At 46.1% G+C, this 71,933-nt stretch overlaps 1 protein-coding gene across 3 annotated transcripts; it reads right to left on the reverse strand.

Annotated features, from left to right (window-relative positions):
• Positions 1 to 15,189: 15,189 nt before the first annotated feature.
• LGI2 (leucine rich repeat LGI family member 2) lies at positions 15,190 to 47,064 on the reverse strand. Of its 3 annotated transcripts, XM_067735653.1 has the most exons (8): positions 46,861 to 47,064; positions 44,866 to 44,937; positions 43,809 to 43,880; positions 41,763 to 41,834; positions 36,604 to 36,675; positions 35,752 to 35,921; positions 29,385 to 29,549; positions 15,190 to 21,561 (listed from the first exon to the last, which is right to left on the reverse strand). In XM_067735653.1, the coding sequence occupies exons 1-8, from the start codon at positions 47,055 to 47,057 to the stop codon at positions 20,744 to 20,746; spliced, it is 1,638 nt and encodes a 545-aa protein (XP_067591754.1). In that variant the 5' UTR covers positions 47,058 to 47,064; the 3' UTR covers positions 15,190 to 20,743. The 3 variants fall into 3 exon arrangements, with proteins under 3 accessions (XP_067591754.1, XP_067591755.1, XP_067591756.1); XM_067735654.1 differs by lacking the exon at positions 41,763 to 41,834; XM_067735655.1 differs by lacking the exon at positions 29,385 to 29,549.
• Between the last annotated feature and the right edge of the window lie 24,869 nt (positions 47,065 to 71,933).

Raw genomic sequence — 71,933 nt, forward strand, 5'->3', positions numbered from 1 at the left:
CACACGTATAATTTGTACAGTAAATATAGCAACTACCCATATATATTATTATGAGTATTGTGTGTGCATGTGTGTGTAGTTTCTAGGTAATAGGGATCAGATTATAGAGGGTTTTATATGCCGGGAGATGAAGTCCAGACTTGACTACCTAATAATAATAATGATAATGATAAACTTGCATTGAGTGCTTACTATGAGTCAGGCACTGCTCTGAGCACTTTTCATGCATCAATTAATTAATCCATCCATGCAGTGGGTCTCAGTAGAAGAACTCTCAGCACTTGGGCAGGACACTTCTTCATCCTCTTTGGGACCGTCCTGGGCATTGTGTGAATGTCAAGATTCTTGCAGGACCCTCAGTTTCTCTGCCCACCCAGCGCAGCGAGTGCATTTTCAGTCATATGACATTCCAACCCCCTGCACTTCTTAAAATATCCAGCTGAGTACCTGTCTGCTACAGTGTAGGCATGTACTGTCCAGTATGGAAGCTCCCAGCCACATGTGACTATGGGGCTGTTGAAATGAAGCTAGTTTGAATTGAGATGTGCTGTGAGTATAAAATAATACACACTGGATTTTGAAGACTTGGCACGGAAAAAACCCTGAAGCATCTCATGAATGTTTTGTAATATTGATTACATGATGAAATAATAATACCTTGGAAATATTGTATTAAATAAGATACATGAATTCAATTTCACTGGATTCTTTTTTACTTTTAAAAATGTGGCTATGAGATAATGTTAAAGTAGCCCATAACTTGCATTTGCGGTTTGTGTTATATTTTTACTGGGCATTGCCAATATGGACTGGGATGCTGTAGAGGGTTTTGGAGCCATAATGGTGCCCAGAGCTGCTGAGGCACACTGCTGGGCCAGCCCAGAAAATATCTGTATTCTGTTTCCTCTGTGCTAACAATATCCTAATTGAGTTTGGAATGGCCTTGTGTTAAAAATACTCTTTTCCTTAGCTTCCCATGTAACCTAGTTCTTGCCCAAAAGGTACAAATGGAAATCTACTGGATGGGGCATCTGGGAAAGCTATCATTAACCTGAGAAAAGGGGGATTTGGCTGACACGTGACTTTTGACCGTTGCTCTTCACCCCTTTTCCAGCCTGGAATGCAGACACAATGTCTAGAGGTAAGGCAGCCTTCTTGGAACCATGAGGTTCACAGTCACACTCTAAGAATGGTGGGAGGAGGAAAGAGACTGGTTCCCTGTGCAGCATCACCAGCCCAACACTCACCACCCCTGGACTCTTCGTGATGTAAGCAGAACAGACACCTCTTTTTGTTAGGCCCCTGAAGCTGGGTTTCTGTTCCACGAGCTGAACGTGAGACTAACCAATTATCATCTTTACCTTTTGGAGTCAATACAGTGGATATTTATCCCACTTTCAGTTTTTCCCAAACATTGGAGCATCCTCGGTATGTCTGGGGAAATTCTGACATTAAGACGGGCATCCCCACAGCAGAACTCAGAAAACAAAAATGCTCAGGCCCCTCCCAGCATGAGACTCTGGCGATATGTAAGGGAGACTTCAATTCAGAGAAACTGGAGAAGGGGATCTATGGGTTATGCCCCAGTAGGCTTTTAGTAAGCTCCTTTTTGGCTTAGTCATCCCAAGTCAGCACCTACGACCTGCGGCCTAGAGGCCCAATATACGCAGCTGTGACTTGGTGAAAGCCCTGCTCCTCCAAAGTCTCTATTAAACTCCAATTCCTCAAGAAAGGACACAAGAGCCCTGGACTCCTCAGCAGGAATGGCTGATCTGAGATCAGGCACTTCCTTTGGACTTCTGTGACACAGACAAAATGCAAGACAGTTCTTAGTGTCTCCACCCATCTCATTCCCAGAGGCTACCACGATGCTGGGCTTTTTGAGTTGAAGTTACTGATGTGGAAACTAAGGCAAAAACCAGACTTTTTGCAGGGAAACCTAACAAGTGAGGAGTTGCTCAAACCTCAGCCTTCTGACTCCAAATGAAGTGTACTTTTCAGCTCAGCCCTCTGCCTTCAACCTAAGGAAATGTATATAGAGTTAGACAGCATGGATTCAAATTGTTGCAGCAACACTTAAACCGCTGTGTGACTGTAGGCAGGACACGTAACCTCTCTGAGCTTTGGTTTCCTCTTCTACAGAACCATCTTCTGGATCGTGCAAGCTGTGGTCACACAGGGCCCACTCTGCTTAGAAGGGTCCCCACTTTGTTTCCTGCTCTGTTATCACCATCTTGAAATTCTTAATTTTTGAACAAGGAGCCCAGCCTTCTCATTTTGCACTGGGCCTTGCAAATGATGTAGGTAGTCCTGCTACTTTATAAAATGTGAATGATATGTACCTCAAAAGTTTGCCATGAGAATTAAATGAGAAAACAGCTCTTATGTGCTTAGCCTGGTGCCTGGAAATAGCATCATCTCAGCAAATGATAACTGCCCCATGTCGGCGCAGGTTAATTTTCATGTGGCATCTTCCCTGGCAGGATAAGTCCCCACTCGCTTGCTAACCTCCGTATAGTCAGGGCCCATCTGGGGACAACTATGACACCCACCGCAGCATCAAGGAAGTGGGAAACCTTAGGCAACTCAAAATTCCCAGAGGTGAGATTTTATTTCAGTCCTTTCCCAATGTAAGGGCACATTGAACTTCTATGAGTTTGAGGCTGCAGATGGAATTTCCTAGAGAACTCCACGATGAGAAACCCAGGCCATGTAATTAGCCGGAAACGCCATAGGCTCATAGTCACCTTCCTCTTCTGAACGCCGACATCCATCTGCGTGGGAAAGAACTGAGGTTTAGGGATCAGACCCCTCCTGAATGCTCCTTAAAACTCTCTGGGGGCTTCCCTGGTGGCGCAGTGGTTGAGAGTCCGCCTGCCGATGCAGGGGACACGGGTTCGTGCCCCGGTCTGGGAAGATCCCACATGCCACAGAGCAGCTGGGCCTGTGAGCCATGGCCGCTGAGCCTGCGCGTCCGGAGCCTGTGCTCCGCAACGGGAGAGGCCGCAACAGTGAGAGGCCTGCGTACCACAAAAAGCAAAACAAAACAAAAGCTCTCTGGACCTTGCCTCTTGTTTCAGCTGCTTCTGCAGTGACCAGTTCCAGGCAGACCCTGACCAGCTTTGCCCAGGGGGCAACAGGAAACATCGTGTGGAATCCTCCTTGGGAGGACATATACATCTTGATACCATCGTACGGGGCACCCCCAGAGGCTGCCCAACCCAGAAGTGGGCAACAGTGAATGCCTGCAAGGCAACGCTTGGCCAATGGGGAGTGACAGCTGATGGATAAGTACTTCCACCCCCTCAGCAGGCAGCTCTGAAATTCAGGTCACACGGCCACTTAGATGTCCCTGGTAGGATCGGGTAGCAGCCCCCAGAGCGCCGGCCAACCTGTCTCTTCCTCCTCCCGAGGCTCACAAAGTCCTTGCAACCAAAGCTTTTGTCTCTGGCCCTGCTTTCCGGGGACCCAGGCTGAGACGATCCCCATGGCTCTCCTGAAATGAAATTCATTCATCATAACCTACCTCCACACGTATTTTTTTTTTAAATCAATATGGAGTTCTAACTGGATTTCAATGGAGAAATAAAAAGAAGTAATAAAAAAAAAATGTCTTTCAATTCGTACATGTTCAGACCAAACTCTACTAGAAGACCAGATGAGCAGGCTGAATACCAGCACCTTCTTGTGGAGTCACCTTGAATGTGACCTGGTGGGAAGAACCTGGAAGGAGGATCGGGGACCTGGCTTTAGGAGTCAGCTCTGCCGTTAACCTCCTGTGTCATTCGAGTCCTTTTCTCCGGGCATCCGTCTCCTCGAGGATAAAGTGTGGCATTGAACTGTGTGCTCATTAAGGACCAGTTCTGCTCTATTTCTATATGGTTTTCTGATCTTCTGACCTTTTCTGAACACTTGTTTACTTGCCTGGCCTTCCTCCAGCTGTTAGATCAGCCATTGAGAGTTGAAATAATAAAGTTTGCACTGAGCATACATACCTGCCAGGCTTTGACAGATGAGACAAAGTTTGCCATTATGAAATTTACATTTTGGGAGGAGCTAGGGGTGGGGGTGGGTGAATAGACAGCAAGAAAACACCTAAACATCGAGTGTGCCAGATAGTAAAGGGTTGAGGAATGTGGAGGTTAGGAGGCAAGGGAGGTTTGCCAAATAAATAAATTCCTTATAATACTCATCCCAGAATCGTCTATGAGGGGCAGGTCCTCATTTGGAATGCCTGCTGTTCTAGTCACTAGTGCTACATAGAGAAAGGCCCCAAATTGTAGTGGCTTAAAACAATAATTATTTCATCATCTTGCATTGTTTCTGTTGTCTAGGAATTTGGGAAGTGCACAGCCAGGTGGTTTGGGCTTGGAGTCTCTCCTGCAGTGCAGTCAGATGGGGGCTGGAGCAGCTGGGAGCCTCCTGGACATCTGTCTCTCTTCATGGAAGCTTCGAGTTTCTCCAGAAGGTCTGTCTACATGAGGTAGTTTGAGCTTCCTCACAGCATGGAGGTCGCAGTGCAATCAGACCCCTCATATGATGGCACAGAGTTCCAGGTGAGCATCCCAGCAAACCAGACGGACATTGTAACACCTTTTAGGGTGCACATGGTGGATATCCCCTAGGGAGGCCCCCATGATTGTTGTGCCCTAATGTCTACACCCTGTGTAATCCCCATGCCTTGAAGTAGCAGGAATTGTGCCCTGATTCTAAGAATGTGGCCAAGGCAACAGACTGTTGCCCCCATGATTAGGTTACATCATATGAGAAACGTGTAAGGATTCTTCAGATGCAATTAAGGTTACTAATCAGTTGACTTTGAGTTAATAAAAAAGGAGATGATCCTGAATGGGCCTGACCTAATCACATGTACCCTCTAAAAGAAGACCTAGACCTTTCCGGAAGTGAGGGACTCCAAGAAGCAGAGACTGTCTCTGTCCATTGCTTGCTGTTATGGGCTGAACTGTGTTCTCTCTAAATTCATATGTTGAAGTCCTAACCCACCCCACCATATCTCTGAATGTGACTGTTTGGAGATAGGGCCTTTAAAGAGGTGATTAAGTTAAAATGAGACCATGAGAGCGGTCCCTCATCCAACCCAACTGGTGTCTTTATAAGAAAAGGAAGTTAGGACACACAAAGAGACACCCAGGATGCACACACACAGAGAAAGGACCATGTGAGGACCCAGCGAGAAGGCAACTACCCGCAAGCCAAAGAGAGGGAAACCTCAGAAGAATCCAGACTTGCCAACACCTTGATCTCAGACTTCCAGCCTCCAGAACTGGGAGGAAATAAATTTGCATTCTTTAAGCCACCTGATGCTGTGGTGTTTTGTTATGGCAGCCCCAGCAAGCTAGGACCTTGCCTTGAACAAGTCAGCTGCCGCGAATGGGACAGTCCCAAGGAAATAAATTCTGCCAGAATGTCAAGGGAGCTGGAAAGGGGCTCCTTCCCTAGTTGAGTTTCCAGACAAGAACAAGAGCCAAATGCCTTGATTTCATCCTTGGGAGACCCTGAGCAGAGAATCCAGCTAAGCTGTGCCTGGACTTTTGACCCACAGGGAGTGTGCAATCGTAATGAGCGTTGCGGTTAGCTGCTGTATTTGTGGTAATTGACTACGCAGCATAGACACTGAACCCATCTTTTCTGATCCAGCCTTGGACGTCACAGCATCATTTCTGCTGCACCTCACTGGGGACAAGTGAGCCATAAGCCCACCCAGATTCAAACACTGAAATGGGAGTTATTGCTGGGACCGAATTTGGAAACTACAGCCTGTAGCACCTGTATAATTAAACTTTAATTTGTGGCTCATGGTTGAAACGGTAGCCTGTTCTTTATCTACATCATCTTAGTTTACACTGCATGCTTTCTCCAAGCGGTCTTCACATGGGCCTCTACTGAGACCTGTTTGAGCCCCTCTGGAGGATGTTTGTCTGTTCCTTTGAGGACACCCCCCAACTTACATAATACCAGCATGGCTTGTAAAACAGGCTTTTCCAAACATACCACCCACATTTTATGACTCTTCAGTCAGACATTTTCTCATGGTGCCTTGATAGAAACATTGATTTATTTTCATAGATTTTTCTTCATCCCACCTTTGCTGTTTCCAGTGGCTGATTCCATCTGTCAAGGCTGGGAAAGCATGAGTGTGGTGAGTGATGGGAAGCATGTGTCTCAACACCCTGTCAAGTGGCCCCTGACATAGGTTCTCGGGGGGTGGGAGGCGGTATCTGCTGTGAGAAGCCCCCAGTCTGGGCTTGCACGGTACCTGAGGGCATAACAAAAAGCCTGGCTCAGGTGCCCCCAGCTAGGAAGGCCCCTGGAGACCTCTAGGCCAACCAGACATCTGGGCTCTGTTCCCTTCTACAACATCCCCATCTAGTGGGTCTGCTGGAGTGCTTCTCCAGTGGGGATAATAATAAACCCCAGTTGTCCCAGGGAAGGAAAAGAACAGGTTCTATCTGGAAGAAAGAGGCCATTCATCAGCTTGAGTCTCTAAGCTCCCTTCCTTGACCTCCTTGGCAAGTCAACAGTCTTCACGGCCAGGCGCTGTCAAAAGGCACTGTCTAAATTCCTCTAGTTTGATTACATGTTAGAGCTTGGCTGACTAGAACAGAGAGTTTTACCTTAAGACAGAGGAGAAAGAAGCCATGGTATGAGACAGAGAAGATGGGCAGTCCATTTCTTCTACTTTGGGAGATTATGGAAAAGGGGAAAGATGCAGGGGAAGCCAAGGACCAGTCAAGGTCCTGGCTGTGCAGGATGTGTTGCAAAGGTCAAGGTAAGGGCCAACAACTCAGCAGAGCCAGTGACCCACTTCTCTACACGTCCCAGTGGTGGCTGCAGGGTCTAAGAGAAGCTCACCTAGTGGCTTCTTCCAATATGGCGCGAGGGGAGGGATGGTGACCCTGACGGAGAAGCTTCTGGCCCCGTGGGCTCTCAACGTCTATGCACCTTGGGGAGCAGAGTTGCAGAGGCTGAGAGGGCTGGCAGGGAGGCCTGCAAGGGGGACAAAGAAGCCACTGATCTTTTATTATGATCACAATTTTGTAGATGAGGGAATCTGTGCAAGGTCACTCAGAGAGAAGAGATGGGATCAGTCAGACCTTAGTGGTCCCAGGGCCAGGGACCAGACCAGGGCAGGGCAGAGGCCAGAAAATTCTACGTGTACGTGAGGACCACTCCCTACCCCAATCCCACTGCCATGAGGACCTTGAAAGCTCTCCTGAAGGAGAAGCCGAGAGGGTGGAAATCTGTAAAACTGTGTGTTTGACTCACCACAGCCTGAATGATCTAATGAGACTATTTAAATTGTTGGGTTAGACTGAGTTTACTAGATTGGCCTGCACTTAGTTTACTCATTACCCCTGGGGTGGAATCCATTAAAAATATATTAAGTCAATTAGAGGAAAATACAGAAGCTTAATTTTTTGCATGTTTAACTGGAGTGCAAGTCAACTTACGACTTAACATCAATGCTAGCCTGGCTTATCAAAGGCACTATTTGGTCTAAACTTGAGATTCAGACAGTTCTGGATTGGAATTGCAGCTGAGCTACTACTCACTAGCTATTTGACTTTGAACAACTTATTTAACCCTCGAGGGCTTCAGTTTCTTCACATGTAAAATGATGATCACGAGTGTATGTTCTTTAGATCAGAGGCCAACAAACATTTTCTATAAAGGTCCAGAGAGTAAATATTTTAGGCTTTGCTGGTCGTGGAATCTCTGTCGCAACTATTCAGCTCTGTGGTTGAAGCACAAAAGCAGCCACAGGTGATACATAAATGGTGAGCCTGGCTGTGTTCTAATAAAACTTTATTTATAAAATCAGACAGAGCTGATCAGGGGAGTCCTTGCCGTGGTGAGGACTGGGGACAAGGATGACGTCTCCAGCTTTTCATGTTCCCCACGCAGCACTCTTTGTGTTCCTCGATCCAATACTACACACACAGGCTTTACTTAGAATGGAGTCAAACACGTGTGGACCAGCAGTCGGCACTTACAAAGCCACAGCCTTTTTTTATATTTGTGAATTACAGCGTGAATGTAGCACAGTGGATGAGAGTATACTCTTTGATGCCAGATTTTCCTGGGTTCAAAGCCAGGCTCTTCCACCTGCTGGCTGTGTGACTCCAGACAAGTTCCTTAACCTCTCTGTGATGCTATTGTTCCATCTATGAAAAGGGTATAATGATTGGAACTGTCTTGCAGGACTTGTGAGGACTAAGTGAGAAAATAGGTATAAAACTCTTAAAAGAGCACCAGCACTGGGCAAATGCCATGTAAGGGACAGATGTAATTAGCATTTTCTGTGTGATTTTAAGGCAAAAGACATGAGCTCTTTGGGCCTCAGATTCCTCTTAGTATTGGCCCTGCACATTGGTTATGAAGATGAGATGCAAAAATTTACATATGACGTAAACTATCCAGACATACAAACTAAAATGACGGGGGGATCCTTCTCCCCAGCTGCAGTGAAGCTGAGCATCTTGAAGACAGTGCAGTGCAGTGGTTAAAAGTGTGGGTTCTGGATTAGGGTTGCCAGATTTAGCAAATAAAAGTACAGGACAGGGCTTCCCTGGTGGCGCAGTTGTTGGGAGTCCACCTGCACGTTCGTGCCCCGGTCCGGGAAGATCCCACATGCCGCGGAGTGGCTGGGCCCGTGAGCCATGGCCGCTGAGCCTGCGCGTCCGGAGCCTGTGCTCCGCAATGGGACAGGCCACAGCAGTGAGAGGCCCGCATAACGCAAAAAAAAAAAAAAAAAAAAGTACAGGACACTGTACCTGTGAAATTTGAATTTCAGAAAAACAAAGAATAATTTTTTAGCATAAGTATACCCCATGCAATATTTGGGATATCCTTATGCTTAAAAACACTGTTGCTCTCTGAAAGTCAAATCTAACTGGGCATCCTGAATTTTTAACCCTAGTCTGGAGGTGAACTATGTAATTGTGTTCTCAACCCAGGTCTTAATCGCTGAACAAATGTGAACAAGTCACCTGACTTTGCCACTCTCTAACAGTGTGACCCAGAGAAGCCCTCAAACTCTTTGTGACTCCATTCTCTTGTCTGTGAAGTGGGGATATGAGAGTGTCTGCTTCACAGGCTCGTGACTTACTGGGTGCTGGGGAAACAGTGGTGACCCACAGACACAGCCCGTGGAATGAGAGCTTCCTCCTGCCATGACCTCCTTCTCCACTCACGGTTTTAATGGTTATAGAAGTTCCACGCCTTTCATTTCCTAACAGCCATTGAGCTTTTGTTTGAATTCACTTATTTTTCCTTTACAAATGTCCACTTATCCCTTCCTCTGGGCCATCACGACTATAAATCATTGTCTGTGATTCCATGCTTAGAAAGAGCCAGGGCTAGAACCTACTCATTGGAGGGTTTTACTGGGTTATTTATTGTGACAGAAAATGCAAATGCATTGGCAGTAAACATCAGGGCAAAAAGCTACCTCAGCAGTACGCACAGAACGTAAATGCAGATGGAAACGGTGGGGAGAGATTGTCATTTTTAGTAAGTAGAGCAGATACTCCACTTTGCTGAAAATATGGAATGCCAGAAAATTCTTCTGAATTTCTGTGTTACTGAAAGACAATTAAAGTTGACCTGCTTCTTCTTTCAGGACCCTGGAATGACATTATATTTCACTATATTTGGTGCTATGCAATGTGAAAAGCTGATAAAATAGCAAATAAAAATGAGAAAGGGATTATGGGGAGAACAGAGCTTTACTGAGTCATATCTACTCCCATCACCTGCAGGGAGGATCCTCCCTCAGTGCTGGCAAATTTCCCTTTTCTTCTGGTCTATCTTATACCAAAAGATCTTTTCCAAATGGTTAAGAATATGTTCCCCTGGTCTCTGTGGACGACTTGCAAACAGAGTTAAGGAACAGGGAGCTGAGCTCCCCAGATCCACTCAAGGATCAAGAAACATTGCCTTATCCTGAGCTGTTGATGGTGGCAGAGAAAAGGCTGCTTTCCTTCTCCTGAGGTTGCCCTCCACGTGGAGGAAGCCCAGGAGCATTTATTCCTGGCACTAGCGTGTTGGCTTTCTCTCTCCACCCTGGAAAGGGGGGTGAGATGCCTGAATGCAATTGGTGACTTAGGATGAGAAATTGGACGTGCTAAACCCAGTCACACCCTCTCCCTCCTGGTCTGCCTGCAGAGAGCAAGCGTGTCCCTTGCTCCTCCAAACTGTAAGTCTGTGACCAGGTATGGCAGTCTGTTTTGGGGTTCAGTGTTAAGAAGCCCACTTGCCCGCAGATAAGTCACAGTCTCTGAAGTGGCCCTTATCAGTTATAGAGGTGCTATTCTGGCATTTTCCTATTTCTCAATGGGAACAGCTTTCAGACAGAGAACAGGGGCTTGTGTCTTAGTCTGTTCAGGCTGCTAGGACAGAATACCATAGACCGGGTGGCTTAAACCACATTTATTTCTTGCAGTTCTGGAGGCGGGAAGTCTATGATCAAGGTGCTGACAGATTTGTGTCTGGTGAGGACCCGCTTCCTGGCTTGCAGACGGCTGTCTTCTTGTTATATCCTCATGTGGCAGAGGGAGAGATCCCGTGTCTCCTCCTCTTTTATAAGGGTACTAATGCCATTTTTGTTGTTGTTGTTGTTTTGTTGGGTTTTTTTTTGCGGTACGCGGGCCTCTCACTATTGTGGCCTATCCTGTTGTGGAGCACAGGCTCCGGACGCGCAGGCCCAGCGGCCGTGGCTCACGGGCCCAGCTGCTCCACGGCACGTGGGATCTTCCTGGACCGGGGCACGAACCCGTGTCCCCTGCATCGGCAGGCAGACTCTCAGCCACTGCGCCACCAGGGAAGCCCACTAATGCCATTCTTAAGGGCTCCGCCCTTATGAGCTAATCACCCCCCAAAAGCCCTACCTCCAAATATCATCCAATTGGGGATTAGGCTTCAACATATGAATTTTAGGGGGAAACATTCAGTCCATAGCAGCTAGTGACAGGCTTACCTCAAAGCCCAAGAGTTGACAAAGATGTCTCTGAGGTATCCTGGATGGTCTTCGGAGCATCGCTATCTTTCTCTGGATCAACCACAACCCACAAGCCTCACTGTCACTAAGAATTCTTCTCGGGAGTGGTTAAGGAAGTTAAGGCAATTGCATTCCTCTTCCACACTCAATTCACAGGCAAGATTCTGATCATATGTCTTTAGGCAACCTCTCCTGATTTTTTTAGGTAAACTGAATATTTTCTCCTTTTAATTTTAATAAAGCTGTTTACTCAGGAGGCATATACCAACCTAAGAATGAACTATTTGTGGAAATGGCACCTGTCCCTTAAACAATGTGTGTGTGTGTGTGTGTGTGTGTGTGTCTGATATGGCATAGTGTGTGGTGGAGTGTGGTATAGTGTGGTATGTGTGCATGTAGTGTGTGTGTGATGTGGTATGTATGTGTGGGGCTGTGTGGCATGTGTATATGTTGGCTATTAAACTTCCTCAAATTAATGGACTCACTTGGCAACAATCTCATTCCTATAAGCCAATAAAAACATTATATAGTTATTCATTACTGCACAACAAATTACTCTCAAACTCAGCAGCTTAAAATAATAACACTTATTATCTCAGTTTCTGTGAGTCAGAAATGCAGGAGTGGCTCAGTGGCACAGGGCCTCTCATGAGGCTGGAGTCAAGATGTTGGCCAGGTCTGCAGTCATCTGAAGTCTTGACTGAGGTCGACAGATCCACCTCCAAGGTGGTTCACTCACATGGTGCTGGTGTTGGCAGGAAGCTGCAGTTCCTCCCCCATGGGCCTCTCAGCAGGCTCCTTAAGTGTCCTCACAACATGGCAGCTGGCTTCCCAGAGTAAGCAGTCCAAGAGAGAACAAGAAGGAAGCCACAGTGCCTTTTAAGACCTATTCTCAGAAGTTACACACTGACACTTCCACTACATTCTGTTCCTTAGAAGCGAGTCACTACAACTTGCACTCAGAGAGTGAAATCAGGCTCCAGCTCCTGGGAGGGGGGAGGGAAATCTAAGAATGTGTACACATATTTTAAAACCACCCTGAGTAACATGGTGCAGAAAGAGAGAAGCAAAGTAAGAAGAATCTTAAAATTTTCTGAATTTACTACAGCAGCAATAAAATATATTAATGTTTGAGCGTTAGTGATTCTTTCCCTCTACTGTTGTCCCAGAAGAACTGAGGTGAAGAAATGGGAGAGAGGACCAGGCAGCGGATGACAAGGTGATGGAGGGGAGGTTTTTGGAACAGTGGAGACTCAGGACTGGGGCTGCTGCTGGGGGTAAGCTGTTGGAGAGTGAAGGGCTTGAGGGAGACTGGATTTAGGAAGCAGTGTGTAGAAGGTTATGAACAGGCTTTCCACTCCTTTCAGGGACACAAGTAGAGATCAGAATCACTCGTGTTAACGCTTTGGTTTGGGGCTGTTTCATTAAGTGCTACACTGTGGTGAGACTGGATCACATGGGCCTCATTATGTACTCGGGTTACATTCACACTTCCTGAGAATTTTCACCATGAACGTGAAATGGCAAGGAAATACTATTTTTAAAGCTTCTTAAATGCTTCTGCCTCTTACTAAAGACTTTTGTATTCTTGGTATCTAGCACAGCACTGTCCACATAGTGGGTACTCAATATTATCGGAAAAGAATCAAGTGAAAAAGTTCATTTGGATTTTCACATAATTTATGAACCAAGATGCTATAATCCAAAGGAACAGAGGAACAAGGTAAACTTGAAATGAAAATATTTTGGAGTTGCAATGTGTCCAGAATTCTTAGGTGGGTCAGCAAAAACAAAGGCAGGAGATCAGGAGCGAATCACCCCAGGGGTGAGCAGAGTTGCGCTTGGGGCCAGGCAAAATGTCAAGACTGCTATTTTTTCCCGAGGCCACCACCTTACTTTCAGATGCTCTTCAGGCCTACTGCCCTTGAGAGCAAATAGGGAGATGACAGAGCTAACTGGGCTGCCGACACAACCTGGAATCTCCCAGCCCTACTGCTGGAGATGCTGACTGGGGCTCTGGGTCATTTCTGGGGATGCTGGATGTGGGGAGGTGGGGTCTGGAGGGTGTGGCCGGTTTCTAGTAGACTTTCTGGAGCAGAACCTGGAGATGTATGTAGGAGAATGTTCTCCAGGGCTCACATATAATTTCAGAAAGGCCTGGGGATTCTGGCGTGGTTCCTCCATTACTGTGGACCTCTCTGCCTGTGTTGCTTTGGTTTGTTGTCTGGGTGAAGGAGAATCTCAGGTTTACCAACAGGCTGCCTGGAGCATAGACCAAGAGGTGGGGTTCGCCAAAGGCCTTCAGTCTCAGCTCTGCTACCAATTTGTTGGAAGAAGTCATTTGTGCCAATTAGACACGGTTAGTAAAGGGCTGTAGTGTCTGGGAGATAGGTAGAGAAGCCAATTGCAAGAATAGGTGATCAATGCAAGTAACACATTACTTATGCCTCCAGTTCTTTTTAGAGAATTAGTCCCCCTCAATCAGCTCTCTGAGAAACAGAGAAAATAAGCGTGCTTGCCTTGCTAATGGGCACGTGGTCAGAAAATAAGCGTGCTTGCCTTGCTAATGGGCACATGGTCAGGACCGGGCAACTTGCACAGAGCATTTTAGTTCCAAGATGAAATGCGCTGAGAGACTGGGATGAATGAGCTTCTGACTTGCAGGTGTGGAAAAATTCAGTCCTTTCCTCCACGTCTCCACTAACACAAAACAATCATGAAAAGGAGCGAGGCCCTTCTCCCCTCTATCCTGGTCAAGAGTTCTTGCCCTGGCATGAAGTGACCTTTTCTCCTACAAATTTATTATCTGTATTTATAGCTCATGTTCCACTGGAATGCACTGGTCAAGGTTGTTCATGACTAGTATCTACTCTGATCAGCAGGGCATCCATTCTATTTGGCTGGTGCCTGTTTTGGACACAGTCTAAGGTGATCTGTCTCCAGGAGTCATGCTCTTTATAATTCCCTCCCTATGAGTGAGGGTGGGACCTGTTTCAAATCAATAACAGGGCAAAGGTGATGGAATGTCATGCCCAAGACTCCTGATGACCATGAAGAAACCAACAGTTCATGTTGTGAAGACAGCTATGGTGAAGGTCAGTGGCATGGAGCCATGAGGGGCCTCGAGGAGCTGGAAGTGTCCCCCCAACCACAGCCAGCAAGAAATGGGCCCTCAGTCCCATAATCACAAGGAAATGAATTCTACCAACCATCAGAATGAGCTTGAAATCAGATCTTTTCCTAGCTGAGCCTCCAAATGAGAATGTGGTCTGGCTGACACCTGATTGTAGCCTCGTGATGCCCTGAGCAGAGGACCTGGTGAGACAGGCCAGGACTCCTGACCCACGGGAACTGGAAGCTGATGACTGTGCTTCTGTTTTAGCCACTACATGTGTGGTCATTTATTAAACTAATTCAGGGCACACGCCATACCAATAGTTAAATATTTGGTTGTCACCCTTACTTGTCCCATTCATTGCACAGTCACACACTGTTTTGCAGAATATTCCTTAAACCTCATATTGTAACTATAGCTTCATGCAATTATGACTTTTCCTCTTCACTGGATTGTAAATCCAATGAGGGCAAGAACTCTGGTCTTGTATTTTTTAAAAAGCCCCACAGCGTATCAAAGTACCTGACACACAGTAGGGACACAGTCATGCGTGATTTGAGGTTTTGACCCTTCATTTGTTCAGCTAAACCAAATGGGTCTTAGATTAAAGGCAGGTGGCCGACTTTGACTGCATGACTACTGGGTACCCGGTTAGACCTCAGACATGCAGAGAACAACTCAGAAGTCCTGACCTGAAGTTGATCATGGCTCAACACAGCCAATGGGATCTTATAATCTCATCTCCTTCTCACCAGCAGAATCAGAAAATACCCAAAGATCCCTAGAGTTCTTTGTCAATCTGTCAAGATTACGATTCCGCTGATCCGGCCAAGGTATAACCGTAAAAGTTCTTCAGTGACTTTTTAGTTTGCAAGTAGAAGCAAGAGGCACCTGCCATGCCCATCTTCCACGTAAACGGGGAGGAAGCCACCACGAGAAATGGGCACGCACTGCCCTTCCCCAGTAGCCCATTGTGGGCAGCCCTTCAACTCCACGACTCAAGGGGCTCTATCCAGATTCAAGCAGACCAGAAATCAAAGCCATATTAGGCACAGGTTACTTTTTATTCACAGGCTTACAGAATATATTGAATTAAGAGGCAAGTCATTCGTTAAGTCTATTTACCAACAAGAGCTAAATATATATTCAGCCTTAAAATTCATCCATGGTAGCTTGCATTGTATTGTAGATTGCAAAATCTGCTTTCATATACATATCAACTATTCTTATTTGGCCTAAGTTATGCATTTAAAATACATAGAAATGGTACCAAATGGCATATTGGCCAGTTTGTCCCAGGTCTTATACATTCCTGATAGTCAAAGAGATTGATAGGGAATGCATAGTTTCCTACTAGAAAAAAGGCAGATTCTGATACAAGCAATGGAATGATGTCAGGATAGGAGTGCCTCCGTGTAGATCTCAGTAGCTTTACAATATAATTCTTATTTTAAATTGCATTACGCTTGGTTCTCTTCATTAACGATTGGGATGCTGTTAAATTTGCCTGGTCTTTCCACACTCTACTAGCTCAGCTGAGGCAAAGGAAACCAGTATTACTTTTTCTTTACTTCCACTTTATTTCTACTTTCCCAAGAGAGTTTCCTCCACAGCCATCTGCCCTGCTTTTCTGCCCATTCCATTATCCCCCAAGTCTGGGCCCCCTTGCTCACTGCATCAACTTCTAGATTATAGCATTCCACTCCAGAATGCTGTTTAACAGATTCTTTGACTACGGCCTAATTAAAAAATTCTCTTCCAAAACCACGAGCGAAGGCCTGATACCTCCGCAGAAGAATCAGGAAGCTGCCTAAGGACATTTTCTTTAGATGGCATGCAAATAGACTCCCCTCCTGCAGACCTTCATCTCTCTTTCATTATACCCAGGTCGGAGAAATTTCCATCGTGAGTGTTCCTGGCAGCCAAACCTCCAGCATCCCACGCTGATTTCTTGCCTAAAAATACACAGCCTCTCACTCCATGGGGAAGAAAAATGCAACACTGCCATTTCCAGCACGCTCCCCAAAGGCTGATTACGGCCCGGGAGCAATTCATCATCACTCGTGCATTGGAGGTTTTAGTTTTTCCCTCATGGAACTCTTCTTGTTTATCTTGTGGACATTGTGACAAGAACCAGATGTGTCTCAACTTTAACATCCCTCCCATAGCTATCTGGGGAAGGGGTTGGGGAGAAACTATCATGCTAGCTAAAAACCCTCCTTAGAACAGAAAATTATCTATAACTTCTGGCAGACTTTTAAGAGGGTCTTGCTTGTAAGAGCAGTTCTGTACTGTTTAATTGTTAAATGGACCGGTTGATGGAATGGTGTCTGTTCAGCACGATTTTCCCTCTGTCTATGCACATTTTGTTGCATTTTTTATTTTATCTCAAAGTGCTGCTATATTCAAAATTGGGATAAAAAGTCTTTACTGGGAGGGCATGGCAGTGTCACAGAAAGAAAATACAAAGCCTGCTGTTCAGAGGGAAAGCTCTAGCTCTGCCACTCACAACTGGATAACCTTGAGCGATTGACTTAAGGTTTTCTGTGTCTATTTCCTTCTCTCTGAAATTAGAATAACGTCTGCCCTCCAATACGCCTTCAAAAACTGAAGAACTATTTATGAACAACTGAGATGAACACAAATGTACATTGAAAAATATAAAGTTTTGCCAACATGCAGGGTGGTCTTATTATCCATTGCCTGAGAACACAGTGATACTCACACCTAAGGCTTGTTTTTAGAGTGTTCGTGAGAGATGTATTCCTGACCCCGTGGAGTTTGGGGACAAGTCCTCAATTTAAGGCTGTGTGGCTTGGCCACATGGCCATGTGGAGGGACTCGATCTGGGAGCCTAGACGCTGAGATTATAAAGAAGAAGCAAACTGAGAAGATGTGGGTAATGGGGAGGAATGGAGACGCAAAGGCAGACTCTCCTAAGGCCAGCTCCACAGGGGATGGCCCCACGCGTCTCTCTGCTTTGGGTTTCTGTTGCTGCTCTTTGGGGGTTTTTTTTGTTTGTTTGTCTTCCATTATTACTGGAAGAAAGCTTCTTGCAGAAATTCTTTCTTGGGGTTCTTGGGACGGAGCAGTAAAATTAACGAAGCAAAGCTTCCGCAGCCTCCCGTCAAGAACATCCCTGCTGTTTCGGTGCGTTGGCCAGAACAAATACCTCCTCCCTTAGCACCGGGACTGTGTATTGCAGCCTCCGATGTTGTCTGCAATTTTTAAAAAAGAAAAACTGATCGTAGCCGAGTGGGTTTCCCACCCTCTCATCCCCACACCCCTCCTCATCCCCAGTTGCTTTAGCTCTTCCTTTCACTCTCCAGTATCTCATCTGGACTTAGCAAGTCCCCCCACTCCCAGTCCCGCCCCCTTTGCTCCCTGGTTTTCCAGATTCCAGGCCACGGTTCCCAGCGTGGTGAGTGCAGAGGGCGGCCCCTAACTCCGCCCTCAGAGGTAAAGGCTGGGAAGGCGGTCACTGCTGCATGGAGGCAGCACTGAGAAAAGATGCTCCTGCTGTCTCCTCTACGTTTCAACCCGGCACGAGTGCTAGGACAATCTAAATGTCTCTTACACTCCTTGCCAAGTGCGCATTTTTCCACCCAGGCTTGTTGCCTGAGGGGCTCCGTGCGCCAGAAAGCATAGCTTGCCCGTCTTGACAGTCAGAGGAAAGGCAGATCAGCCTCCGATGGGAGGATCTGGGTATTTCTAGTCAATGCAAATAAACCAGGAAGGCAAAAGAACATGGAAGAAAGAGTGATTTGTGCTTAAAAATGAAAACAAACCACTTTTTTCTTGTTTGCTCCATGGTTAGTAGGAAAGTTTCAAGCAGCAGCGCTACTATGTGTGGGTGAATTAGTTCGGCTGGAAGCCCTGAGTCTGCAGTCCCACAACGTTCCCAAGAGCGCTGCTGTGACATGGCCACATCGTTCTCTAAGTGCTGTTTATTGCCTCCATCTGCACTGCTCAAAGTCTGGAAACAACAAACACATCCATATTTGTGACAAAACATCTACCTACTCATGACTTGGCAAACAATCATTAAAAAACAGCAATACAGGGCTTCCCTCGTGGCGCAGTGGATAAGAATCTGCCTGCCAATGCAGGGGACACGGGTTCAAGCCCTGGTCCGGGAAGATCCCACATGCCATGGAGCAACTAAGCCCGTGCGCCACAACTACTGAGCCTGCGCTCTAGAGTCCACGAGCTACAACTACTGCAGCCCGTGCACCTAGAGCCCGTGCTCCACAACAAGAGAAGCCACCGCAGTGAGAAGCCCCCTCAGTGAGAAGCCCGTGCACCACAACAAAGAGTAGCCCCCGCTCGCCGCAACTAGAGAAAGCCTGTGCGCAGCAACGAAGACCCAACACAGCCAAAGATAAATAAACAAAACAAAACAAACAAACAAACAAAAAGAGCAATACAATACAAGGTGACTGTGCTACTTTCACAGCCACAAGAGAACTTGTTGGGTTTCTCTTTGAAAGCCACTCTTGAAAGCACTCATTTCATATTCTCCGGAGAGAACCAGCTAACCAGGCAGACTATCTACCTGGAAACTTCCACAAAACCAGACCCCATGAGCTTCCTAAATGGGCCACACCAGAGAGGCCATCTTGTCCCCTGCGTGTGGACTGGGGTTCAGTATGTCTGGCTCCAAATCTGGTCCCTCTGGATCAACCTGAGACCCTTCCCACCCCCAGCCCCAGCCTGTACCGGATGAGCCCCTGCCAGCACGTCACCCTGTGTAAGGGCATGGGTTTCCTCTGCAAACGTGCTGGGAGAGGAAGGGGCATTGCCATCACGAATACCCGGGGTTCTGCAATTTGGTGCCACAGCACCTTCAGAAGGACTGGAGTGGCAGCAGCAATATAAGCAAGTCGACAAAGCAGGACTGTGACTTGAGTAGGCGGGTAGGCAGATGGGCAGGTAGGTAGGCTGGTATTCAGTTACTTGAAATATTAAGTTGCCCAGAGGACAAAGACATGCATCCATCACAGAATCATCCTCTAGGCAAGAAACACAAGAGAAGGAAAAGACCTACAATAACAAACCCAAAACAATTAAGAAAATGGGAATAGGAACATACATATCGATAATTACCTTAAATGTAAACGGACTAATGCTCCCACCAAAAGACACAGACTGGCTGAATAGATACAAAAACAAGACCCATATATTTGCTGTCTACAAGAGGCCCACTTCAGACCTAGAGACACATACAGACTGAAAGTGAGGGGATGGTAAAAGATATCCATGCAAATGGAAACCAAAAGAAAGCTGGAGTAGCAATTCTCATATCAGACAAAATAGACTTTAAAATAAAGACTATTAGAAGAGACAGAGAAGGACACTACATAATGATCAAGGGATCGATCCAAGAAGAAGATATAACAATTGTAAATATTTATGCACCCAACATAGGAGCACCTCAATACATAAGGCAAATGCTAACAGCCATAAAAGGGGAAATCGACAGCAACACAATCATAGTAGGGGACTTTCACACCCCACTTTCACCAACGGACAGATCATCCAAAATGAAAATAAATAAGGAGACACAAGCTTTAGATGGTACATTAAACAAGATGAACTTAATTGATATTTATAGGACATTCCATCCATCACAGAATCATCTCTAGGTTTCAAAGAACATCAAGACTTGTATAAAAAAGCCCTCTCTGACTCCACAAAGCCTTACTTCAAAAATTCTACCAAATGCTCAACAGATGAAAATACCTGTTCTATTGCTCTAAAGGACAGAATAAAAAGCACCATTCAGTCTTTGGCCTGTCTGCTGGTTACCCACAAACTCGAAGGATGGGTCCAGAGAAGCAGATGAGTCATGGAGAGCATCAAACAAGCACAATTGCTCTGGCCACCATGCGGGTCATCTCTGAACCCCAAGAAGAGGGGGAAACTTCTTTGTCTCACTCCTGGGTCCACAGCCTGTGATGGACCAATACATGTGTCAGCAGAATATTTTCTCTGTAGCAGAGGAAGCAATGCTAAACGTTATTTTGTTAACACACCCGTGATGAACATCCATCTATATGAGCCAATGAAACAGTCAAGGCTCTGCTATTAGGGGGGATTCAGGAAACAGGGAAGGCTCAAAATAGCATTGCTGAGTGTTATCAGATTTTTAAACTAATCATCAGCAAATCTTTTCAGCTGACTTTGGCTTTAAGAGTTCTTACCCACTAGATTGCTAAAATGGAACGAGAAGGGCCCATAGTGTGTTTGGTCTTTTTTTGTTTTTATTTCATTATAAGAGCTGTCCCATCTTATCCGATTTTCTCCTTCCTCATTAAAAAGAAAAAAAGGCGCATTGTTTCCTTAGATGGTAAGACTTAACGTTGTACTGTTTTCTCAGTAATTACAGGCTTTCAGATGTGTTTTTAAGTGGGAGAATGGACATGTCATGCAGTTAGCCAATAAATGCAATCCCTGATTAAAATATGAGTTCTAAAAGTTTGAAAACTTCTAACTATTTCCCCAGTGCATTTGTAATTTCAGACCTGTGAACCTGGATTCTTTTTTCCCCTTGGTCCTCTCCTGTGACAGCTAAAGCTACATGTCTTTTAAATTCACCAATCACACCTTCACAAACTTAAGTCAACAACTATGTGTTCAAAAATCTTTGTTTTCCCTTTGAAACTGGATGCAAAAAAGAAATCTCTCCTGTCAGTGGAGACGGCTGTGAAGGAACGAGGCGCCTGCACATATATCTCCTTAAATTTTTTGAAGAGCTGCTTTTCTTTATCCCACTGGTATATCTGGGAGAACGTATAGTCACTCCCCAGGGCCAGGTAGTGATTCTCTTTAAAAGAAAAGGGCTGCAGGGTCATGGCCCCCCGGGATGGGAGAGCCTGGACCTCCACAAACTGCTTACTATTCCACCTCATGACCCTCGAGTCCCCGATGAAGCGGGTGAGGGAAAGGTAGAGGGCGTTCTGCATCCTGAAGCTCTTCACGGCCAGCACATCCTCCATGTTGGGGATGTCGCTGTGGGGGACAAACTTCTTAGAGCTTTTATTCCACTGGAGGATGATGGGGACCTGGGAGCGGCTGGAGAGGATCAGGTGTGATTTGCCGTCTATTTCAACAAACTCGGCATCCGTGTCCCTGAACCACTCGTGCAGAGACTGGTACGAGTAGAATCCTTTGCTGTTCCATTTATACACGGTTGACAGACCGGCTTTGGAGCTGTCTGCGATGACAAAGAACGTCTCGTCCTCGATCTGAAACAGCTCAATGTCGTTGGGCTTGGAAATGCGAGAGACTTCTATGTCCTGGAATTTGACAAACTTGGTCCAGCTCTCGTCGTATCTGTAAATGTGGGAGCCGCCGAAGAGCTGGGCCACCACCACAAAGACCTGGTCGTCGATGAGGATGGCCTTACAGCCCACGATGGACTGACCTGCGCTCCAGAAGAGGGGAGATGGGGTTAGGGCAGCCACCGTGAGAAACACTCGTCCAGAGTCAGAGAAAGACAAATATTATATGATACCACTTATATGTGGAATCTAAAAATAAAACAAGTGAACTTATTTATAAAACAGAAACAGACTCACAGACATAGAAAGTAAACTTATGGTTACCAAAGGGGAAAGGGGGTGGATAAATCAGGAGTATGGGGTTAACAGATACACACTACTACATATAAAACAGATAAACAACAAGGACCTACTGCATGGCACAGGGAACTATATCCAATACCTTGTAATAATCTATAATGGAAAATAATCTGAAATATATATATACACACACACACATATATATATACAAAACGGAATCACTTTGCTGTACACCTGAAACTAACACAATATTATAAATCAACTATAGTTCATTTTTTTAAAAAAAAGAAATAACAAGGAACAATGAACAGAGTAAATATTTATTTATGTAAATCTAAACTATATATAACAAAAATTTCTTTAGGTAAATTAACTGTATTGAATAATAATATATTAAACAATCAGAATATTTTTGCGTTTAATCAAGAGAATGAAAAGGATAAATCTTTATGTAAATCTAATTGGTACAAAACAATAATAAAATCTTTAGGTAAATAAAAAAAAAATGCCCGTCCACAGTGAAACTGGAAGCCTTATGAACTGCTGGTGAGAAATATAACATGTTCAGCCACTGTGGAAAACAGTATGGCGATTCATCAGAAAATTTAACAAAGAATTCCCATATGATCCAGCAATTCCACTTCTGGGTCTGTACCCAAAGAATGGAAAGCAGGGTTTTGAAGAGATATGTGTACGCCGTGTTCATAGCAGCATTATTCACAATAACCAAAAGGTGGAAACAACCCAAGTGTCCACTGATGGATGAATGGATAAACAAAATGTGGTATATACACACAATGGATTATTGTTACACCTTAAAAAGGAAGGAAATTCCAACACATGCTGTGTCATGGATGAATGTTGAAGACATTATGCTAAGTGATACAAACAGTCACAAAAAGACACATAGTGTATGATTCCACTCATATGAGGTACCTAGAGGTGTCAGATTCATAGAGATAGAAAGCAGAAGGGTGGTTGCCAGGGTCTGAGAGGAGGGGAGAATGGGGAATTACAGTTTAATGGGTACCGAGTTTCAGTTTTTCAAGATGAAGAGTTCTGGGGATTGATGCATTTATTGAACCACCCACAAACACAGTTAAGACGGTAAATGTTATGTATATTTCCCCACAATTAAAACAAATAGTTTTAAAAGTACCTCCATCGAAATAGGTAAGTGTTGGTAACCTAGGCCTCTGGCATCTTTGGAGGCAGGTGTATAATTCAGGAAATTCACTAAGACACCAAGCGAATTGTCTGCATGCTATTCCCGACTCCACAGGGGAGAATGAGGCATTTAAACGGGTTTCTTCTCTTGGGGGGTAAAAAGCTAGGAGTCAGGGCTTAGAGGCAGGAAAAAAAAAAAATGTAATGAGAGCTCTTGAGGACGTTTGACCTTTTCTGATTTCTGAAGCTGAGCGGAGGCAGAACAGACCAGTGTTAAACCTTGTGACTCTAGACCACGCGGCCCAGCACCTCAAAAGCTTTCTGACCCTGTGGCAGTTCCCTCAACTCCCTGTGCTCAGGCTCCTCCCCTACCAGATGAGACTAAGGATGCTGCCAGCCCTGACCTTACACAGCCGCTGTAAAGACTACCTGAGAAATTTCACGGTCAGGGTTTTTAGTACAGAGCTTGCACACACAGGAAGCGATCAATAACTAGTCGCTCTCATTATTGGATCATTGAGGCAATTGAGATCACGAGCCATGATCTGAATGATCTAGCTCAGGCGGCACCAAACCAGAACTTTGCAGGAAAAGGGGAACATTTTCAGTCGTGACTGCCCTGTCTGGGTCACCTCCCATCACCTTCTCCCTATCTGCACCCAGACCCCCCACCCACGCCGTTCCAGCCAGACAGCAATAAGACCACCCACATCTCAAAGAGTATTATTGGCTCGCCATCTAGGTCATTCAATTAAAAGTTATTTCTTTCCCCTAATTTTCTAGGCAGTTTGGACCAAAGTGAATTTGGTCTGTAAATTACAAGGATAATTACCCAATTTCTGTCCTCAGTATTAACATTGGGGGCAGACGGTTGGTGGATTTTCGGGTGGTATTTACTTTTCTCTTCCACTGCTTTGGCTTTCCTGCAAGAATCTGGTCCCTTTCCTTTGTTTAAAACTAATTATTGCATTTTTTCTGAGTATAAAGGTTTTTAATGTTCACCAGAGCAAATTCTGAAAATAATAATAGGTAACACATAAAGGCACTATACTAAGCACTTTACATGCTTATTATATACTTAGCATACACTTAATTTTGTACCCCGTTTTATAAAGGCACAGAGAAGTTAAGTAACTTATACAAGGTCACACAGCTGCAATGTGATGGAGCCTGGGATCCAAATCCAGGTAGTCTGGCTCCAGTCTACACTCCACCACCAATGTACCAAAAAGTACAAAGAAGAAAATCAAAATCACTTGAACTGCAAATGCTGAAATAACACTTAATATCTTGATATATTTCTTTAATTGCCAATCTCTGCACATATCCAAATGTGCCTTTTAAAAATAGATCTGGGCTTTTAGTGTACATGGATTTTTTATAACCTGTTTTTTTCCCTTGACCACTATGTTGTGAACATTTTCCCATGTTATTGCGTCTTCTACAACTTGATTTTTTAACATTACATGGTATTCCATTGCATGGAGGCACCATATTTTATTTAATCCCCTACTGCTGGACATTGCACTTATTTCCAGTTTTTCATTATTGTAAGTAATAGGCTTCCCTGTAGAGAAATCTGTGTTTGAAAACCACCTGGCAGTGCTCTTCAATGGAGAGATTGCGGGGTAGACATTGTGCACATTGTTAAGGCTTCTGGGTTTCAACTACCAAACTGCTCCTCAGAAACTGCACTGATTCCCCCCTGACAGCACTAACTGAGGTGCATGGTCCTCCTGAGTCCCTGGCTACGGAGGTCCCTTCTACCCAGAAGCATCCTGCAGCTATCCTGGTCTCAGCCGAGGGGCCGTGTGAGAAAGAATTCCTTTCTTGGAGATGCTCCCTAAAGCGTCCTCTTTCCAGGTGTAGCCTGTGGAGTTGTAGCTTATGGAGGTGTCAGCAGCAGTCCTCGTGTGTGTGTGTGTGTGTGTGTGTGTGTGTGTGTGTGTGTGTGTGAATATGTGTTTTAATCTCGGAGGAGAGATGCTGCAACATACTTAGTGGGCAGAAATCAAAAGGCAAACAAAATGAACCAAAAGCAGGAGAGCTGAGAAGAGATGTAGAGAGAAAAAGGAGCAAAACCTGGCGGTGGCGGAGGGGCGGCTCATGACGCTGGGTCTCCCTCTCTCACTAGAGGATGGATGTCCCTTTTGCACAATGCCCAGCAGGGCCACAGAGCGGGAAACATGTGTCCCTCTCATTCCTCGGAGCCCCAGACTTGCCGGCCATGGATGGGGAAAATCCTGCCCAGCTCTTGCTGACTCTGGGATCACCCTGTGATCAAACGAGATGATAAATGAGGCATGCACAGCCCCACGAGGAGAGAACGGTCCACGTTTACCTTGGTCTTGTTCGAGGCAAGTGGTTCTGGGGCTGTGCCCTTGCTCATCCATTTGTCATCTGCCCAGCCCGTGTGAGCTGCAGGGCCTTCCTTCACACCAGGCTGAATTCCAGCAAGCCACACTCTTTCCTCCACAGAGCGAGCAAGGCCCCTACTTCTGTAACCACCCTCTTTCCCAGCCTCCCTCAGGCCATGCTCTGCTGGCCCTGGCACTCCTATGCTTTTAAAGTTGTGGAGACAATTTTATTGAAGTCAAAGAATTAGGGTCTATGGGAGAAGGAGGGCTGCTCCTATTTTTTTTTTCACTATAAAACAGAGACAATAAGTACACATTGTGAGGTTGTGTAGCTGACGAAAGAAACAGCTTATAAATCACTGAGTATGTAAATGTGAGTTGCCTTCCTCTAAGTGAAAAATTATGTGATGAGATTTGTGTTTAATGGAAATTCATGCAATAAGGGAGCAGAGAAGGCAGACTTCATTCCAATCCGGTCATCAAGAAATGCTTCCTGTAGGAGGCTGCATTTGAGCCTGGAAACCCAGGTGAAGGGAGAAACAAAAGAGAGGTGGTTGAATTGTAAGATGTGATCGGAAATCAATGTGACAGGAATTTGGCAATATGTATTCGGAAATGTGTGTTGGGACCCTGATGTATGAAATCTGTGTGCTTTCATGAATTAAGAAGAGTAAGAGATCCAAACCTGGTGGATTTGCCTAGCGGCGGTAGCAAGGAATAATAATCAAATGTCTATTTTTTATCCGCAACTGATATCCCAACACTTGTTGAGAACTTACTATACACCAGGCCCCATGCTAAGTGTTATATAAGCTACCCAGTTAAATTCCCATGCGCCCAATACTATGATGATACCATTTTACAGATGGAATTCCCACTTTACAGATGAAAGGGGCTCATGGAAATTAAAACTTGGCCAAGGTCACCAGCTAGAAAGATCTAGAGACAGATTTATGAAAAACCAGTGTGACGTTGGAGTTCATAAACTTAACGAACACAATTTTGTAGCTCACTTCTTGGGCTTGGCTGTGAAGAGGATCCCAGTGGGTTGCATGTCCAGCTGCCCACCTCTCAGAAGATTCAGACTTCAACACTCAGAGGCCAAGGGATCCCTGGAAACCAGTAAGCTCCAGCCCTGGCTCTGGCCACACCCACTCTGCTCTCACTGACCACTTCCTACCCGCAGCTCTGCGGCCTCCGCTGGGTCCAGGCCATTAGCACTTGCCTGAATCCTTGCAATAGCCTCTCAACTACTTGCTCTGATTCCACTTTGGTCCCCTCCCCACACACGGACTACTCTCAGCCCAGCAGCTGGACACAACCCAGCATTCTGTAGCAGGCACCTGCATCTTCTATGCAGCCTGGCTGGCCTCTGCACAAAGGCAAAAGTCCAAGTCCTTCGTAGGACCCGCAAGGCCCCCATGATCAGCCCTCTTACCTCTCTGACTTCGTCTCCTACAACTGCCCCTGGATCATTCTGTCCAAGCCAAACCAGCCACCTGCCTGTTCATCCAACAGGAAAAATACCCTCCTGCCTCTGGACTGCTGCACTCACTCTTCCCTGTCTGGAATGTTCTCCCCACTGTTCCCACCCTCCATGCGCATCAAGCCCTCATGTCCCACGAGTTTTATTCAAACACCTTCTTAATGAGGCCTCTACCAGACACTCTATCTAAAATTTCAGTCCTCTCATGCCAACACTTCAAATCTTTCCTCCCTGCCACCTTTTCCCTTCTTAGCATGCTGCCATCTAATGTGTTGTACGTATTACAATTATTTGTCTTATTTGATTGTCTCTCTCTCTCCCATTATAACACAGACTCCTTGAGGGTGGAGGTTTTCTTGTGACTTGTTCACTGCTACGGCCCCAGCACCTAGACTGGGCCTGGCTCAGAGGAAGCACTCAAGAAATCTTTGGGAACAAGTGAAAAAAATGAATGAATGACTTGATGAACCTAGGGGTGTGACCAGCTGCTGTACGTAGGAAGGGCAGGTGGAGGGCAATGCTGTCCCCTCCTACCAAGGTCAACCTGGGAGAAGGAAAGGGTGGGATGCAGCAGTGACAGGTCCCGGGCTCTGCCTTGGAATAACAGTGGAGTAATTCAACATGCCTGAGCCTACCTCTCTTCTTTCGGAAAGGTAAGGAGGAAGCCAGCATTAAGAACTGCCTGCTTGGGACTTCCCTGGTGGTGCAGTGGTTAAGAATCTGCTTGCCAATGCAGGAGACATGGGTTCGAGCCCTGGTCTGGGAAGATCCCACATGCCACAGAGCAATTAAACCCATGTGCCAAAACTACTGAGCCTGTTCTCTAGAGCCCGTGCTCCGCAACAAGAGAAGCCACCGCAATAAGAAGCCCACGCACAGCAACGAAGAGTAGCCCCAGCTCTCCGCAACTAGAGAAAGCCCACGCACAGCAATGAAGACTGAACGCAGCCTAAAATAAATAAATTTAAAAAAAAAAAAAAGAGAGAAAGAGGAAACACTTAAAAAAAAAAAAGAACTGCCTTCTCTGTGCCTGGCACTCACCCAATTCTCACAACATCCATGGGAGGTACATCTCCTGCCCATTTCACCGATGAGAAAACAGAGGCTCAAAGGCCACAGCTACTTCCTAGCACATGGCAGAGTCAGGAGTAGAATCCATGTTCGTAGGTTTTCAAAACCTGAGCTCTTTATAGTTCATATGCCTCCTCTCTCTTGAAGAGAGGTCACTTGTCCTCTACCTACGGGCAGGGAACCTGCAATAACACCTCAAACAGCTGTTACGAGCCCCAACGAGACTAACCCGAACCTGGCTCTCTGCAAGCCCACAACCAGCACCGGCAACAAGCACTGGCCTCAGAACTCCCTGCACGAGAGCACGGCTTCACTCTGCTCCCACCTCGTCGTGTGAGAGGGAGGAGAGAAGGCAGAGGGGCCTGCTCATTCAGCCCTCACCGACCTTCCAGGTCAGAGAAAAGATGGAAGCAAAAAACCATGCGGTGGTGAGTTCCTCTCTCACCTCGTTTCCTCTAACATGGACCGGCTTTAGGGTCCTGAGGCCTGGGGTCCCCTCCATAGGTTCACCTGCACTGCTCTGTGCTGAGTCTGTGCTCGGAGCGAGCGGGGCTGCTCCCAGGAATGTGGGCTCAGCACTGGGAGGCCAGATGGCATGTCGGAGCGTCAGGATCTACGTCTCATAGACCTCTCCGGGCTGCCAGATCAGCCTCATTAGCAGGTCTGCTCCCTGAGGGTGAACGATGCTCTCCCTGCATCCCTGCACCTGCTGCAAGGCCAGAACCTCCGTATCTGGAAATGCTACCTGGATACGCTTCTCTCCGCCCCAGCAAGACGCTGCTCGAACCAGAGGAGGAATCACTGAAGGAAACCCTCACGTGGGGCAAGAGTTAGGCCACGTGGTGCTGTCTGTAAAGTCAGTATTAGTATCAGATTGCACTTTGATAAATGAGAAGTCTTTGAAAGATTATTTTGACTTTATCCACTGATTTAAAAAGCAAGTAGACAGTCCATTTCTAGTAGCGCTAAGACACTGGGATTCAATCATGGCCCCAAATGAAGCTCTAAGTCTTATCCCAAAGGCTTGAATTAGGAAGCCATTTATGCTTATTTTGTATGTACTTATTAAAGGAAGTCGTGATCACCAGAACTTCGCAAGGGGGCAATAGAAACAGCTATAGTGTGTGTGTGTTCGTGAGCGTGTGCCTATGTGTACGTGAGCACGTGTGTGTGCGCGTCTGCATTAGCATATTCGTTAAGAGCTTACAAAAGTCAAAAGATTCATTTAGCTGCTAAAACGCTCCTGCAGTCTGAGGCTGTCATAACTGCTTAAAATCAAGGGATTCTGGGAGTGACTTCTCACCATTTCAGGAAAATGCTTCCCACCACAGGCCCCCATCACCCTCTCCCTTTACAAAAGGATCACCAACAATAAACAGAATCACCACCTAAGGTTTCTGCCCTCACCAATAAATGACCACGTCCAGAAAAAGTTGGAGGGAAGAGGGTGGGCTGGAATGTGTTCCCAAATCAAACCAAGCCAGAGAGCCAAGCTCCCTCAGGATAACAGAGAACATTTCTTCTCTCCCGGGCTTTAGGCCATGCTGAAATGAGGGCAGTACATCCAGTCAAAGCCATAACACACCTGTAATATTGTCATAGCTCCGGAAATTCATTTCGATGTGGTCCCACTCCAGCACCATGCAGTTCTCCATGCTGGGCTGAGCGATGGCCACGTACACATCATTCTTGGAGTTGAACGTATCCACTGAAACCGACTGGTAGGGCAGAGTCTGATGAACAACAAAATCTGGGAAGGGGTGTTTAAAAAAAAGTCTCCGTGAGCTCTCCTGTGGGCATTATGGACCGCCATTCCCCTTCTATCCTTTCTCTCATCAGTTCCAAAGAGGACTGGGGAGGGGGGAGGGCAGGAGAGAAGCAACACACATCATGGCATGTTTCACTCTGGATGAGTCCAGAGAGTTCTGGCTTGTGCAGAAATAGCAGACTGAACGCACAGCTTCTAATACAGCTTCCTTGAGATAAATAGCTCACAAGTCTGGCTAGAGGATCTCAAAGTTTTAAACAAATTTGGTGAGACCTGGCTTTCAGAAAGACAGGACAGAAAGGATACTGCAGGACAACATTCCTGAAACTATGGTGAAATTTACTCTATGAAGAAGGGCTGCTGTGGTCAAATTCCCTTGGGGAATGCTGTTCTTTTTAGCTCTCTCAGAATAGTCCAGGTAGTAAAGAAAACTAAAAGTAAATTCCCCAAAGGGCACGCTGCAGTTTTGGAAATCAAACCAAACTCTTTGACGAGGTCTTGGAGGTTGATAAAGCCCACTGTGCGGGGAAGTTAACCTAGGTGTGTTTACTGGTTACTGGATTGGTAGCAGTGCTAAGTACGGCTGTGCCTGGGATCTGGGTACTGCTCTGCAGCTCAGGGAGCAGTTACAGGAGATCTATTCGATTTTCCAGCAATATAGACGCCATCCTATTTAAGCACGCATTCTGCTCTTACACTTAGTGGCAAGTCGATACCCATCATCTGTGTCGCTCCCTGAGCTACAATGACTCCCTCTGTGAAATCTTGGTACAGAATGTACAGTCTTACCAAGAACAGGGTTAGCATGCCCTCGGATGCAAGAACGGTTAGTGTGTGCAGTAGCTAGAGAAACAATGAAGAAAGAAGTTTTTTTAAAAAAACAAAATACTAATAAAGTTTAAGTTATTTCTTTGGCCAGAGATCTTTCAGGGTGCACTGCTTCTTAGCAGGCTAAAAGTGCCCAGGGTAAATTGAGGGTGGACGTCTGGCTTAGGAAAGTAGTTCCTATGAGAAAATCCTGGCTTTGCCCACCTCTTCCCCCACGCAATCCTTATCCATGCCCACTGAAGTCCCATCTCCTCTGGCAAAGCTGCCCTGACCAGTCCAATCAGGGACCCTTCCTAACTTGCTGGACTCATAATCAGGCAATGTTGTTTACATATTATTATTTACTAGGGTTTAGTCTCCAACATAGAGACATCAGGGTCAGATTTGAAGAAATGGGAGAGATCTTAGAGCCAGAAGCTGAAGCTCAGAGAGGGTGTATGCCCGGCCATGGACACACAGCCAGCGTGGTGTGTCTCCTGAACCAAGGGCTTCCTAAGGAAGGTCCTACACTTCTCAGAGCTCCAATGACACAAGCCCACAGCAGCCACTCAAGAAATAATTGACTCAGAAGCCTCATGAAAGATGTCAACTGAGGGCTTCCCTGGTGGCGCAGTGGTTGGGAGTCCGCCTGCCGATGCAGGGGACATAGGTTCGTGCCCCGGTCCGGGAAGATCCCACATGCCGCGGAGCGGCTGGGCCCATGAGCCATGGCCGCTGAGCCTGCGCGTCCGGAGCCTGTGCTCCGCAACGGGAGAGGCCACAACAGCTAGAGGCCCGCGTACCGCAAAAAAAAAAAAAAAAAAAAAAAAAAGTCAACTGAGAAAGGCATTAAAAGGGCAGGTACCAGGTAGTGAGTACGGAGGGCCAGTGCAAAAGGACTAGAGGCAGGTAAGGGGGCAGAGCAGCTGAGCGAGTGTTAAGGTGGGAAGCGTGGAGCCGGGGCCGGAAGAGCAGGTGCCCGTCAGCGGGCAGAAGGTAAAGCTGAGGAGTAAGGGCGGCGTGAGGCACTGGCAAGAGCGCTGCGCCTGGAGTCAGACCACCTGAAACCACTCCCTGTGTTTGAATCCCTGGGCTGCGTGCACACCTCCCCTTACAAGGCCTCGGTTTACTCATCTGCAGTATGGGGGCAATGATCCAGGCTCGATGGCAGGAACAGACTAGGTAATGTGGTGGACATGCCAACCTCAGGCTCAGCACACGGTAGGCGACTGATAAATATGGAATTGAGATCCAAGCAAGGACAGTCCCCCTCCACTGTCCTGGTCACCACTGGGCCATCTCTTGGGGACAGTGTTCATTTTAACGGCATCTAAGATAAAATGCCGGAGCGCTGACTCTGCCTTTTTGCTGAGTGACCTTAGGGAAGTTACCCAACCTCTCTCTGCCTCAGTTTCTTCATCGTCTGTTGAATCCATACTCATGTAGAACAGTGCTTTGCACAAGGTGCGTGCTCAATACATGCTACCTTTTGGAGGGGCCCCTCTCGTTCTCAGTGGACAGGAGCTGCTGAGTAAATGCTTGCTGGCTTGGCGAGTGTGGGAGGGCTGGCCTCGCCCCTGACTGTGGTGGGAGAGGACGGGGCTGAATGAAGGATGCTTGCAGGTACAGGGAGAAGAGGGAGAAGCAAAGAGGAGGCTGCCTCTGCACCCGACAGCAAGAGGTGGCCGAGGGACAGTGGGGACAGTCGGCAAGAGTGGAGGAGGTACCCCCCGTTCTGGAACATTTGGAAGAGCTGGGGCAGGTGAGATAGACTGGTTTCTACCCCGCCTGCACTTGCAGCTCCAGGAGCTCGGGCAAGAGCCTCAGGTTCCCCAGGAGTAAAATGAGGGCAACGGCTATTTCACAAGGTTGCTGTAGAGGCCGAATAGGAGAGTGAGGATTAAGTGTTAGCGCCCAGCCTGGGCTGCGGTGATCCCTCAGGAGTTCTACGTGCGTAACAGTGACAGTGTGAAGCTGCCTGCGTGAAGACTTAGGGAAGAGTCACCACGGATCCTAGTTCCCCCTCCTCTACCAAGTCCCCCAAAACACCAGCGTTGCTTGGTCAAAGACTAAAACCTGAAAAACCCCTGGTTCATTCCTGTGGGCCCTGGTGGCCCCAGTGTAGAAGTCGGAAAACGCTGCAAAAGGCTTCCGTGTTCACAGGCTGGTAAATGGGAAAAGGGAAATGGAAGCAGTCACGGTCTGCTTTCTTTCCTGGAGGTAGAAGAGGACTCAGAGAATACAGCTGCGTTCTTCTAATTACCACCAAGACGTCTATTTCCTCCTCCAGCATCTCCGGTTGCCTTGCCTCATCCCAGTCTGCCCGAGGTTCCCAACACTCCTGATGCTTTATAACCCCCTCTGCTTGCGTTCAGAGCTTCCTGACTACACTCTGAATTCTCAGAAACACGAGCACTTGTGAGCTTAAAAATGCAGGCCGTTTAAAGTGCAGACCCAAAAGTTTCAGTTTTTTATTTTAAAAAAATTCCAGAATTTTAATTTTATTTTTAAAAAAATATAGAGAGCATTTTACAAATCTAGCCTTTCATGGTTCTATTTTCATTGATTTCCCCCAAACATTGGTTTCATAATATTTTCTATAGACTGGCTATCTGGCACAGCACAGACTGTTAAATCATTCGAGCTATAAATCTAATTCTTAATAGGACACTCCTTCTCCCCCTTCGCCGCTCCTGTCCAAAAAAAAGGAGGAGAAGAGAAAGAAGGAAGAAGGGAAAAAACTGGTGAAACAATATGATTGATGAATGTGTGTTTGTGTGAATGGGGGAGAGGACTCGGGGAATTTAAACATCTTCCCCATCACCATCGTAAGTTATTTCTCACAAAGGGCAAAAGCACATTCATTGTGGAAAGATCTCAAACAATCCACATGCTGATATGACATCAATTTACTGGTGTTAAAGTATTAATGGCCTTCTCTGCAAAAAGCACTTCCACTTCCATTCACATTGGATTAAGTTCATGATGTCAGTGGGACTCTTACAATTTAGGCCTTGCTCCCACTGGAATCAACAGATTTTTACATACCTATTTATAGCACTTGCAGAAAATAAATTATACATGATGCTGATCCTATTGGGAGAGAAACTGCACATTAATGCATTATTTCTCTCTGCATTTTCATCAGCCCTGAAATAGGGAAACTAACGGGACAATTAGGATGCAAAATTCACACCCTCTGAGGAATTTAGTGAATTATCCACCTAACATGGGGAATTATGAGTAGGTAACAGGGATTTTTGAGGTGGTTAAAAATAGACTTGAAGCAGAGGGCTATGGAGGGACTGATTAAGCTGCAGAGCTGAAACCGGCCAGGGGTGGCTTTGTGGTGTTAATTACACCCCTGTGCTGAGGAACAGGATGGTAATGTACCCTCCTCTCCCTGGGAAGAACAAGGTGAGACATCTGCCGGAAGAATTTACTCCTTTGCTAAAACCCCGAGCTAAGAGGAAAACAGTGCACTCAGAAAATGTGCTTCTTCCCCAAACTCGAGTGAGGATGTAGTCATGGTACCATGAGTCTTAGACTTGACTTTCCAACTTCCATCCATCCTCACCTATCTCCTCCCTGGCCTTAAATAGAGCACCAGCGTGTGAGGCTTGATCTGAGCCAGAAGATAGGAACCCCCAAAACTCATACTTTATCGACCTAGTTCTTACAAGGCAGGGACTATATTTGGGGGGAGGGGGTCACAACTTGGTGGCACGATTTTTTCGTGATGGAAGACACCGTGGGTGAGAGCTCATCTGTTCGTGAGCCTTAAAGGGATAAAACAAGAGCAAAGACAGAATCATCTTCTCCCTGTTTCCAGGCGGGGGTGGGGGGGCGGACTTCCTAAATTTTAGCAAAAAGCTTGTTAGCAAAGATAAATATGTATAAGAGAATGCCCCCAAATGTGTTAAGGGGCTCATGCTGCCCCAGAGATTCTGGGTTTAGGACAGATTCCTAGTTTCCAAGGCCCTCTATAGTCCAAGCCATTTCTCTCTGAGATTGGCAACGTTGTCACACACTAGGGCCGGGAGTGAAGAGAACAATGGAAAAGCTGCTCACTTCAGCATGGGGTTTAGAGAACTCTCCAGAAAAATGAGAAGAGGTAGAGAGGCACCCCAGCGAGCTGGGGTTTCACATTTCATACGGCATGGCCTTGAATGCCACCTTTTGGTGCAAACGTCACTGACTGTGACCTCTGATAGACTGCACTGCTCTACAATACAATAAATAACCCCCCAGTGGCCTCAGCTGGCTAAAGGGCACCTGCCAATTACACAGCTGAATAAGTCCCTGTTCAGTGATGAAAGACAAGGGCATTTCCATAAGACTTCAGGTTTCCTTTCAGCAAAGAACAGAACTTGTCAGGTCCCTTATTTACAAAGATATGGAGAAATAATTTTTACTTTTGAGTTTGTTTATTAGATCGGGGGATAGCAGTAGGACTAGCCTAAATGTGATATTTTGTTCTTAGAGTTTTTTTGTCTTTTGAGTTTCCATAACTATTTTCTGAGTTCTCTTTTCTGCTGCTCCTACTGACATGACTTGAGGCTTTGTAGATACCAACTTTCAGCCTAAGTGTTTATTTTTATAAGTCCGGTAAGCAGGTTTCAGACTGTGGACTGATCCACTCTCCTTTAAAATCTGGCTTTTAGAAGCTATAGAAACTCCATCTAAGCCTTTCATATGGAGATATTCTTGGGCTCTCTACAAGATATGACAGTTGAGGCAGTTAGTATTTTAGTTTTATCTTATAACCTGAAAACATATAAACTGAAACCCTGAGGCAGACTCTGGAAAACAAAATCAAACTTTCTTGACATTTTTTTCCTCAATGTGAATTTTTCCTTTTGATAACTACTTGTTAACTTATATTCCTACTTTGCCATTGATTAAGATGCCTAGCTATCTCATTTTACATGGAACTACAAAAGCAATTTATAAATTTTAAAGTCTGGTATTTATTAGTTAAATGTCCTATAAATTTCATAGTATTCAATCAAGAGAACAGTGACTTAGGTCTCTCTGTACTGTCTTTATATGAAACCTAGACTGCTTTGAAAATGTTCTCATGCCAAACTCACCTTTGAGCTTAAAAAAAAAAAAAATCTTTAGACAAATTTGAATTTTGTAAAGAATCAAAAAGAATCAAAAGTAAAGCCAGTGCAGTTAACAAAAATCCTTCCAAACTGTTGAGATATTTTCCTTGCCACATCAAATCATTTCTTTGAGAATGCTTAAATTTCCCCTAAAATAAGTTTGATAGAAAACTTTTACCCCCATGTTTCCCCACTCCCTGTTGACAGTCTAAAAGAAAAACAAAGGGTTATTCTAAATATCAGACTTGGATGATAGAGGTTCTGAATACCTGTAGTTGTGCATTCATAGTCAAAGCTGGTCACGTCATTCAGCTTCTTTTCCTGATATTCTGGTGGACCGATACACAGGACATCAGAAACAGTGGAATTTGTCATCTTCAACCACAGATACAACCACTTGGCTTTGCAGTCACATTCAAAGTTATTGCCCCTTAAATCTCTAAAAAACAAAACAAACACAGACACAGAGAAACAGACATGTCGGAAATATTTTGGCCCTAACATGAAACTCCAGAAATCCTGATATCCTGACATACTTAATAACTCCCCCAAATGGAATTTTTTTTTAATTTTGTATTTAATACATCCGATGTCTTTTACGTACGACTGACTTTATTTAACACTCTTCAGTGCCCATGATTTTAACCGTATAGCACGCAGAGAGTGCTCAGAGCTGACACAGCACCATTTTTCCAAATCCTCTTGAAACTGTCACCACGCCATGGTGGAAATGGGGGAGAGGTGACAGAAGAACACCACCCAGCATAGGTTCTCACAAGCAAAAACAGGACATTACAGGAAGATAGTTTTGACAAACACAATTGAAACTTTAAGATCTTGTTAAACTTTGCCCAGCAAGGAGTGACAAGCACTAGGAGACAACGCAGATGGATACGCTACAGCTCTCTGGGAGAAAGGAAGCCCCCGGACCCAGCACGCCAAATTACCATTGGCCTAATGCTACTAAGTATACGGCAAAGCTAACACAATACAAACTATATGCCGTTTCCCAGTATTTGCTACTTTGTCATAGATTTTTAGGTACAACATTAAAAAAATGCAGTATAGGGGGAGAGGGGATTTCAAGACAAGCACACACAAACTTAATTTTCATTACTTACAGTTCAATCAGAGAGTCTAAATCACTGAAGACATCCCTCGGGAGTGCTTTTATGTGATTATTGGCCAAAGAACTAGAACAAAAAAGTCACATTTTCATGTGGTTATTATCTTCATGTCCTATCCCTCTGAAGTCCCTTAAATAAAGCAAGTGACTTAAAACAGAGTTCTAAACCTCTTTAGCAAAAGGTAGTTCAATTTCTGGCTTTGGTCATTGATACTGAGATAAAGAAATGAGTTTAGTTATACAAAGATAACATTATAGATCCTGGAGCATACAATGTCCGTTGTTTGTTTTGTTTTTAAAACAAGCATTGATTAAGCTCTTGATACACGTTAATCATCCTCAGATGGCATCTCACGTTTCGCAGAATAAAAGTCAAAGTCCCTTTGATGGCACCCAAGGCCCTCCATTGTCTAGTTACCTCCGTTCCCACTTACCTGTGGGACTGAGTCTCTGAGGATTCAGATCACCCACACCGGCTCCTTTGCTATTGCTCACACAGGCTAGTCACACTCCCAGCTCAAGTTCTCTGAACTCGGTGTTCATCTGCCTGACGCTCTCGCCCTAGGTGTGGTTCATCCATCGCCTCCTTTAGGTCTGTCCTCCACTTTCACCACCTTCCCTGATCTCTACACAACTCCCTTCCATGCCCTGTTGATCTCCACTGCACTACTGTCACTTAGCATACAATATATATTAATTATCCATCTATTTGTTTACTGACTCTGCATTCTCCCTATACATAAGCAACACGAGGACAGAGATTTTTGTCTGTCCATATCTGTATCCCTTTCATCTAGAACAGTGCCTGGCACATAGTGGGTACTCAGTAAAGTCTTTCTGAATGGATGACTTAAGCACTAAAATGAGAATGATAAAAAGATAGATGTACAGTCTTATCCTAAGAAGTTCCCTCATGGGGCATCTAAGTGAATTTTATTACTTGTGACTATTAAAAAATAGTATCTACTTTATGTAAATACTCTTTTACATAAAGAATCTCAGCTCTAACACTAATGATAATAGAAAATCTCAGTGAACCACAATGTTTAGGGAATGACTGATTGTGATCAATTTCATTTTCTCATTAATTAAGGTTGACCAGAAACCATATTTTGTATTTTTGCTCTTAGTGTTGGAGATCTTTCTAAAATGTCTTAATCTACCCCCCATCTCCAGGAAGCAGACTTGAACAAACATCATCAATGCTTTCTCTGATGATTCAGGATTATGCAGTGCCCTGTCATCATCCTGCTGAAGACGAATGTACATGGTGCTGGGCTGCTGACGTAGAAAGATGAGAGGTGTTGAAATGACGTACATCAAGTCTGATTTCTCCCAGGCATCATGCCCTAATGTGAGTCAGCCAAAAAACTGATGCTGACTTTTGTTTTCTTTTATACATTTGAGTATACAAACAGCAAAACATATAAATGATGATCCCCATGTAGGCAATTCAGCACCAACCTCTTTAAAAATATATAGGAAATTAATCTTTTGTAGCATCATAATGACCCATCCCAGAAGTAGGAACGAAAGGGTGCTCCTCCTTAGAGTCAACTAGGGTAGAAAGTTTGTGCCCATTTTAAATCCAAACATTCTTGCTGAGTGAGAGCAACGGAATACAGGGAGACCTATAGTTTCTAAATTATGTCTTTTCCCATCCAGTTAACCACGAATGGATTAACATACAATTTCATGTATTATTTTACCTTCCTTTCCTAAATGATTTATTGGTACAATTTTAAACATGTTGGAAAACAGGCCGAACAGATTGAAATCGTAACTACAGACTGTAGATTATAGACTACAGACTGTAATCAGACTGAACGTTCTCTAGAAGTTGTTTCTTGAAATTTAAAAAGGAGACAGTTTTGTTTTTTTTTTTTCTGGCTGCTAGTCACTTTTTCTGGAAAGTAAAGTACAATATTTTTAGCTAATTAAAGGTTACTAGTTTAGCTAAACATTTTTAGTGAATTGAAACGCATTGGATTGAAGTGCTAAGCATATACGGAATGGTCAAGGCCAAAAGAAAAAAAGCTGAATGTTTAGTAACTGTTCCAAGTGTTCAATTTAGATTTCGGAAAGCTGAATGATTTAGATGGACTGCCCGCCCCTACCCCGCCCAGACTCCGCGCATAACATCTCACTTTCCACTTCATTTTGTGTACAAGTTCATGGTACTTCATTTCTAAAACTACTTAACAGCAACTGGTCCCTTGGGCTTTGTGGGACCGCTGGAAAACAAATGTCCTAGATTTTAGTTACAGATTGGCACTGCTCCTTCAATGCTTTGAAACCTGATCTATGTTTCTTTACCTATGGATGTGAGTCTGCAGGTGTTGGAAAAGTTCATAAAGGTAAAAAAGCAGATACTTAAAACAAGCAACTTCCAGATAGTTACTTCCTTAAGCACAGGAGTGAACTTTAGAGAGCTGATGTGTTCTCCTTGCTTAGAAGTTTACAAAAAGAAGGGGATGGGGTGGGCTGGGAGGATCAGTTCATTCTTTCAACAGTGTATTAAATGTTTTTATTACTACCTACATCTCCAGCCCAGAGGAGTCAACTTTAAAAGTCATAAGACTTGCCCTGCAGTAGAGCACATATGGAAAACCCAGCTTAGTAACTCATTGGTCAGTCAGTGAATCAGAAAGAATGTCCTGCTGGCTTAGCCCTGTGTGAGACCCTGGGGGAAGAGCAGAGCTAATGGAAGATCAGCAGGGGCCCTGCCCTCAGGGAGCTTTCAACACAGCTGGGGAGATGAAACTAACATCCGTGAAACGGCACCAACCAATATGGCCAGTGTCTACAGCCAAGTGCCGGTTGTGTGGAATCAGCTAGGAGGGCTGCAAGAGGTGTGGAGGGGAGATCAGGAATCCAAGGAAAAGACAGAACTTAATCTGGGCCGTGAAGGAAAAGGTGGATTCCAGGAGATCATGGGCAGGAGAAACCGTATCCTGGGCAAGGGAAAGGATGTAAGGGAAAGGCCCAGTAATGGGGTGAATTGGGTGTGCACAGGGGCGCCCTGAGAGCCCAGTGTTGTGGGCACATTCAGGGAAATGAGCTGGAGAGCTGGGGGGAGGCGGGCCCCATAGGCTTGACTGTGGGATGGGAACACACACTGGATGGGCTTACATCTCCTCTAATGCATCAGATGCGCTCTGGACCCAAACAAAGGACTCCTTTGTTCCCTCTGTGTGTGCCCCCTGCATGTCACACGGACAAGGAGGTGCCTCTTGCACACATATGGGTGATACACAGCATATGGTTGTACGTGCAAATGTGCAAGCATATACACACAGTTATGTGCACACGTGAATAGAAGTCCATGTACCCAAGGGCCCACATGCACAAAGATATGCAAATACATATGCACAATACCTGCATATTTACATCTGTTTTCAGACCAAGGCCCCAGAGCCAACTGGTCCGATGAAAGTTGACATCTGGGCGAACTCAACCAGTCACACGGGCTTTACTTTAGGCGTATAATCTGCCCAGAGCCTTTGCTCAAAAACAAAGCCCTTCATTCCTGACTTCTGGGAACTGGATTTGTCTTGCCACAGCTGTTCTTCTCCAGACCCCCACAGTTGTCTTCCTAGCAGACCCTGTCTAGCCACCCAAACTGCCAAGGCTACTCAGCAGCCCCTGGAAAAAACCGAGGCTTCTTCATTAGCGGAGGGAGGGAATGATGCTATTGTTGTGAACGATGACGATGATGATGATAACAACGCCAACCAGACCTTGAACATTTACCGTGGATAATGGGCCGGATGATTTGCAAGCAAGCACTAACCCACTACGTGCGGCAATCTTATGAGGTCTGTATAACCATCCCCATTTTTAAGGATGAGAAAAGTGAGGCTCGGAAAAGGCTAAGTAATACTAACAAATGGTGGCCTTGAGATTTGCACTCGAGTCTATTGTGACTCAAAGCCCATTGTCTTCGCCCCTACAAGAACGTGGGGATTTGGCATCTAGGTTGAATCTGAAAAAACAATCAAGACTTTTATAGCAAGGAAAGAAAACATGGAGGAATGATGCCAATAAGAGTCTGATGTTGTCCAGGATCGGCTGTGCTGCTCCAGATGTTTAGAGACTCCCATTTCCACTCCCTCATCTCCTTACTCTACAAGCTGTAACTTAGGCAGGACTTCCGAGATCGGTAGCATTCCAGAATCAAGTGCTTACTGAGCCTCCTGACAGACACCTTTGCCTCTACCAGGGTCTGATGGGAATGATTATCTCCTTAGATGTTGTATCGGTTTCGGTTACACACCCTGGAGGTATTGCCACCCTGCCTAATACCCCTACTCAAAGCCCTCTAACTTCCCCAATTGTCTTTTTACCACAGATAAGCTGACTATGGAGACGGGATATGTTATCCGATGTTATCCTACTCCAACACAAAGTTTCTAGCGTGCAAACGGTTAATAAATTGCTCCTGCCAAGACAATGACGATGTTCGCATTTTCATAAGCACAGGCACTATTCTTCCAGTTTTCTAAATTTGCTAAGTGTGTGTGCTTGCTTTATTTGATATGCCAATTCAAATCAATTTAATTTTTTCCTCCAGAAAGCTATTAAAGAACCCAGAGAGCTTAGCTTAAACCACAGATTAATCCAACATAAAAAAAAGAAAAGCTATTTGCATCCAAATTAAAGGAACCACAAAAACGTCTCTATTCTACTTCACCCTAATGTTGATCCTCCATTCAACATTCTTCAATGAGTCAGGTAAGCCTCAGTTCCCAAATCTGTACAATGGGGACTCACAGATTATGGTGAAATATAAAGAAGAGAAGGCTTAGTGAGCACTCAGCCCAGGGCCTGGCACAGAGTAGGTGTATGATACATGTTCCATTCCTTCCCACCTCGTCCATCACTCCCAGCTCAGAGCGCTCCTGTCACATGCAGTCATATGGACCATAACGGCAATTCGGAAGGACGGAGAAGATAAGAAAGCCGAGTGTGTGAGTGATCACAATGGGCTGGTGTCTGATCGACAATACAGAAACTGCTCGGGCAATCTGGCAATGAGTTTCCTTCAGAAGCTATCACAATATGTAGAAAACAGTCAAGAAAGAGAGAGGCACTGGGAAGTGACCCTCACTCTACACATTAAATAGGGCTTACAACACTTTTCACAGGACTTACAGGTGAGTCAGGTCACGGAGGCCACGGAAGGCGTTTCTTGAAATGGTTTCTATTTTGTTCCCTTCAATGAACCTAAGGAGAACAGCCATATAATTAAACTGAATTTTCTCTGCTTAATATCTCGAAAAAACGATACTGGGATGCTTTCAGAATGAAATCTAAAAGCATTTATAAATTTCAGAAATTCATCTCCAAAGGCTCAGTCAGCTATACCAGATTCCAAGTGGGAGCTGGGTGTGTGTGCAAGAGTGCCTCCACACAAGCGTGCTTTGCACTCCTTCCAGAAGCAGCCTGGAAGTCTTCAAAGTCAGGATTGGCAGCATGGGTAAAAACATCTTGGGCGGGAAAGGAGAAGAAAGCCCTACACAAAGGCAAGATATTCTCAAATTCCGCAAGACTGGAACACTTCCAGACATCCTCCCCCCTCCAACCTTCTTACATTTCACAGTGCCTGGCTATAATACTTCTGTTAACATCATTGCCCCTTGAAGGGAGCCCATTGTTTTACCTCTTCATATTAAAGTCTTTGCCCAGGGAGAATTCCATTAAGCTTGGCTTCCAGCAAGCTTGAGTTCATCATGTCCTACACAGTGTCATCTCTGAACAAGTGGGTGACAAGGCAAGGATATTCTCAAGATCTCTAGGCTACTTGGAAATAGAAAGTATAAGGAAGTTGAGCATGGGCCACACTTCTTTCTCTGTGCTAAGATGTCTTAGGGCTTGCACACAGGACCTTGCAGTAATAACTCCAGCCACGCTTTAAAATGGGAAATACATGAAGTGAATGCACTAGGACTATTCCCTAGGGCCACAGAGAACTAAATTTTCGTTTACGGCATCACATTTCTTCAAATGTAAGAAAGTCTCTGATGAGATGGTCCAAGGGAGACTTTGCAACATGATGTTTTTCGTTAGTGAAACAGTTCTTGATTCGTAGACTGAGAATGATCCGGTGCCTGTTTTTTTTTTTTTTTTTAAATCGGGGTCTATTCAGTAATAGACTTCAGTATAAGCTGAGAAGCGAACTTCCTCCTCACAGTAACCTTGACAGGAAGATGTACTGCTTGAAAGAGAGAATGGATGGTTCTTTGTTCACCGCCTCCATCGGCTGTTGATGTGCTCTGATAGAACCTAGTTGGCCTAGCACTTCAGCCTGACCACTCTTCCCAGGTTACATAGACTATCAAGTATTATGAGAGTACCCGTATTATGTATCCTCTGAAGAAAGACTTTCTCCAGAGACATCTTTCCTGAGGACAGGAAATCAGCAGAGAGCTTTCTTAGACCCAGGATGTACTTAGAATTCCAACATCTGCCTGTTAACCTCAGATAAGAAAGCAGAGACACGGATTTAAAAAATGCCCCTGAATGCTAGGTAAGGAAATCCCATCTGATAGCAGGATTAATATTATTACAAAGTGACAGAAGACAAGGGTGGAAGAACTTAAGGGGAAAAGAGATGACCTGAAAGTGTGAAGAGGCAGAAATCAGAGGCAGGCATTGCTGCGGGGGAAAAATGCACAACTGAAAAGGGAAAAATAACCTTTATTTTAAAGGAGAAAAAACAAAATTAGACCCTCAGCTGCAGCTCACAGGAGACACTGCAAACGGGATATAGGACAGGTAAACTAAAAACGTGAAGCTGTATCCCCAAACAGGGAGACTTTCTTAAAAGTATGTAACCCTCAGAATCCTTCAGCTTCATTTCTGGCTGATCAGCAAATCCATGTCTAGCTTTGAGAGGTAAAAATATCCAATATAATTTCCAATTGTGCTTATGACATGACAAATTAAATGTCAGCAGAGAATGAGTGAATATCTTTCCTTCTTTGTTTCCTTTCCCCCTCTTTGGCTCCAACCTCCTCCTGTCTCAGCATGTTTATACACAAGTAAACTATAAAAGGTCAGCGCTGAAAACAGAATGGGGTTTTCTGAATCTTCTCCACCCTTAAGCTCTCTAAGAGATGCTGTCCCAGCTTGGAAAGCAATACAGCCATTTCACTGACATACCAAACGCTCAGCAAATAGACAAAGCACAAAACTTACAGGTATTCAAGATGAAACAGTCCAGCAAAAGCATCATCCCGGATGACTGTGAATGAGTTAGAATTCAGCAATCTGAAAAGAAGAGACATTAGGTTTCAATGCAGAAGTGTAAAATTTGAGTCACAGAGTGAAGCCATTTCTGTTTCTTTTGTTATGTTCTGATCCGTGGGCAAACACGGGCTCTTCTCAGTGTAAAACTGGCCCATTCGGTGTGCAACCTGACTCAGACACTGATGGACAATGGCAAGTGGATTCTCTTTGGCCAGATTTTCTGGTCACCCCCATTATTTCACCTTTCTTCCCTACGGGTCTCAGTAAATATGACCTGAGAGCTCCTATTTCCATAATAACATTTAGAGGTTAAAAATGGAGGTTCTCTTTTAAAGTGAGGTGTTTGGGAAATGGTACGTTTAGGTGAAATTCAGGTCATAATTCAATGTAATCATGTCCCCAGTTGCTGGATATGGGCGATGGCATCTACAGTAAAGTCCTTGACAGGAATAAAGATGCAGATGTAGAGAATGGACTTGAGGACACGGGGAGGGGAAAGGGTAAGCTGGGAAGAAGTGAGAGAGTGGCATTGACATATATACACTACCCAATGAAAAATAGATGGCTAGTGGGAAACAGCGAATAGCACAGGGAGATCAGCTTGGTGCTTTGTGTCCACCTAGAGGGGTGAGATAGGGAGGGTAGGAGGGAGACACAAGAGGGAGGGGATATGGGGATATATGTATACATAGAGCTGATTCATTTTGTTATAAAGCAGAAACTAACACAACAATGTAAAGCAATTATACGCCAATAAAGATGTTAAAATAAATAAATAAATAAAGCCCTTGAGGAAAACATGTGCTGAAAGAAGGAAAGGACACTGCGCACTGGGGACTCAGCTCAGTGGGGACACAACAGGGCAAGTAAACACTAAGAGCCAGCCACAGTTTACTTGTGGAGTTTGGGTATCTTGGGAAGGACTGATACCCAAGAGACAGAGACGGCTCTTCCCAGGACCGCACCTCCAGGACTGCCATTTCCAGAGAGGACTTCCCATACTCACAGCAGCTGCAGGGAAGGCAGATGAGAAAACATTCGGTCCTTGATTTCCGAGAACGTTCCATTTACCAGGCTCCTACGGGCAAGAGAGGAACAAAACAAGGACTAGGTTGCTTTGAGGAAGTGCCGGGCAAGGTGGACGAGAAGCCTTATCCTCTACCTGTGCTTTAAACTCCTCCACTCAGGAATGAGGCTTCAAATGGTTGGCCAGGTTCTTCTCAGGAGTAAGAACAAGATGAGTCCAGCCATTTTCCAATGAACTGGATCAATAGGAAAACTGGACTGAATAACAGAAACCGTTACTATCAGTCTAGCTCCTTGCATAGACATCATCTCAGCCGGTTTATATCAATAACCCCTCACTTCCTTTTCTTAACTACAGGAGGCCCTAGCTGAAGACGGATAATTCCTTCACCTCTGCCCATGATTCTGTTCGTGTAGACACAGCATTAGTGTTGGCCGACGAAACTCAAGGGTAGGATTAAGTGTTCCCCTTGGGAGCACATCTCTGAAAGTCGCTCAGAGCACTTCTGATTAAATGCACCGTGAGAGCCTTGGGAAACAACCCAGAGACACCTGAACTTGAATGTGTGGTGGGAGGCCACGCCATCTGCCAGAGTTAACGGCCAATCAGAACAAGGAACCTGACTATTTTAGCCACCAGGGCCCCTATCCTTTCTGGCCGCAGTAGGACCTCAATACATCATTTCAGAATTATTTCAGTTAATATGCAGATCCGTTAAGCAGCTGCTGGTCTAAGGGATTTAACCAGGGGAATTCTCATTTCTGGAATGCTCCATGTCACCCGACTTAGCAATATTAGGCGTCAAACAGGCCCTCTGTTTCTGCTCAGCCAGACTCTCCTGACTGCCTATAAATGCAAACAGGAAGCCCTTCACTCCTGGGTCCAGGCCCCAGCGCCTTGCCTGGGGTGGAGACACGGAAGTGGAGCACAAGAGCAAGTGAGAGCAACCCCCTGCTGCCCCATGGGAATCCCTGCCTCTACGATGGAGTGGGCATCACCCAGCACCTTGGCCTGGATGTGGGAGTCATTTCAGCAGGAAACATTTCCCGGCAGTGAAGATATTGCCCAGTAGCCCCTTCCCCAGCCATTATGAGAGCTGGCCATGTGGTTTGAGTGGCTGTGTGAGGCCAGGCTGAAAGCCCCTGAGCAGGTGGACCAATAATGGGAAGCCCTTTCCTGTCCGTTCCTCCAGCACTGAATAAGCAGCCAGCACAACACGCGGTGAGGAGGGGGGCAAGAAGCCCTTATGAGCTCAGGGCAAGGAGTCCGGCTGACTCCCAGCACTTGCCCTCTGGGCTGGATGCCCACATTCCCCAATGCTCCGCCAGGTCCTCTGTGCTTCCCTCTTCCGGGCCACATGCGGCGGCATCTCCACTTCTAGAGGTGACATGCCTTCTCCCAGGTACTGCCCCACCTGCAGTGTGGACAGGTCCAGAGGAGGGCACCGTGTAAACCACAGCCCCAGACCTCAGGAGGGACGGTGAGGCCTCATTCCTCTGCAAGCGCTCCAGTCATGCTCGGCTGCATACACAAGCCCCCCACACAACCTTCCCACCCCCAACACACATCCTCTCAAACTTTAATGCACCTCAGAATCACCTGGGGAGGCCAAACGCAGACTCCAAGGCTCCGCTCTCGGACCCTGCATCATTCGGTGCGGGCCCCGGAATCTGCATTGGCACAAGCCCCCCCAGGTGGATCTGATGCAGGTGGCCCGCGGGCCAGACTTTGAGAAACACTGCCCCAGGGACTTGTCTGGCTTCCCAGACTCTGGATCTCGGGTTCCCCTCATACTCCCCGGGGCCCGAGACTCCAACCCACGTCCCACCGCGCGCCCCAACCCAAACGCAAAGGAAGGGGCCGGGAAGTGGGGTCAGGGTCGCGCTGTCCCGGCGCCAGAGGCAACTCCCGGGCGACGGCGGGCGCCGGGTGGGGCAGGACGGGGCAGGGGCTGCCGGGGTCCCACTCACTCACAGGGAGCTGATGTCGCCCGGCACGATCCTGGGCACCCAGGAGGAGCCCACGCAGATGATGGACTCCTTGGTACAGCTGCAAGTGGCGGGGCAGCGCGCCAGCCGCCTCACCTGCGCGCTCGGCGGGATCAGGCACGCGGCTCCCAGCAGCAAGAGCAGCCGTCCCGGCGCCCCGCCGCCGCCCCGCCGCAGCGCCATGCCGCGTCCCCGGTCCCCGCCCCGGCCGCGAACCCCGCTGCCGCGCCGCGCGCTCGGACTCCGCGCCGCTGCAGACGCGGGCGCCGCTCGCTGCTTCGCCGCCGCCGCCGCCGCCGCTGCTGGCTAGGACTAGGGCGCCGCGGGTGTGGGAGGCCGAGCCGCAGCCGAGCAGCATGCTGGCCGTCACCCCCACTCGGCGCCCCCCCACCAGCGCCCGGGCCTCGCCCGCGCCCGCCTGACATCAGCACCCGAGCCCGCAGCCAGCTCTGGCCAATGAATAATGCGGGGCGGGCGCCCGCCCGCGGGGGAGGGGGCCTCGCGCCGCCCCCCGCCGCGCCCCGCCGGCCCCTCCCGGCCCCTTCCCAGGAGCTACGGAGAGAGGAGAAAGTTGGGTGACCTTAGGGGAGGAGCCGGCCTGGACGGAGACCCTCTGTGGACCTGGCCGAGCGGTTGGGGATCAGAAGCCCGCAGTCCCTCCACCGGCTCGAAATAATTTGGGGGAGACACTAGGCTCCTTTTAGCCGGGCCAAAACGTGAGAGGCTGGCGGCGGAAAGAGTAGAGCCTGGGGAACTGGCTTGATGACTGGGAAGGGAGACTTTGTCCCGGGTCTTTGAAGAGTACGGAATTTTGAGCAGCCTTTATTAATGTTTAAAGGACGTGAATGCTGCCATTGAGTTCAGCGGGCATGGCTTTGCTTGTCTTTTGGGGTGCGCGATGGGGCTGGCTCCCTGCCCACAGCGCCCTGGGCTCACTGAAGCCGGCCCCCTTTCCCTCCTGAAGGCATGTAGGCAAGCAAAGCTGCTACGGCAGTGCGCGCCCGGCTGCTCTGGGGCCTGCCGCCTGCTTGCCGCAGAGCTCAAACGCCCGTACCAGCTCTCCCTCCCTCGGCGGCTCACTAGGCTCCGCACTCACCCCAGTTAAAGGACAGGGGGCAATTGTTAATAGAGATCAATGGTGTGATACGTTCTAGGCTCTGTACATTTAATCTTCTAACCCTTTGAGGCAGGTCCTAATCTACGAATTAGGAAACTGAGGCACCGAAAGCATCAGTAACTGGCCGGTGATCAAGGAGGAAATGGCTGGGGAGAGATGGGGATGAGAGCCTGGGCTGGGGATTGGTAACCAGGCCCTACTGGGCCCCTCTTCTCTCCGCACCTTTGGTGCAGGGAGCTTGAATCTTACCACAAGGTAGTGTGAACTGGAGAAATCAAAGAAAATGGCCAAAGCAGAATCAAAATGGCTAAAAACCAGGGCTGCTCAGAGTGGGGAATCAAGGGCCCATCATCAGGCTACTAACCAAGGAAAACCATTTCATATGTTAAGCTATACCCCGAAAAGGCAGTGACCGATGCAAAAGGTTATTATTACTGTAGGAATCACCAATACTAGACTCCTTCAGCAGTCATTTGGAGCACGTATGGCTGGCCACTGGTTGGAGGGGGCAGGGGAACAAAGGGACAGGTCCTATTCTCAGGGAGCTTGAAGTCTAGCTGGGCATATAGCCCTGAAGAAGTAACCCCACGTGGCTACATGGGGGGGGTCACACATTGACCAAAAGGGGTTCAGGAATCGAAAGTCAGTTTGTGGCAGGTAACTTCATGGAGGGAGTTGACATTCGTTGCAGGTCACCATTTAGCCAGCACCTAGCATCCGTGGGAACCAGTGTACACTTATCATCACACAATTCACATCTGCCCTGAGAAATGGGTCTTCCCATCTTATAGATGGGAAAACTCAGCTCAGAGATGTTTTTTCTCTTGCCCAGGGTCGCACAGGACACAGCCAGGAGAATCCTACGCCAGAGCTGGCTGCTGTGCGTAGCCTTCACTGCTGTGTGGACATGCGTTGCCCACATGCCTTACTCAGCAAGGCCCAGTGCTGGCACTGAGGACGCAAACCACGGTCTGGAGAGGGTGATAGGCACATGAACCCACAATCATGGGTGTGTGTCCTGCACATCCTGAAAGATGTTTGCCGTAAGTGAGATGGGCTACTGCTTTATGGAGAGGAGGGTGCGGGGATTCTCAAACACAGTGCCTTCCTGCTGACCCAGGCAAAGGTTCTCAGCTGTGTTGAAGAGGAGCAAGGAGAAAAGGGTGGGTAAGGTAAACTCTCTGTCCCCAGAGCTGTGGGTTTGCAGCCCAGACTGCCACTTACTAACTGTATAATTGTGGGCAAGTTATGACCTCTCAATGCCTCAGTCTCCTCACCTGTAAAATGGGATAGTTGTATGCACCTTTGGGAGCTAAACGTGATCAAGACTATAAAGGATCCAATGCCACACAAGAGGTACTAGGTATTTGTTCAGAGATCTGTGTGATATTGTGGACAGGGCAAATCTCAGATAAACCCTGGGACTGGAGGGAACGGGTGGGGTGTGGGGTGTGAGAGGCAGTGAAAGGGGATGAATTTTCCTAACCTTTGTGCCTCCATTTTAATCAAGGACAAGGGCACAGGCTAGCACAGTGGTTCTCAAGCAGGGGTGACACTTGACAATGTCTGGGGAAAGTTTTGGTTGTCACAGTGGGGTGGGTGATACTGACATCTAATAAGTAGAGGCCAGAGATGCTGTTGAACATCGTGCAATGCACAACAAAGCATGATCCAGCCCAAAATACCACCAGTGCCAAAGTGGAGAGATCCTAATCTAGTATCCTAGAAAGACCCTTGGCATGAAGAATTCCAGAGGTGCAGATTCTAGGCCTGGCTCCATCACTCATAAGCAAACCTTCTTGGTCATGTCACTCCTATCTCCAGCCTATATTTTATCATCTATAAAATGGGTATAATGAGACCTTCCTCTTTCTTCCCTAAATAAATGTGACATATCATTATTACTTCTATCCTTACCCTCCCCAAGCTAGGTCTAGCTCCAACCCATTCCCTCCAACCTGAAAAACTAGAAAGTTCCTGATAGGAAGGGTGCAGAGAGAAGACTTGGGTGGTATAGTTGGCATGGTTGGTATTTGTTTCATCTCTGTTAGAGACACTAAGTGAATGCTTGTAAATTATAAGGTGCAGTTTATAAATTAAGATATAAAAATGGAAATGCAGATTACTTTGGTTTGATTCCAAGATCTTCAGTGGTTAAAAAAAAAAAAACTTAATAGACAATCAGAGAGACACAATCTGTTTCCAGGAAATAGCAAGTTTTTCAAAATGTAAAAATCCTTGTTCATATGTACGGTTACTCAAGCTGCATCTCCATGGCAGGAGCACACATTCCTATGGGAGATGAAATGGCACAGGCTGGAGGAGCATGTGTAGGCAGCTCAAAACGTTGTTCATTCATTCACTCTCATTCAACCACCTGTCATTAAGTCAGTATTGATTCAGAGCCTACTAGGTGCTGGGTTGGATTTAGGCATGAAGTTGAAGGAAAAGTCAAAAATGCCTCCTCCCAGGTTTTGACTGGAGCCAGTGGGTAGATGGAGACACCATCCCTTTAGATGAGAAAGCCTAGGAGAGGAGAAGGTTTGGCTGGGAGACAGGTATCAACGGTTTGGTATTGGAAGTGTTGACTCCGAAATGCCCATGAGCCATCCACATGCCGATGCTGAGTTGGCAGCTAGAGGACCAGTGGAAATGGTAAGGAAGAGATGGGGGGGGGGTGGGTAGGACATCTTCAAGATGAAACCTTGATTCTCCCTCAGTGAGCCCTCAATGTAATGTTGGTTGATTGAATGAATGAATGAGGGGATGAATGAATGACATTTTGTACATAAGAACATTAAAGACATTCAAGAGAAAATATCTCTCAGGTGCAATCAGCAAGGAATCACAGAAATCTTGCAGAAAACTGCAAATCTAAGAATACTGCAGTTTGGGGATCTATTTTTAAACCAAGCATAATCTTCAAATTCTAAACCAAACTGTAAATCTTGTAAGAATCTCAGAGACTTCTTCATGCTTCTTAGCCCCCTCCCCCATTTTCCAAATAACCCCCTCTCCCACCTTGCTGGTGTTCTCACCGGAGCTCTAAGCTTTGGAAAGCGTTCACTAACATCTAACTGGCTCTGATGCTTGCTGTAACAACCGAAGAAAACGTATTCGTCCAAACCTCAAAGGCACTTGGTTTGAATGGCTACAAATTGGATTCTCTGGGGAAAAAACCCCAAATAACACAAAACAGAGTCTTGTCTCTCTCTTGTTTTTTAATCAAAGAGTTTGCCAATCCCTCTTTGACCACATCACCCTAATAAGCCACTCTTGTGGTTGGCTGCTGGTCAAATGTAGATGCCGTTTCTGGCTTCCCATCATTTCCTTGCTTCATAAACTCAGTGGGTGTCACAAGTCTGGAATTCGTTCTGAATCTGCTCCAGGCTGGCCTCTTGAATTCAGTCATGTTCTTGAAGAGCCGCCTGTGGATATTTCATGCAGTTTCCCGAATCAGCTGAAAGGCCCTCAAGACGCTGGCCATACCACCAGCGGGACGGACACCTGTGGGAAACTTATAGCCCAGCGTGAGCCACCCCTTCTCATGACAACAGGACACAATTTTGCTTTGGAGGGAATCATTCCTTCCCAACATTCAATCCATGTGGCTCACTTGATGAATACTTCCATTTCCCATGGCACATGGCTCTAGACTAGAGCATTCCAGAACATTCCACTCGCCCAGCCACAGTGACTGGTTCTGTGGTGACTACCTCATCCAACTGGAGCAATCAGGGCTAACAAAACTGCTTGACAGGACCTATGCTTGACATATTGGAAAGCAGTCTCACTCTTCCACTGGCCGAGGAGTTGTGGTGGTGTGAGCCTGGAAACCCACACAGGTTCCTGAGAAGGTGTCCCCCCCAACACCCAGGAGAGGAATCCTGACGGTATCATTTGGGTCTCAGATCAAGTCACCCATTAAATTCTGCAGTTTTCTGAGATAATAACTTCCCTTTTTTGTTTAACTAGCCGGAGTATGGGTTTTGGTTTATTGCAACAAGATGAATCCTGCCTCGTCCATCCAGACATCACTAGTTCATTCAGACATCATTAGTGCATGCAGACATCAGAGACAATACATAGTGCCTTCAAGATGAAACTGAGAAGCAGGTGAAACTCAGTAAGTGTCCCCAGCTTTGCCTCTCAAAGCTCTTTCTTCTCTTTCCCCAATTTTGTGATGTCCTTTCCCTCCCCTTTGTCAGGGAAATTTTGAAATTCTATACTGTTTTTGTCATTTTTCTTCTTCTCTTGGTCAATACTGCCAGAATTTCACTATTTTATTAGTTTTCTCAAGGAATCAAGTTATGCCTTTGTTGATTTTTTTCTATTTGATCTTTGTTCTCTATGTCGTTACTATATTTTAATCTTTATCATCTGTTTTCTACTACTTATTCTGAAATTTCGCACCTTTTTAAAAAAAGTTAATCAGAGTAACGTTAGTTTACAAGTCACTTTATTTTACAAGAGTCACTTGTGATGGTTAATTTTATGTGTCAACTTGGCTGGACCATGGGTTGCCCAGCTAGCTGGTAAAACATGATTTCTGGGTGTGTCTGTGAGGAGATTTCAGGAAGAAGTAAGCTTTTGAATTGGTGGACTGAGGAAAGAAGATCGCCCTCACCAGCCTCACCCGTGCAAGCAGACGCCATCCAATCCACTGAGGGCCTGAATAGGACAAAAAGGCGGTTCAACGGTGCATTTGCTGTCGCTGCTTGAGCTAAGACATCTGTCTTCTCCTGCCCTCAGACATTGGTGCTCTTGTTTCTCAGGTTAGAACAGTCAAACCAGGACTTACAGCATCACGTACACGCCCTACCCATCCACCCCTCCCCAGTTCTCAGGCTTTTGGATGAAACTAAAGTACACTGTCAGTGTTTCTGGGTCTCCAGTCTACAGACAGCAGATCAGGGAACTTCTCAGCCTCCCTAACTGCAACCAGCCAATTCCTATAATAAATCCCCTCATCTATATCTTATTGGTTCTGTTTTTCTGGAGAACCTTGATGAATACATCACTTTATTTATATTTATATCAGAAGGCCTTTAACGATGTTCCTAGTTCTAGGAGAACGTCCCCGATCTTCGAGTTGGGTTGAGTTGATTTGAAGTACATCTGTGAGTCCCAGACAGTGGGTCTGTGAGTAAAGTCAATCTCCTAGGACAAGGACGGTTTTCTGTATAACCAACTTTCACAGTCTCAAATTTACAAGTCAATATAATAATTTTATGAGAAACCGCTTCACTCTTCTTGGCAAACAGACTTAGAAATTCTACTTTAGGGGAACAAGTTACAAAATGAGTACAGATTTAACTTCAATGTATAATAATGGGTCTTTAAATATCGTCTAAGCTCTTCTCTAATCCATAAACCATGGCTAATTCAAAGCTTTGCATTCTCTAAGGATATATAGCCTCTTAAGTTTCTTGCTGTTGAAGCCTGTGGCCTCTGGTCTCAACTTAATTTTAAATAAGACTAAGTTAAAGACATTTGGGGCTTATTTTTTCTTTCATTCAATAGCATCTGAGTTATTCTGTGATCTTATGCCCTCTGCTCAAACCGCCCCAGCCCTCGTCAAAATATATTCTGAGGGAAGCATCTGAAATGCATCCACATTTAATCCCAACGGCTATTAATTCACTGGACTGCCCTTCCCAGGGATGTTTGTGTTCGAACATAGCTTTCAGGAGTAAGCTCAACACCAAGAGAAGAATTTCAGACAGATTCCCTGAAATCAGAAAACGGACTAAGTCTTCCACTGCTACCTGCAGACCTGGCTATGAGTCTCCCCTCTTCAACCCACCCATGTCTTATAGGAAGAGCTTATCTTCAGAGTCCTCCCTCGACACTTCCTGCCTGAGCTCTTCAGAATCTAGTACTAGGACCCACGGGTGGAGTGGGAGGCATCATGGAATGTGTTGTCAGGGGTCCCGATACGGATCCCAGTTTCACCATTTATCACCACTGCAACCTGGGCAGCTCTCATCTTCAAAGGGCCTTGATTTCCTCTTCAGCAAATGGGAGAGGATGTTGCACATCACCCTGGATTGCTTGAAGGATGAAATCAGTTGAAGAATATGAAAATTCTTCATATTAGTTCATTACGTGATTAATTACATGGTTAGCTAGCTGGGCTCTACCTGTTCATTCAGAGCCACAAATCACAATGGATAAAGATATAGCTTTAGATATGAATAAAAATTGATATAGATATGGATAGATATAGATATAAATATAAATAGATTCTCCTCAGGGAGCTTAAAATACACCCAAGGAGGGTTTCCCTGGTGGCGCAGTGGTTGAGAGTCCGCCTGCCGATGCAGGGGACACGGGTTCGTGCCCCGGTCCGGGAAGATCCCACGTGCCGCGGAGCGGCTGGGCCCGTGAGCCATGGCCGCTGAGCCTGCGCGTCTGGAGCCTGTGCTCCGCAACGGGAGAGGCCACAACAGTGAGAGGCCCACGCACTGCAAAAAAAAAAAAAAAAAAAAAAAGTACCCAAGGAAATAAGACTTTTCTATGTCAAAAAAGCCTGCTGGTACTCAGAAGGGTCTTAGTTCTTCCCCACCACTTTCTTTCCACATCCCAAGAGACAGAATCTGTGCGTTTATCTGAAAGCTGGAAAAATTAGTTTAATTGGCCAATAAATATTTATTGAGAAGAAACTGTGCTAGACTCTGGGAATACAGTGGTGGACAAGACAGATGTGGTCCAGCTGTGGATTCCCACTGCCCTCGGCCAGCCCTGCACATGCAGTAAATCGGGGAGGATGTCCTGCGTGCCTGGGTTAGCAGCCCCCAGGCAACTGGGCAGAATCTCAGGAGCCTGGCCAAAGGGCAAGATGGCGGTGACTCCAGCACGCTGTTCCCCTCCCCAACACACACACTCACATTACACTAGGGCGAGACCAGGGCAAGACCAGACCTGCCACTGCACTGAAATAAATTCACATCCTTTAAACAAACCTCATGACTCCTTGTTCTCGATCGTTAGGATGACATTGGAGCTTAGAATTTATGTGGCTCCTGAAGACGACTAATTCGGTAGGAGAGCAGGGGATCCATCATTTAAGGAGGGCAAGGGGGTGTATCCACTGGCACGAATGCTGACCCGCAGGGGCAGTCATTTCGGGAAGAGGGCAGTAGTAAATCCCAAGTTTGTCCTCAGCAGGCCACCTTAGCTCATGTCAGACAAAGGCTTGCCCTCTGTTGAAAAAAAGATCTGCAAGTGTTTCTAACTCAAGCATCTCTGTGTAGGGATATTTACCTTCCCAGGCAGGAGAAGTCAAGTATCTCTTAAGGGTGCAGTGATAGGGGACTTCTCTGGCCGTCCAGCGGTTAAGACTTCGCCTTCCAATGCAAGGGGTGCAGGTTGGATCCTTGATTGGGGAGCTAAGATCCCACAGGCCTCCCCGCCAAAACACCAAAGCATAAAACGATAGCAATATCGTAACAAATTCAATAAAAGACTTTAAAAAAAAAAAGGGTGCAGTGATGGGATCTGACATTCACACAGCAGTTTCATAGCTTACAAAGCCTTTTCACACTCCATGATCTCAATTGCAGCCTCATGAACAGAAGGCATTTTCAGAGGAAGAAACTGAGGCGTGGACAGGTTAAGTGTCCTGACCAAGATCAGGCAGCCAACGTCAGGGTGTCAAAGAGTGCAGTGGATAGGGTTGTCCTATCCCATCACAATACAGCTGGAGGGTATTGGGGAGAGTGTTAGGGACAGCTTGGGAAAAAAATACATATCGGGCTTCCCTGGTGGCGCAGTGGTTGAGAGTCCGCCTGCCGATGCAGGGGACACGGGTTCGTGCCCCGGTCCGGGAAGATCCCACATGCCGCGGAGCGGCTGGGCCCGTGAGCCATGGCCGCTGAGCCTGCGCGTCCGGAGCCTGTGCTCCACAATGGGAGAGGCCACAACAGTGAGAGGCCCGTGTACCGCAAAAAAAAAAAAAAAAAAAAAAAACAATGCCTTTGACGGTATTCTAGAAAACAGTAACCCTGGCATTCCTTTCTCCATCTTGTCCCCCCGTTATTTGAAAGCATATCTTCTCCACCCCGCCCTGCCGCCCCATGTACTGTTGATGGGAATATAAATTGGTGCAGTCATTATGGAAAACGGTGTGGAGGTTCCTTGAAAACTTAAAAAATAGAGCTACCATATGATCCAGCAGTCCCACTATTGGGTATATACCCAAAGGAAAATGAGCTCAGGATCTTGAAGGGATATCTGCAATCCCATGTTCATTGCAGCATTATTCATAATAGCCAAGATACGCAAACCATCTAAGTATCCGATGAGGAAGGCACACCTCCATGTTGGACTATTGTCCAAAAGCAATGTTAAATATTACCGTTCCTCAAGCCCTCAGAGGGTGGGTCTTGATGATTTTTAGGCATACGTGACCTACAAGAATGAAGGCAGAATGAAGGCCCTCTACAAATTTCCCCTTGATGCACATGAGGCCTGGCTTGAGGCAAAAATCCCCAGGAACCAAGAGAGAGTTGCTGAAGGGTGACAAGGGCAGAGAGAGAAAAAGGCATAGTCACCCTTGTAGATCATGAATAATCCTGGAGCCTCCGGACCAAAAAAGGGCCAGCTGAGAAAACTACCCCCAGCAACCCTCCACACTCTTCTCCATCCCAGTACCAGCTGAGGCAGTTCCCTGGAGTGTACAATCCAGGCAGTGCTCTTTATTTTTATCTTTTGTCCTCTGAGAGGAATAATAGAATGCATCAATAATGTCTTATTTTTAGACTCCTTTGGGAAATCAGAAAATGTGCCATGAGGATGCATTCTTTCTGATCGATTTCACTATAATATTTTGGACAATGTAATTTTATAGTTGGATTTCCCCATAAAAACCAAAGATCCCTTGGCGTCCTTTGTGGTATCTGGGCAGGCCACTGGAAAAGGCTTCCAATGGTCAGAGCATGGCCAAAGTGGGTGCTGTCAGATCAGCTCAATATTCTGTATTTCCTCACCTGCCGTAAGTGTGCATCTCTCCTGGAAGATGAGGTCAGTCTTCCTTCCGGCTCTTTCTAGGCTCTTTGGGGACACTGGTCTACAGTGGTGTGCTATTTGGGATCTGGAGGAAGCAGAGGCTGAGCTGAAGTTGAAATTGCAAAAGCTCTATTAGGGAGGAATGCGTATAAAAGAAAACAGGGAGAAGCAGGTCGGGGCGGGGCAGCCATCAGACTGCAGTGCAGACCCCACCAAGCTCAGCCGACCTTGCTGCCTGGTAAAGGGGTCCAACTTCCAGCAGAAATGGCCAGCCCTTGTACCACCGCTCTGCTCAGTCATAGTGCAGAGTTTCCCTGAGAGAAGAGTGAGCTCGGCTTGCAAGCTGAGAAGGATCTAGAAGGAGCTGACAGCTGGAGACTGTCAGCTAAGCCCACTCCTGGCCGCTGGAGAGCCAGGTCTTTCACAACGAGACATCTGAGTTGTGATTCTCTGGGTCTGCTATAAATGGTGAAAAAGACATTTGGACTTTGCCAGTTGACATGAACTGAGAGGAACTTGGTAAAAGCTGTTACAGAAGATCTCTAGGCCTTTCTGAACCCAAGAGAAAATTAGCAGTGATTTCTTCTGAGAAATGTACTGCTTAAGAAGAGCTGATAACTGTTGTTCATTGAATTCCACCCTTTCGTATTTCACTGGTTGATTCAATAAGCATCTATTGAGCACTTTCAATATTTATCTATTGAGGTCCTTGAATATGGCAACTGGAGTGAAGGACTGAGGCTACAAAGATTCCTGAGGCTTCAGCCCTGTGCTCAAAGACCTGGCACTTAAGCAGCAGATAAATAACTAAAGAAATGCAAGAGATCATACAATCTTTATTGAAAAGAAAAGCTTCTGGGGCTTGATCAGTTGACAAAAACTGAGAGGAACTCGATAAAAGTTGTTACAGGAGATCTTCAGGTCTTTCTGGACCCAAGAGACTATTAGCAGTGGTTTCTTCTTCTAAATTCACTGCTTAACAGGAGTTAATAACACAGGGTGCCATAAATGTACAGAAAAGGGAGTGATTTCTTCTCATTTGTAAGCCTTCCCAGGCCTGCTCTCATTGGGCCCTGACGGATGGGTAGGATCTGAGAAGACAGATACAGAGAGGGACATTCTGCATGGAGGGAATAAAAGGAGCAAAGCCACTGATTAATAACGACAGCAAGGATAGTAGCTAACACTTTTCTAATGCCTATTTGTGTTAGGCACTTTGTATACGTTTATTTTACTTAGGACTTGAAACATCTCTGCCAAGGGGGTGCTTATATCCCCAACATACAAGAGAAGAGCCTGAGTCTCAGGAAGGTTAAGTCATTTGTCCAAGGTTGCGTAGGCAGTAGCTGATTCAGGAGTCTAAGTCGGGTCCTCTGACCTGCAAGTCAATTCCCAACCCTACGCTGTCCCCTAACATGGGTAAATTGGAGACCCATGACACCAGTGGCCACCAGGGAGGGCACATAGCCGGATGAGGAGGGGAACGAGGGAGGATTCTAGGGAAGAATAGTGGGTCCAGCCCTGGGTTGTCTGTGGAACGTCCAGATGGACATGACGAAGAGCCAGGTGGAAATTTGCATCTGAAATGCAGACAAGAGACTGGCGTTGGGAAAGGGTCTGGGAGAGACATGGGGAGAGGATATTGCTGTGTTAGGAGGTGGAGACCTGTTTATTTACCAAGGGAAGCAGTGGGTCTGAGGTTGGCTAAGTGCCTTGTTTGCAGAGAAAGAGGAGCAGGGTATGTTTTGCTGGAGGTGAGAGTGGGCTAGAGAGACAGGGAGAGAGCAGGAAGGACAGACACAGAGACAGGAGGAAGGCTCTGCTAGCTATGAGCCCTTCCTCGCCACTGCCCAGTCTTTGGGAAAACTGCCGAAAGCACACATGCTCACAATGAGTGATTTTGTGTGTGTGTGTGTGTGTGTGTGTGTAAGCCAGCAAAGGAGCCTTTCATCTCAGACCCACACTGAGTCCAGCAGAGTCTGTCTGCCTGCAGCAGGGGCCCAAGGAGGAGGGACCCTGACAACCCAGGAATTCGTAGAAACCATGGGTGGGGCTCCGGCCTTTCACAGGCTGGAGATTCAAGTCAAATCTGTCAAGCTCTCCACGGAGCAAGGAGGCCATGGCCAAGAGAAAACACGCTGAGGATGGAACTTCAGCCACTGAAGAAGCTGCAGCGGAGACCAAATCCAGTCAAGGGGAAGTCAAAGGGCAGACTAGAGAAAGTCTGGCGTGACATTGAGCGGACAGGGCATGGGGCCTGGCTCTGCCCTGAGGCAATTGTCGGGCGCTGGATAAATCAGCAGAGCACCCCTGGGTCACCTGTCCTCATATGCGAGCACCAGACCCCAGGACCCCAGAGCTTTTCAACTGATGATGCTTGTGGGCTTTCAGGAAGGTTGGCAGAAGGTAGGAACACCACAGAGAGCTGCATGTCCTGTGTGCAAAGAGGGGAGTTACAGGGAGGCAACTGCCTGTGCCGTCAGGTGTGGAGACGGAGAAGGTTGTGGACTTAGAGTTGCTGTGGGTGCAGTGAGGGGCAGTGCCTCTGGGGAGGGTAAGTGCCCTCCTTCTGTCTGGGAGATTGTGTCCACAATTCCGTTTTGTAAAAGGTGCTGAGCCTAAGTGTGTTCCATTGGGAAAGTGTCCCTGTACCGAAGCTGTGTCCTGATGTGCGTGTTGGCAAGGCTGCCCACTTGGTGAGGGTGGCACAGTCTGTCCTGGCTGCTGACCCATTTCCCAAAGCCAGGTGACAAAAACCCCACTGCTCAAACTCATGGCTCCAGGGATAATTAGGTTCTGATCAAGCAGTTCTGGGAAATGATGCCTTCCCCTCTCCTGAGCGGATGAAAAATTCCCAGGAGGCAGGAGGCATGCGATTTCGTGCGGTGTGTCTCCTTTGTGCCCCTCTGACTTTGACTATCCCAGCTGACTCTCCACAGTCCCCTGGCTTCGCTGTCATTGGGCAACTTCAGACACAAATTCATGAGCCCGCTGTGGGTGGGGCAGACCAAGGGACTCTGGGAAGACCCCCTCCCCCGCTCAGAGGCCACAGAGACTGAGCCCACATGGGCTCCCTTCATTGTCGGTTATGCCGTGGGAAGAATAGTAACCCATCACTCATCTCCACTCGGCAGAGGCTCACCCCTCACTTCATTCGGATCTTTCCTCAGGTGTCTTGTCTTCAGCAAGGCCACCCCTGCCCCCAGCCCGCCGAAAACGGACCCTCCATCACCCTCCGTCAGCTCATGTAGCTTTTCTTTGTAAGCAGTTCCCATTGCCTGACAGAGTGTATATTCACTGGCTGGTTTGTTTAATACTGTTTTTCTCATTAGAATGTGGCCTCCCTGAAGGCAGAGGCCTTGCCTGGCCTGTTCTCTGCTGTCTCTGGAAGGCATAGAAGAGCCCCCGGCAGTGAATAGTCTCTTGATAAATACTGGAGAATGGGTGGATGAGGGGACGGCATTGAGGCGATACGTTTCTGGGGGAGCCCGAGGGCAGGGAGCATCTCGTTTGGTTTACCTTTCTAGTCGCATTGCCTAGTGCAGTCTCTGACACATCAAAGACTTTCAAGTATTTGTTGGATGAGTAAGTGAAAGAAGGAAGGAAGGACCAATGTCCATCCCAGCATCCCCGTAGGGTAACTGAGGAAGTGTCTTGAACGGCATTGGAATTTGGAACACCTGGAGTGGAACTAATGAACAGGAAACACTGTACAAAGGGAAGTCAGGCATCAAAGATGCTCTAGACCCCTGGAGTCATTTGGACGTCTGGTGTAAGATGGGGAGGTTCCTGTCATACAGTGTGAAGGCTGGCTTCTCAAATTCTATGCTCGTGAGAGGAGTGACGCTTCAGCCAAAAGTGACAGGTTCTGTCACTGACTGGCTCTAACTCCTCTGGGCTCCATAAATGGTTATTTGAATGAATGAATGAATGAATGGTAACATGATGCTGTAGGAACTTTCAGTGGAGCATGGAGGTGGAAGGGGATCAGATCGCGTGCAAAATCAGATTGCCTCAAAGATGTGCTTCGCGTACTCACCATCTACATTCCCATTTTTCAAAGTGTAAAGGAAATTTCTTCACAAGTTAAGAAATAGATATGTTTAAAGGCAGCGGGGCTTGGCCTGGAAATCAATATGTGAATCTGCTTCTCTCTCCCCTTCCTTTCTTTCTGTCATCTTCTTGGGTAAAGTTCTCACCTCATCCGTGTTCTCAGCTCAGGGTGTTGGGTTCACCTCATCTGACTGGATGGAGGACAGACACCACTTCCGGGCACAGAGATTAGAACCTAGTGGGTCTTGCTTGGTTTCTACTCAAAGAAATCCGTGTGGAGTTGTTGCGATTGTTATCTCTGATAACCCACTAAAAACTGGTCCCATTGCCTGCTGTGAAGAGTGTCAAGGGGTACAGTGGAGCTGTTTCATTTGAGTGGTGACTAGGGAAAGTTTTAGTAACTTGAAATCATTAAATTTGGTAACAGGCTCATCTCACCTTCCAAGTGTGCCTGAATTGTTTACGTCCGTGTTTATTAGACGAATTATTTATTCTATGCTTTCATTGGTATGCAGTGTTCCCCCCTAAACTGCTGACTTTTTTTTTGATTCTTCTTTACTATTCCATGTCCATGATTTTGTTCGACATCGCCCATCAGCCCCCAAGGATGGGATTGCAGGGAGTAATTTACCCCATAGGAGTTGAATGACTTTCACCAGAAGAGTGTTTCATTTGGACAAGTTCTGGCATATTGTGACTGCGGAGGGTTCACGCAAGAGCTGTGCTTTTTTCTGCCTGAACGTCTGCAAAAACTATTCCCTCTGCCTGGAGCTCTCTGCCCTTCCACCTCCCACTCGCCCACTCCCTCACTCAATTAAGCCCTAATCATCCTCTATTTCGTAGCCCAAACATGGCTTCTTCAGGGAAGATTTTCCTGAACTCCCTCGGTAGGTCAGGACTCACCCCACCCCTGTCTTATATGAAATTACACCTGTAATTTTCTTCTAGGAAGAGCTGCCCAATAGAAAGATTATGCAAATTACTGATGTAATTTTTAACTCTCTAGTAACCACATTTTTAAAAACTAAAAAACAGGGCTTCCCTGGTGGTGCAGTGGTTAAGAGTCCGCCTGCCGATGCAGGGGACACGGGTTCGTGCCCCGGTCCGGGAGGATCCCACATGCCGCAGAGCGGCTGGGCCCGTGAGCCATGGCCGCTGAGCCTGCGCGTCCGGGGCCTGTGCTCCACAACGGGAGAGGCCACAACAGTGAGAGGCCCGCGTACCGCAAAAAAAAAAACACATACACTGGGGTTCAGTGGGGTTCGTCCACCACCCAGTGGATCATTTGGGACATACCAAGATTCAGAGTGAAGTGGAGGAACCCTGGGGAAAGAAACCATGTGTCCTGGAGGATGGCAGGCAGGGCATGGAGATATATCTCTTTCTCCAGCAGAGACTGGGAGGCCGTCCTCATAGAAGATCTCACGAGTCCTCACACTCTTCTCCTGGATGGGGAAAGTGAGGCTCAGAGAGGTTAAGTAACTTGCCCAGCTCACACAGCACACAGGGGACAGAGCTGGGTTTCACTGCCCTTCATAGGCTCAGAAATCTGTGAAGCCTAATGGTTTTTCTTTTTGCATTTCTTTCTTGCTTTCCTTTCCAGCTTCCCTGAGTGCTTTGTTCTGTCAGTCTAACTCCTCCAGGCCTCACCATCTTGTGTTCTCATAGGAATACCCGTGAACACTGATGACATAAGTGTTAATTCTCAGGTGTGTTTACAAACTAGTCCCTGATGAAAGGCTCCGGAGCCCTTGAGACATCAGAGAGCTTCCTGATGGGAAGCGGGAAGGACCCCCAGCTCCCAGGTTTGCTTCCTGCTCTGTTAACAGAGTATTCCAGTAGCACTGAGTGAACCTAAGCACCTTCTAGGCTTTTTAGGAGAAATATATTTTTTCTGGAACAACATCGCACTTTGGAGCTTCCTGTCTCTGCTTCCCCATTTACAGTAGGGTGAACCTGAGCTCACCATTCACTCTATCCGAGAACCAGTGTCTTCATCTCTAAATGGTCTAAAGAGTCCTAACCTCACAGGGGTTGTTAGGTGAATTACATGTAACACTTAGACAGTTTTTTTCCTAATCACCCCTCACCGTGAAATGTGTATTTATATCCGTGCTTTATACATAAAAATGCTACGATTTTTTTTATCATCCAAGAACCGATGTTCACATTGAGAATGCATGATCTGCACCATCCCATATCATCTTTCTCTATCATCCATTGAATCAAAGTTTCAGAGGCAAGCAAACCATCAGTGCCAAGAACCCACTGAACAAGCCACTTTTCTCCCAAGTCACTTCTTCAAGGGTCCAGGAAACATGGGGGCAGATTTGAAGACAGCTGAGCCACGTCCTTGTGTATGTGGAATATGACACATCCTGTACGTCTTTTAAAAGTTATAGAAGCTGCCCTTTCTGGCTTGGAATTTTATTTCCTTGGTGCTGGCGCTCTTCCTGGTTTGTTCTGACCTCCTGGACTTTTCACAGGCAGTCATGGGCCTTAAGGACACGCTCTCCTCATTGGTGTATTGGGAATGTTGTCCATAAACATGTATCTTCCTGCTACTCTGTCCAGTGTGGCCCAAAGGGCAATGGGAGGGAAGAATTATAAGTATCTATTACTTTTGTTGTTGTTCAGTGGTCATGACTCAAGCATGCACAATAGAAAAATTAGATAGTAATCATTTGTTATTGAATTACAAAAGTGTGTTTTCCCTTGGGCTTCCCTGGTGGCGCAGTGGTTGAGAGTCCGCCTGCCAAGGCAGGGGACGCGGGTTTGTGTCCCGGTCCGGGAGGATCCCACATGCCGTGGAGCGGCTGGGTCCACGGGCCATGGCCGCTGGGCCTGCGCGTCCGGAGCCTGTGCTCCGCAACGGGAGAGGCCACAACAGTGAGAGGCCCGCGTACTGCAAAAAAAAAAAAAAGTGTGTTTTCCCAAATTGGAAAAGTCACTCTCGTGAGAGGTTTAATCATTCATGCAACAGATATTTATTGAACACTTGCTACATGCCAGCCTGTGTCTTAGGCCGGGGGGACGCAGCGGTAAGTGAGGCAGACTGTGTTCTTGGAGCTTCCCTTCCTGTGGAGAAGGCAGACGATAAACAAGAAAGAACCCGGGGATGAGAGCCAGGAAGGACATACAGCCAGGCAAGGGCTGGAGAGTTAGGGAGGGAGCGCTGCCTTTGAAGAGGTGGCATTTAATACGGCAGGGTCAGCTGAGGGACGGTTGCGAAGGTCATTCTGAGTAGCGGGGACAGAAGGCCAAAAGCTTTGGAACAGGGAAGGGCTTCATGTGTTGAGGAGCAGAAGGGAGGTCGGGTGACCAGCACAGAGGGATCAAAGCGGGAACGGGCTGGCTTGAAGGCAGAGGAGTCAGTAGGGGCCTCCAGCCCACGGTAGGAAGCTTGGGTTCATTTTAAGTGCAATGGGCACTCACTGGAAGGCAGGGAGCGCCCAGATCTAGCATGTAAAGAAGAGACTGGACATAGCAAGTGAGAGAGGCAGCAGGCTGTAGAAGTGTCCCTGCAAGATGTGACGGGGGCTTGGACGAGTCGTGGTACCAGGAGGTTTGAGGTCTCGAATCTCTATATTTTTTTTGAAACTTTAGACTTTTAATTTTTATTTTATTTATTTTTTTGTTGAAGTATAGTTGATTTACAATATTATGTTAGTTTCAGTTGTACAGAAAAGTGACGCCATTATACATATGTATATATATTCTTTTTCAGATTCTTTTCCCTTATAGGTTATTACAGAATATTGAGTAGATTTCCCTGTGCTATACAGTAGGTCCTTGCTGGTTATCTATTTTATATATAGTAGTGTGTATATATAGTAGTGTGTATACGCTCCAAACTCCTAATTTATCCCTCCCCCTCTTTTTCCTTTGGTAACCATAAGTTTGTTTTCTATGTCTGTGGGTCTATTTCTGTTTTGTACATAAGTTCCTCTCTATTTTAAATAGTTACCAAAATATTCAGTCTCATCACTTTATATTCACACGTTGTTTAACCAATCTGGGAGGCATGTGCAGTATAGATAAGCAGATGTGACACACAGACATTAAATATTCAATAATGGAGGAGGCAGTGCATACCGACTCAAAGCATGGCAGAGACAGTGACATATAAACACGTACTGAGCGCTTCCTATGGGGAAATCGTGAGCTAAGCACTGGATATCATCTCATATGAACTTCAGCTCAACCCTCTGGGGTGTGTACAGCTGGCCCTCTGTATCTGTGGGTTCTACATCCACGGGTTCTGCACCCACAGTTTCAACCAACTGCAGATAGAAATTTTTTTTTTTTAATTCCAGAAAGTTCCAAAAAGTGAAACTTGAATTTGCCATGCACTGGCAAAGATTTACCTAGCATTTACATTGTGTTAGGTATTATAAGTAATCAAGAGGTGATTCAAAGTATATGGGAGGATGTGCATAGGTTATATGCAAATACTATGCCATTTTATATAAGAGACTCGAGCACCCTGGGATTTTGGTATTCTCAGGAAGTTCTGGACCCAACTCCCCGGCAGATGTACTAATATACCCACGTGGGCAAGCGCAGCTAATGAGGTCTAGCTGGTAAGTAACTGACCCAGGATATGAACCCAGACCTATCTGACCCTCAGCTACAGTCCAGCTGATCAGCTGATTCCTCTTTCACATGAAGATGCCTTCCACATTTCCTTTCGGGTCTAGGCTTCGTGAGTCAGTGGTGTCCAAGTTATCAGAGTGGGCAGAGGTTCCTGGCGCTAAGAAGAGGCCATGGAACATCCCTAAGAGAAGAAACTGTCTTCTTCACCTGTAACTCCCACCAGCCAGCATAGTACTTGGTTTGGGTAAGTCTTCAGTGATGTCTGTTCAATGGGGCAAAGAATGAACGAATGAAGGAATGAACAAACTCAAGCCATTCACTCTTTTCTCAACCAGAAGCAGGCTTGACTCTTTTTTAACACATTGCTCAGGCATAAGGTTAGCATATAGCTTGCCTGGAGGTGTGCAGTGTCTGGGTGGACAATTTTCATTCATTTATTCATATATGAATGTGATAAATATTTAACAAATGCATACCATGTATAAATTACTGTTGAGCTGAGGCATTCTCCCCTTTCCAAATAACAGAAAGCTAAGGTGGGGGGGAAAAATTAAAAACCTGAATATATCCCTTAAAAAGTTTGACTCAGGAGTTCCAGTTTAGATGCTTAACTATCTGGATGACCTTGATCTACCAAGACTCAACTGCTTCAGCTGTGAAATGTGGTTAATCATACTCCTTTTATTAGGTCGTGAGAGCTAAATTAAATGAGCATGCAGGGCTTCCCTGGTGGTGCAGTGGTTAGGAATCCACCTGCCAATGCAGGGGACACGGGTTCGATCCCTGGGCCGGGAGGATCCCACATGCCACGGAGCGGCTAGGCCTGTGAGCCACAACTGCTGAGCTTGTGCTCCAGAGCCTGCAAGCCACAGCTGCTGAAGCCCACGTGCCTAGAGCCCGTACTCCACAGCAAGAGAGGCCACCCAAATAAGAGGACCTCTCACCGCAGCGAAGACTAGCCCCCGCTCGCCGCAACTGGAGAAAGCCTGTGGGCAGCAATGAAGACCCAACGCAGCCAAAGATAAATAAATAAATAAATTGATTTTTTTAAAAAAAGAACCTCTAAATTAAATAAATAAATAAAGGGTATGCAAAATCACTCCTTCATAGATCCTATATAGTTAAATTGAATTATTATTGCTATTGCTACGTCATTATTAGTGTGTCACTTGGTCTGAAAAGAATCTTGCTCCTTATTATTCCCTTTTTCTTTCTCTGTTTCCCCCTAGAATGGAGAAAGAAGAAAGGAAATAATGTTGGTGGCATGGGCTCTGCCATTAATTAGGTTGTAAAAACTCTTGGAAATGCATGAGCTATTATTTTAGAAAATATCCTTTCCCACTTAATTTATCTGGATCAAGCCTGCTTAATTGAATGAAGACACTAAAGTGATAGCAGAAGACATTTTATAGCTTTAATAAATATCACCAAGCAATGCTAACCAACTACCAAAGTAAAGGGGTTATGCCCAAGTGTTGAAAAAGGGCATTTGTCAGAATGCAACGTAATTACCTGTTGAGTACAGGTATTGAATTAAATACCACCCTATAGATGTAAATCCAACTTTGACACAAAATAATTGTAACATCATTTACTAGAAAAACTATGGTTTGTAATCCTTTGGATTGCATGAAATCACTGCAATTATTCTCTTGGCCTTTTGACTTTACACTGAACTTTCCTGGTGAAGAGGTACATTGAGAAGTGAGTGGAAAAAGTAAGGTGTGACAACTGGAGAGATAATAACGTTGTATGTTTTCATCTTACTATTTGAAGTAGAAGGTTAAAAAGCTTAATTTTTCTTTGCTTCAGTAAGAAACGACCGTAACTCAGTGGCTTAAGAGAGCATAAATTTAGTATCTTACAGTTCTGGAGTTCAGAAGCCTATAGTCAGTCTCACGGGCTAAGATGAGGTGTTGGCAGGGCTCCATTCCTTTCTGGAGGACCTCGAGGAGAATCCTTTCCCTTGCCTCCTCCAGCTTCTAGAGGCTGCCTGCATCCCGCAGCTGGTGGCCTCTGCCTCCATCTTCAAAGCACATCACTCCAACCTCTGCTTCCATCATCACATCTCCTTTTTAGGCTCTGACCCTCCTTTCTTCCTCGTGTAAGGTCCCTTGTGATGACATTGGGCCAGCCCGGGTAATCCAGCATGATCTCCCCATCTCCAAATCCTCAGCTTAATCACACCTAGATCACATCTTAATCACATCATTTGCCAAAAGAGGTAACATATTGACAGGTTCCAGGGATTAGGATGTGCACGTCTTTGGGAGACTGTTATCCTGTCTGCCACAGAGAGGAAAATAAAAAAAGAAAAGAGAGAGGAGTGACTCCAAATCTTCTAGGAAATAAGTAGAATGCCATTCCACCCTCTAGAGCATTTTCCTTGACGCGTATCTTCATAACAGGCTCTAGGTTCCGGGCAGATTTGTCTTCAGTCTGTGCCTTGGCCTTCCCCTGCTCTGTCACCTAGAGACAGTTTCTGGGCTTCTGTGCCAGTGAACTGCTGACTGAGTTCAGCCCATGAGAGGGGCTGAGTGGGATGGGAGGGGGAGGAAGGGAGAAGCGAGGGTATTTCTTCCCTCCCTCTCCACCTCACATCGTGTCTCCTGCAGCCCAAGCTCCTCCCACATAACCCCACCACGGTTCCAGCTTCTTCTAGGTAATCCTGACCCCCTCCCTACAGGCGATCATAGCTCCCTGCTGCAGCTGCAGATCTCGGGGTTACCGCCCTGTCTCCTTTTGACTTCTCTCTCGGTGGTATAACAAATTCCTGCATTCAATTCCCTCTCTGTAAATACTCAAAGTGATTTCTCTTTCCCTAGTTAGGCCCTGATTGATAGAGATGGGGAGGAATTATTTTAAGTAGACAATGGGGCGGGGGGGGGGGGAAGAGACACATTTCAATGATACTGTCACTGCTCAAATTAGCTCGGAAATTCCTTTCTCTTTGGAGATTGTCTTAAAACCAAGTCTTCAAGCCCCCAAAGTAAAACCAGAGTATGAATTTTCTAGAGCTGCTGCAACAAATAACCACAAACATGGTGGCTTACAAGAAAATTAATTTATTTTCTTAGTTCTGTGGACCAGAAATCTGAAACCAAGGTGGCAACAGGGCCGTGCTGCATCTGAAGGAACTAAGAGAGAATTCTTTGTTAGCTCCAGCTTCTATGGGCCCCAGGCAGTCCCTGGCACGTGGCTGCATCACTCCAATCTCTGCCTCTGCTTTCACAATGTCTCCTCCTTTTTGCTGTCTCCTATCTCCCTCTGCCTCTACCTCATAAGACACTTATCATTGGATTCAAAGCCTACCCAAATATTCAAGGATGCTCTCATCTTGAGAACCTTAATTACCTCTGCAAAGATTTTTTTTTCTAAATAAGATCACATTCACAGTTTCCTCAAATTACCAGAGGAATTATGTATTTCCCTCAAATACATACTTTTTCTGGGAGGGGCACCATTTAACCCACCACGACTAGTTCCATTGCTTTATAGTCAATTAGGAAAATCTCTTACACACACACACATTCATTACCCTGCTTGATCATCAACTTCCTTCACTCAACTTAGCTCTCAGTGTTCTTTGCCGTTGCCAAAAATTAAATCAACTCTGAAAGATAAGCAATGTGCTCCACGGCAGCATAAATAGAGGGGAAAAGTGATTTGCCGACATCCACGAAAGTTGGTCAATGGAAAAGTTGTGCTTTGAACAGTCTTTCACAATGGCTGACTCTTCCAATCAGCAGAAGAGGGATTTGGGTCTCTGTACTTGAAAAATCTGCCCAGTCTACTTCACACTCTTCTCTGCCCTCACGCAGCAGTTGTTTTTTTCTGTTTTTAATCCAAATATATGTTTTCTGTTTATTCTTAGTACATATTCATCTGCCAAGTTAAATATGGTCAAGACAGCTATTTATTGGTCCTCTGACTCTTTTTAAGAGTAAAGGGAGGTCCCTCCTAAAGGCATAATTTTTCACAGAATCATCTGAAGGCTTAATTTATATCATTGTGTCCTGGGTCAAGTTGGTGAATGACAAACAGTGACGTAAATGAAGATTTAAGAGGATCTTGCTGAGATTATACTCCAGTTACTGGCTTGAAGCAAATAGAATCCTTTAAGAAAATATATGCTGTACTGACTAATGCTCACCAACAATAAACGAGGAAGAGCATTCGCTGTAGAAATAGAACAAGTAATTGCTCTGAGTCAAAAAAAAAAAATATGTGCTTCATCGATGAGTCAACTTTCAGATAATTTTTAATGTGAGGGAGAAACAAGGTCCTCTGGAGAATATTTGTAGAATCTTTAGGAAGTGGAGGAGAGGAAAAAAACTGAGCTTTACGAGCACACCCTAGTGACTGGTTAAACAGCGCCTCTCTCTCCGCGGCTGGAGCCGGTGAAGCCTTACTAGAAGTAGAATACTAATAGTATACTAGAAAGAGTTTTCGTACAGCGTTAATTAAAGTTTAAAGAAGAAAGAGCTTCTAAAATCTTCTCTCTTGTTTCCTTTTTAAGTCTCTGAGTAACCAAATATATGACTGATCATGCAAGGATATGGGTTATTCTAGCAAAGCACTAACCTGACACATATTTTATGAAACTCCTAATAGACTTCCTGTTGTTGAATTAAAGCTACCAGCCACGGTGCTGAGGCCGTGATCTACATCTCCAGTATTTACTACAGCCCTGCCCTCTTACAGATAAGCAACTTAGGACTCAGAAGAACAAAGACTTTACCCAAGGCCACAAATAGAATTACCTCAATTCCAAAATGCCATTGACATGGGACTCACCATTGATTTCATAACTGCTTTACAGGGACCAACAAAAAACACACTTTGTTGAATGTACAGCGCTGTTTAAGATCAATTGTGCTTTCAAAAACATTAAAATTTGAAAGGAAAAAAGGACATCTGAAATGTACAGAAATATATATATATATATATATATATATATATATATATATATATATATACACAGAACATCAGCCCTGAGGAAGGGCTTCATTTCAAGGTCTTTCTGGTCCCAAGACCAAGCTCTCACCATGACAGCCCATTAGCTCACTGCTCTGTGTATCAAGTCCAACAACTGCAGCTTACACTGAGAACTAGAATTAGTACCATGACTATACAACAAAACCACATGGTTAGTCCTCTCCGTCTCTGGTTAGCTTTTCTATAATCTGCATCATAAGGACTTTTTGTACAACCTGGTATCAGGTATCATTGATTCATCAACATCTTCCTCATCCATCTCCTTCTTCCGCAAATATTGTGAGCCAGACCCCATGCTGGGTCCCTGAAGGGACAGCAGAGAGCAGAATTCTGTCCTCATGGAGTTCATCCATGGGTTGGAGGAGGTGGGAAGAAGGGAGGCAGGGGCATTATCTAGTAATCACCCAAACCAACAAGAGGTAGAAGCAGGTATGTGCTGTGCAGAGAAGTTCACAATGCCCTGAAAACCCATCTAGGGGGATTGGATCTACTGGGGGAGATCTTGGATGGCCTTCCTGAAACATGGTCTGGGAAGAGTTGCTTCCTCTAAGAGAGAAAAGAAGAGGATGCTCAGCAGAGCAATGTGTGTGCAAAGGCCCTGTGGTGAGTGAGAGCAGGAGGGGTACAAGGGAGTGGAAGCAGGCCAGTGTCACTGAAGGGCAGGGAGTGACGAGGCTAGTGAGATGGCAAGAGCATCATGGAGGGTTTCAAAATTCACTAGACCATTGTCCAGAACAGTGGCCTAGTAAGAGTCCAGATTCTGGAGCCTATTTTCTTGGGTTCAAGTCTCTATTCCATCACTTTTTTTTTTTTTTTTTTTACTATTTATTTATTTATCTTGGCTGCTCCCACTCTCAGTTGTGGCATGTGAGATCTTTAGTTGTGCCATGTGGACTTCTTAGTTGTGGCATGTGGACTCAGTTGCAGCATGCATGTGGGATCTAGTTCCCCAACCAGGGCTCGAACCCAGGCCTCCTGCATTGGGTGCATGGAGTATTACTCACTGGACCACCAGGGAAGTCCCTCCATTCTATCACTTATTAGCTGTGTTACTTTATCTCTCTGTTTTCTCATGTGAAATATGACAATATTAATGGCAGGATTAAATTAATTAATATGGTGTGTGTAAAACTTGAGAACAGTGCTTGGCACACGTTTGATTCCACACATATTTGTCATCATTCCAAGAACAACAGGGAGACAGGGCAGCTTAGTGGCAAGAGAGTGACATCATCAGGTCTGAATTTCAAAAAGATTACTCTAGTTTCTGTGTAGAAAATGGATTG

Source organism: Pseudorca crassidens, chromosome 4 (genome assembly GCF_039906515.1).
Source record: "Pseudorca crassidens isolate mPseCra1 chromosome 4, mPseCra1.hap1, whole genome shotgun sequence".
Lineage (NCBI taxonomy): Eukaryota > Metazoa > Chordata > Mammalia > Artiodactyla > Delphinidae > Pseudorca > Pseudorca crassidens.

Excerpts from the sequence above, each read along its gene's own strand:
- LGI2 (XM_067735653.1), bottom strand. The coding sequence starts at position 47,057 with ATGGCGCTGCGGCGGGGCGGCGGCGGGGCGCCGGGACGGCTGCTCTTG. Across the intron at positions 43,881-44,865 it reads CTGCCTTCCCTGCAGCTGCT|ATTGCTGAATTCTAACTCAT; the intron begins GTGAGTATGGGA and ends TCTTCTTTTCAG. Across the intron at positions 41,835-43,808 it reads CTGTTTCATCTTGAATACCT|GTTCATTGAAGGGAACAAAA; the intron begins GTAAGTTTTGTG and ends TGTTCTCCTTAG.